The sequence below is a fragment of the Cenococcum geophilum genome, assembly GCF_001692895.1.
Source record: "Cenococcum geophilum 1.58 unplaced genomic scaffold K441scaffold_24, whole genome shotgun sequence".
Taxonomy (NCBI): domain Eukaryota; kingdom Fungi; phylum Ascomycota; class Dothideomycetes; order Gloniales; family Gloniaceae; genus Cenococcum; species Cenococcum geophilum.
In genome coordinates this window covers 1,558,347-1,619,294 of record NW_027137582.1, presented here as the reverse complement: position 1 = coordinate 1,619,294, position 60,948 = coordinate 1,558,347, and the positions used below count along the sequence as shown (strand labels likewise).

Genomic DNA, 60,948 nt, shown 5'->3' with positions numbered 1-60,948 from the left:
CTCTCTATTAGCTTTAGCAATTATAGCCACCTTTCCCTTCTGCCTGTTAGCTCTACTAGAAGCCAGAGGTTCTATAGGCCCTATCTTTAACTTCTTCCTTAGGGATCTCTTAGAAGCCTTTCTAGCCCTACGTTTTTATAGGGAGCTTACGACAAGGTCATCCTTTAAAGACGTAGATTTATCAGATTTAGAGTCTACTCCTTACGCCTTAGGTACCTTGCCTCTAAATAGAAACGAGCTACGCAGTATCTTCGTATTTAAGCCTTTAACCTCTTTAAAAGGTAATAGTAGAGGGTTAAGGTAACTAGCTCTAGTGCAGATTCCTTTTCTTTAGTTTTAATAGTTGAGGCTAGCACTAAAAGCTTATAGCCCTAGCTTAGATAATAAATAAGTTTCTACTTCTTAATTAGCTTCTTAACAGTTACTAATCTAAACTTATAGGCGGTAAGAAAGTCTAAGGGTATTAGGTATAGAGTCCTTAAGATTTTGGCTTTTAAGAGTTTTAGGCGGTTTAGTATTGCATTATTAACTATTTCTAACGCATCCTCCCTAGAGATCTAACTTCTTTTTACCTAATAGATAAAGATACGGATGCTTTTTAGTGCGTAATATATATAGAAGAGCTTATAGGGACCTTCCAAAAGCTTATTTCCCTACTCCTTAATTATATCCCGCACCGCCTTAATTTTATTAATCTTATAGGTAATCTTAGAGAGCTTTCTAATGTCCGCAAAGGTGTTCTCCTACTCTTTACTTTCTAAACTTCTTTTAAGCTCCCCATCCTTTTTAATCTCAATTATCGCATTTTTTGTAGCTTTAACTATATTATACTCCTAGTTCAAAGCAGCTTTAAGGATAACTTCTATTATCTATATCTTTCCTTAGTATACGAGGGCTATTGACCGGATAAAAGGTAAAGGTAGTAGCTTTCCTTTTAAACAGAGCTCTATGGTTCTAGGTATTTATATAGTGAAATTCCGCGTGCGTAACGGGCGTATAGATAGCAATTTAAGAGAAAAGTAACAATAGTGTCTTCTTAACGCGAAAGAAAGGTAAATGGGCGTATATTACTAAATAAGATAGGATAATAGGAAATTAAAATAAAGATCTTATAGTATCTACTAAAAAGGTAAATTAAAAAAGGGTCGTTACGTGAAATATTAAGATGTTAAGGAACTTTAACCAGCGGTTAAAGTTGTCTAATTGGTTAGATTTTCTTTGCCAAGAGTTTCATATAATAATAATATTAACATTAACAATTTTTAAAAGGATGGACGAGACTTAGATAATACTTAACTTTAACCTCTAATATACTTAACTTTAATTTCTTAAAGTAAAGCAGCTCTCCTCTTAACTTAAAAAGAAATAAAAATATTAATTTAAAAATTATAGGGCGTAAGAATATAAAATACTTATAGGAGATAGCTATTGGCAATAAAGATAAAAGGAAGAAGACTACGCGTAAAGTTATTTCTTATAAAAACTAAACTTCTTTTCCTAATTCCTTATGGCAATAAAATAAAATAGGCTTATAGTAGAAGATTCTTAGTCCTTATAATTACTTTACGTATTTATTATAAAGGTAAAGAGAAGAAAGAAAACGAGTTGCTGCTTATAGTAATAGGTATTTTAAGTAACAGCTTACTTATAGAAGGATTTTCGTAGAAGGCTACCTCTTAGTAGGACTGTAATCCTTAAGGCGTAATAAGATTATAGTATGGCTAGGAGGAAGGGATATATATAAAGGACAGGTATAAAGAAACTCTTTAATAGGCGGTGACGATTAAGTTATTTAAATAAGAGGGTAGAAGGGCTTTATAGGCAAGGGCCTAGCTAATTTTTTCTAGAAAACACCTTTCCCGACAGCTAATATTACTTTATACTCTACTGGAGTTTAGCCTAACTTTATATTTTATAGGATACAGAGTAAGTCCCCCTCCCCCACCTAAGAATTTAACTGTCCCCTAGTTAAAGTATTTATACTTACTTCTATTAAATATTGCCAGCCTAGTTATCTCTACCTCTTATATTAACCTCTTCCTTTATAGGGCTTCCTCTAGTTCTTATACTCGCTTCTACGCCCTTATCTATTATAACAGTAGTTCAGTTATTAATTTCTCTGCCTAGGCTACGGCCTCCTCCTTAGGTGTCTCTTTTTCTATAAAGGCCTCTTCTATACTATAGTTACTTTTATTTATACGGTCTTCTAGCCTAATTTCCTTAGGATCTTATACACGGAATCGTTTCAGCCTATTCCCATGCTATATGCCTCTTATTTTAGTACTATTAAGATTCTTAATTTTATAGAACCCTTTTTCTAACGCCATTTTAATCCAGAAGGACCCTGCTACTTTAGTAGTAGTAGTAGCTATAAAAGCATAATTAATAGTAAAACGCTAGTGTTAATATAATATAATATACCTAAACCTACCGGCAGGCCCGCCGCGTTTAAGATTCTCCTTATCTAAAAAGGAATATCCCACACGTCTCTAGAGCTAGCTATTTAGTAAGAGCGTAAGGGGTGAGATAAGCGGCCGGATAACGCCGGCGTAAAGGATAGTAGTTGCGGAGGCTATTATGGAGGCCGCTATAAAGGTAAAGGAAGCGGCAAAAGCTATAGTAGAAGCTAAGGAAGAGGAATAGATTTAAGAATCTCGTTAAGAATATAATTAAAGTTAAACTAAGTATCTAATATTTTAATAAGCTTATAGGCAAAGCTATAGGTTAATTAGATCTAGCTACTTTTTAAAAGAAAAGGCGATATATAGATACTAATCTAATTATAGCAGTAAATAATAAAGAGCTAGCAGCGGTAAATAATAAATACCTAAATAAGTACCTAAATAGTTATATATTAATTAGTGTTATACCTTATAAGTAGATAGTTAACTTACTAATTAAATAAAACACTAGAACTAGATAGGAAGTCCGCGAGATTAGGTATTAAGTGCAGCTCTATTAAGTAAGGTATTAATTAGTATTATCTTAGGCTTATCTATATCAATATCGTTAAGGCCTTCTACTATAGTAGTACGCCCCTATAGCTTTATATTAAAGCCATTAATAAGCAAGTCGTAGTAAGCTAGTTACTTTAGGATTCTTTACTTTTTAGCTCTAGAAGGTTCTAATTGCGATAAGGTTAATTTAGAAGGTAGCTTTATAGGCTATCCTTCCTTTAAACCCCTAGAGAGCCTCCAAGTTCCAATATTAACAATATCCTTATAGCTAAGGTAACTCTTTCGTCCGCTAGGCCGCCTTATAATAGTAGTTAATAGCTTAAGCGTAAGGTAATATATATTAGTAGCTGCGTCAGCTAGCGTATAATGTGTGCTATTAAACTAGCTAAACGCGTCCTCTATAGCATACCGCAGATCTAGGCAGTAACTAGCGGTAAGTAATACTTAAGTAAATAACTCAGTTATATCTGAGCTAGTTCTCTATCGGCCTTAAAGAAGAAGCTTAAGAATAAGATTGTAATATTTATTAAGTTAATCTATCTTAAACTAACTATCCTACTGGCCTCTATAATTAACCAATATGCTAGTAAGTAATAATCTTTAGAGGACTTATTCTATAGCTTTAGTTATAAGTAATCTAGTAAGGTATAAAGCTAACTATATATATTAACTCTTTACACTACTAGTAAAGAGAAGACAGTAGTAAATAATTACCCGTTTAATAAGCCCTATATTAGCGTACTTAATAGTAAACTTTAATATAAGGTAGACCTCCATATCTTATATAAATCGAACATGGTTTTAGAACACCTTATTAACTAGTTTATTACCATAGGACCGTTAGCTAGATAAGAAGAACTCCTCTTAAATACGCTGTAAGGTAATAAGGAATCTTACTCTTACTACTGCCGTTTTATTACCTCTTTTAATATCTTGTCCGGTAATCCAATTATTAACCCCCTTATTACCCTTATCCCTAATATTTTAAGAAAGAAGACTAAAGAAGTAGGCAGTAATTCAGGCGTTAAAGGACTTAATTGCGACCTCCTCTTTATAATAGAACGGCGTCTTATAACCCTAATACGCGCTAAGGTAGACCTTACTATAATCTAACGATTTAAAGCAGTTAGATAGTCCGCGGTAAATATCGTATATTATATCTATATAGTTAGTTCGCTAATAGAACAATCCAGCTATAGGAAGAAACCATTTTAGCTATTTATAGTAACGCTCTTTAAGATAGCGCTCTTGCTATATAGATTAGAGGAGGCCTATAGTCTTCTAATCGCCATTAATTAAGACTAATTTACCATTGTTAAAGGATCCATCCTTATACCCTAGCTAGCCCTCTTAAAAGCCGTATTCGCCGTTATCGCCACTAAATATATTCCTAAGAATACCATACGTGCCCTCTAGAGTGCCTTTATTCTTTAGAATTGGACCTAATATAAAGTGGCGTAGCTTTTGTGGAAGGAGACGATCTATAATAGGCATACTAGGCTAGAAGTCTGCGGCAATATTAAGCTCTTTAACTTTTAGTATTATATACGCAATGGCCTTAGTAATTTAATATAACTAGCATTATTCCGTATAGCTATCTACCTAGTTACTAGGATAATTAAAGATTGCGCTATAAGTAAGCTGTTCCGTAGGTTTAAGTATAAAAGTGCGAAAACCATTATATAGAAACTTAGGGTTAAGTATAAGCTTAGAAGTAGTAGTAGAGAGGTACTTATTAGTGTTTAACGTAGTCTTATATTAAACCCTTTTATTCTAGTTAAAGTTATTATATATAACTATTAGCTAGTTCTAGTTCTTTAAAGCAGTTACCTTAATTATACGCTATAAGAAAGTTACTATTTATTATACTAGTAGTGACCAAGACGCCTAAAGTACGCGATCTACAGCTGAGATACCTTAACTATACCCTCCGCCTATAGTAATAGAGGCGTCTTATCTAAACCCTCTAGTGTGGAAGTATATACCCTACTAACTTCCTCTAGCTCCTTTTGTATTTTAGTAAGGCCAGTATATAATATTATAACTCCTAACTTATAAAGAAGTGCAATATACCTTCGCTTAATACCTATATTATATAAATAAACCCCTAAAGTAGTATAGAACCGAAAGCTAGCTTAAGGGGCTTGTATATTTACTAGGATTACGCACACTATAAAGAGCTTATTATAGTAAGGCGTAATATCGCAAGAATTGGTATATAACCTTTGCTAAACTAAAGCTATAAAGAAGCTCTATAGTGTTAGAGCAAGGCGCTATACATTAGCAGTAATTATATTAAGCTCGAGCTTTTTAACTAGTTCTTTAGCGTTAAATCATCTAAGCCTACTAGGAATAATAACCCCGTTCTTTTCTCTTAGGCGTATAAGATCCTCTAACTCTTACTCTATCTACTTACACAAAGGTTCTTAATAGAGCCTTCCTAGCCAGCAATCACCATACACTATAAGCCGTTCCTTAACCTCTAGCTCTTTAAATATTGCCTTCTATAGCCTATTTACACGTCGCTCTAGCATATTATAATTAAAAGGGCTAGAAGCGGTTATATAATGCTTAATAAAAGTTATAAAGCTCCAGCGGTGCTTATACAGCTATTCTAATATTAAATTAACTCTTTCGCGTTCTAAATAAAAGGCTTATAGTCCTCAATTGTTATTTAAAGCTAGCTCGTCAGTTTGGGTACTCTAGCTACGGTAGGAAGAGGGCAGCAGTAGTTATAGGAGAGGTGCGGCTGCTATAACTTAGGGGCGTCGGGCGCGACAATAAGACAATAAATTAGAATTAGGTAAATTGGGTAACGTAGTCTTCTTCGCCAGGTTTAATTTAGTAATTCTAGCCATCGGGAATAGCTTAGGGAGCTGTGGAAGTTAAGATAATTTGGCTTAAAGTAGGTGTATATAGGCCTAAATACCCCGCGCGGGACTAACAAAAATCCGAACCGTGTACCAGACCTTCTTACGAAGGTCTTGCCAAAAGCGGGTAGCGTCTTGACAAGGTCAGCCTTGGCAAAGAAGGTCTGGGAACAAGACAAGTTTATCCAAGTTCCGGAAATGATTAGGTAAGTGATTGGACTGTGCGAGCAGTTAGCTTTGAGGTATAGTCGCTAGCGAAACCGGCTTCCCCCTCGAGTGCTGCTGCAAACTTTCCACTTTATATATCCGGTAAAGCGTTAGATCTAGGTTACAAAACTACATGCCCACCCGCTATCTTCAAGCGGCTTACGACCCTATAGCCGGAGCGGGTTGGCCACCCTGCTAGCGCAGGCAAACTGTGGAGGCCCTTAAGTCTATGGCGCACCAGCGACGCTATTGGTGGCCCCGAACGCCAAGAGAAGAAAACTCGGGACAGCCTAGTTGCGCATTATTTCGCTTATCCCCACCCCCCCAAACCATTTCCCAACGTCTGACAGCTAACATCGTTGCGCCTGCTTAACGTAAGTTGTCATATACTCATCTTTACATTTTCCAATACTCTCTAATAGACTTATCAGCATAATGCGTCTTCTAAAATCTAAAGATAATGGCGATTTTAGCCTAATTGAGTTTGTTGACAATGAGACACCGCAATATGCTATCCTTTCGCATACTTGGGGAGTGGATAACAAGGAGGTCACTTTTAAAGACATAATAAAAGGTACAGGCAAGAGCAAAGCTGGCTATACAAAGATCCGATTTTGCGGAAAGCAAGCTGCTAAGAACGGTCTCTTATACTTCTGGGTTGACACTTGCTGTATTAACAAATCAAGCAGCGCTGAGCTTACAGAAGCTATCAACTCTATGTTTCGCTTATACCAGGACACAGCTAAGTGCTACGTATATTTGTCTGACGTTTTAGACAATAGCTCCGTTGGAGAGGACCAGTTCTCCCAAAGATGGAAACCGGCATTCCGGAAAAGCAGATGGTTTACTCGTAGTTGGACGCTTTAAGAGCTTATTACACCGGCATTAGTTAAATTTTTTTCTAAGGAGGAAACGCGGCTTGGTGATAAGCAATCACTAGAACAAACTCTTTATGAGATAACAGGAATCGTTATCTAGGCCCTTCGAGGAAGGCCTTTGTCTTATTTTAGTATAAATAAGCGCATATTATGGGCAGCAAAACGCCAGACAAAACGCGAAGAAGATGCAGCATACTCTCTACTAGGCATTTTTAATATTTATATGCCGCTTATCTACGGCGAAGGGCGGCGGAAGGCGTTAGATCGGCTCCACAAAGAGATTAAAGATGACAACTTAATTAACCTACCGATCGCAAAAGGAGCGTCCTTTGACTCTTATATGGAAGAACATAATTTAAGATATCTCAGCAACACACGAGTTAAGCTACTAAGTTAAATAACGGAATGGGTAAAGAACAGAAACGGCAAACCTATATTCTAGCTGAACGGTATAGCGGGCACCGGAAAGTCTACAATTGCACGGACTGTTGCCCAGTCATTCGCCAACCAATATCAATTAGGAGCCAGCTTCTTTTTCAAGAGAGGTGAAGGAGAGCGCGGCAACGCTACACGATTCTTTACCACCATCGTTACAGATCTGATGGGTCATGCACCGGGAATAAGATCAGGCATTAGGAAAACAATTAATGCCAACCCTGCTATTTCCGAAAAGGCTCTAAAATACCAGTTTAAGAAGTTAATCTTTTAGCCGCTTTTAGAAGCGGAACCTCTTTAAGCTTTAGAATTAGTTATCGTAATAGACGCGCTAGATAAGTGCGAGCGAGACGAAGATATATGAGCAATTCTCGAACTTCTTTCACGAACCAAGGGTCTTAAGCCAGTGTTATTACGGGTCTTTATAACAAGCAGACCGGAGCTCCCCATTCGTCTTAGCTTTAAGAAGATATCGGACAGAACATACCAGGACCTAATTCTTCATAATATACTAAAGAAAACGATCGAACACGACATAGCTCTCTTCTTAGAGTATGAGCTCGAGGTGGTACGAGAGCAGCGCTTACTGTCCCCAGGCTGGCCTAGTAAGGACTAAATCCAGGCGCTGGTCGAGCTAGCTGCCCCATTGTTTATCTTTGCTGCTACGGCCTGTCGATATATTAGAGATCAGCGAGATAATCCTAAAGAGCGCTTAGCTATTATACTTAAATATTAAACGGCACACCATATTTCGAAGCTTAATAGGACATACCTCCCCATCCTAAACCAATTATTTAATAATAAAGACGAAGCAGACAAGCTAAGGCGGATTATTAAATTTAGAGAAATAGTTGGGAGTATCGTTATTTTAGAGAGTCCTCTCTCTATAACTTCACTTATATACCTCCTCCAGATGTCTAAAGAGGATGTTATGTGCAGGCTGGACTCACTACATTCTATTCTTAGCATCCCTATTAACAAGGATGTGCCCATAAGGCTCCTACACCTTTCTTTTTATAACTTCCTCATCGATCCTAGAAAGCGTGGAAAGAGCCTATACTGGGTAGATAGGAAAGGAACGCATAAGACGCTAGCTGGTAAGTGTCTTTAACTAATGTCTAGCTTAAAGGGTCTAAAGCAAAACATATGCAACCTCCCAATGCCTAGAACTCTAAGAAGCGAGATTAATAAATAGAGTATAGCGGACTGTCTACCACCCAAAGTCCAATATGCCTGCCAATATTAGGTATACCACTTAGGGCAGAGTTAAAGCCATATCTGTAACGACGATACGGTACACGAGTTTCTGCAGAAGCTCTTTCTCTACTAGCTAGAAGCTATAAGCCTCATCGGAGAAGTATCAAAAGGCATTCGTATAATTAATAGCTTACAATTACTCGTACACATAAGACATCTCTTAGTTACTTTATTAGTTATAACACTTTATACTTACTTATTATATAATCAGAGCAAAGCGCTAAAATATTTAGCTTTCTTTGCGATGTAAAGCGCTTTATTCTAAGAAATCAAACAATACTCAAAAACGCACCTCTACAACTGTATTCTTCAGCTCTTATCTTTACTCCAGAGATGAGCGTAATACGGGAAAAATTTAATAACCATATTCCAGGTTAGATTAACAGGCTATCAAAAGTGGAAAAAGATTGGAACGCTTGCCGCAGCACGCTCGAAGGCCATTCGAGCAACGTCAGCGCGGTCGCCTTCTCGCCGGACGGCCAGCTGGTAGCGTCAGCGTCGTAGGACAACACCGTCCGGCTGTGGGAGGCGGCAACGGGGTCTTGCCGCAGCACGCTCAAAGGCCATTCGAGCTACGTCAACGCAGTCGCCTTCTCGCCGGACGGCCAGCTAGTAGCGTCAGCGTCGATAGACAACACCGTCCGGCTGTGGGAGGCGGCGACGGGGTCTTGCCGCAGCACGTTCAAAGGCCATTCAAGCAACGTCAGCGCGGTCGCCTTCTCGCCGGACGGCCAGCTAGTAGCGTCAGCATCGTATAACAACACCGTCCGGCTATAAAAGGCGGCGACGGGGTCTTGCCGCAGCACGCTCAAAGGCCATTTAAGCTACGTCCGCGCGGTCACCTTCTCACCAGACGGCCAGCTGGTAGCGTCAGCGTCGTGGGATAACACCGTCCGGCTATAGGAGGCGGCGACGGGGTCTTATCGCAGCACGCTCAAAGGCCATTCGAGCTACGTCAACGCGGTCGCCTTCTCGCCGGACAGCCAGCTGGTAGCGTCAGCGTCAATAGACAACACCGTCCGGCTATGGGAGGCGGCAACGGGGTCTTGCCGCAGCACGCTCAAAGGCCATTCAAGCAACGTCAGCGCGGTCGCCTTCTCGCCGGACGGCCAGCTAGTAGCGTCAGCGTCGTATAACAACACTGTCCGGCTGTGGGAGGCGGCAACGGGGTCTTGCCGCAGCATGCTCAAAGGCCATTTAAGATCCCTCTACGCGGTCGCCTTCTCGCCGGACGGCCAGCTGGTAGCGTCAGCGTCAATAGACAACACCGTCCGGCTGTAGGAGGCGGCGACGGGGTCTTATCGCAGTACACTCAAAGGCCATTCGAACTACGTCCGCGCGGTCACCTTCTCGCCAAACAGCCAGCTGGTAGCGTCAGCGTCGTATGACAACACCGTCCGGCTATAGGAGGCGGCAATGGGGTCTTGCCGCAGCACGCTCAAAGGCCATTTGAGCTCCGTCCACGCGGTCGCCTTCTCACCAGACGGCCAGCTGGTAGCGTCAGCGTCGGGGGACAGCACCGTCCGGCTGTGGGAGGCGGCGACGGGGTCTTGCCGCAGCACGCTCGAAGGCCATTTGAGATCCGTCCGCGCGGTCACCTTCTCACCAAACAGCCAGCTGGTAGCGTCAGCGTCGCATAACAACACTGTCCGGCTGTGGGAGGCGGCAACGGGGTCTTGCCGCAGCATGCTCAAAGGCCATTCAAGCAACATCTACGCGGTCGCCTTCTCGCCGGATGGCCAGCTAGTAGCGTCAGCATCGGCGGACAATACCGTCCGGCTGTGGGAGGCAGCAACGGGGTCTTGCCGCAGCACACTCGAAGGCCATTCGAGACCCGTCCGCGCGGTCGCCTTCTCGCCGGACGGCCAGCTGGTAGCGTCAGCGTCGTATAACAACACCATCCGGCTATAGGAGGCGGCGACGGGATCTTACCGCAGCATACTTAAAGGCCATTTAAGCTACGTCCGCGCGGTCGCCTTCTCGCCGGACGGCCAGCTGGTAGCGTCAGCGTCAATAGACAACACCGTCCGGCTGTGGGAGGCGGCGACGGGGTCTTGCTGCAGCACGCTCGAAGGCCATTTAAGCTCCGTCCACGCGGTCGCCTTCTCGCCGGATGGCCAGCTAGTAGCGTCAGCGTCGATGGACAACACCGTCCGGCTGTAGGAGGCGGCGACGGGGTCTTGCCGCAGCACGCTCAAAGGCCATTTAAGCTCCGTCCGCGCGGTCGCCTTCTCGCCGGATGGCCAGTATTTAAAGACAGATAGAGGACAAATCCCTCTTTCCATCTCTCTTCCTAATACTCCTTCCCATCAGAGAAAAGAATACCCTACTATCTTTGTAACGGAACATTGGGTATTTCTTAAAGAACGACGTCTACTTTGGCTCCCTCCTAAATATCGACCAACCTGTATAGCTGTTCATAGGGATGTAATGTGCTTTGGGTATTTATCTGGCTATATTGCCATTTTCAAAGTTCATTCAGAAAACCTATTTTAGCAACAGTATTTTTTTTTTTTTTTCTATAATTTATATTTTAAAGAGGTCTAGGGGATAGTGTGAATTTATATTATAATAAGACCTTTTCTAACTGGTTTTATTAGTTCCGTCCTAGTCTTGCAGCTAGCTTTTGGAGATTCTAGATATTTCTATAAAACGTGACGATACACGTGGCAAAGATTCTTGCCCCTTCACTATGCTAGCAGGGAGGGCGGCCGACCCGCTCTGGCCGTACCCTTGTGGAGATGGCGAGAGCGTAACTGAGATGTTGGATAAAAGCGTTGTTTTTGCTGTTAGGCAGCGCCGAGAAATGTGGCGGCGATTAAACCCCAGCCACATGTGGCGAATTTAGCGTTTGTGTACCCCGCTAAACGTTACTTTAAAAGTGGAAGCTGGTCGCGTGCTGTATTTAACCAAGAGTCCACTAATCTATAATAATTCTAGCTGAAAGCTAGACTCTATCGAGGCTCAAGACGGGGCTCTATTGAAGCTCTACTGAAGCTTTGTATCTACTATAACATCTACTGTAAGCTTTTGCAGTGTGGGAAATGAACGAGCGACTTAATTGTAAATCTACGGAAATCAAGTAGAATATATACATAAAATAGGGTGGCAAAGGTTGATGTCAATGCCGACAATATCCGCTGTAGACAACGTAATGGAAATAAGTAGTAAGAAATATGATGTCAAGAAGTAGGGTAGTGAGTCATAAGGTGGCGCAAGCTTTGGTACCGGTAGTCGGTTACATTTACCATAATACCTCCCCCCTTTTTTTCCACGTGTGGGTCTTTAGGTATTTGCTATGGTCGGCCCACCCACTTGGTAACCCACCCAGTACTAGGTTAGATTGGTGTTAGGATATATAAAGCTATTAAGCCTCATTCGGCAGGAGGTGGATATCGAAATAAACGAAACTTTGGAGGTGGATTTTGTATTAACCCCTACTTGAAATTCGGCCGTCGAGATGGAGTAGCCCTGACTGTTTCAAAATCTTTTCAACCTTCTTGTTCCTTCCACTGGACCAGATACTGGACCCTCTTGCGCTTTTTAACCTGGCAGAAGGGCTTTGTACTAACCGCTTAAAGTGAGATGCGAGGATAGGTGAAGACAAAGTATCCACACATAAACCACGTTAACCACTGTCAGTCGTATGAAATAAATCTATTATGGCGTAATGAGTTAAGGTTCCCGTACCGGCCAGCGTTTGGGTCATTTCAGCCAAATATTAGGTAGATGTCCCAAATTCCCTATCTGATACATTGTGAAGTGCTCAAATTCCGCATTGGCCATACACGCAAGGTTGCAAGCAGCAGTCAACATGCCATCATCCGCATCCTACTACCAATCTAACCCAGTCAATTAGATTCAGTAACGTCGAGCGACGACTCTAGGCTGCAGCCGCAGCATTAGTCATGGAAGCAAGACGACACCCGAGCAAATGCCCAATTAACACCTCCAATCATACATGGGCTCATAATCCTCAATCTAGCCTAACTCCGTAGAACACTCACAACAAAATCAGAAATACATAATCCTCTTTTAGCCTTAGACCTAGTGGAATGCCATGATGAGATTGAGAACGCCTTCTTAAGGATGGAAACCGAAATGGAAGGTAAGGATGGGTGAGGCATGCCCCAAAACCGCGGATAGAATAAAGGTGTGCCATAGGCTTCTTCTGAACGGTAAATGTTAGTGTTAGCCATTCAGACTCCTTTAATTAAATCATACAAGTGGTGTACAGAGCTGTAATTCCTTGCCATGAAGTCGATCATTCTGGCTCAAAACTATGCCAATGCGCCAATGCTTCTATCTGCGGAAGTACTTCTGGTATTCGGAATGGCTTTGTTAGAACGAGGTCCTAGTAAAGTAGTATCAGTATGATTTCTATTCCATATACGATTTAAGCCGGTAGAAATAAAGCGTCTCAAAGGTTTCAACGGCGGAGTTTTTCTCCTCCGTCAGAGATGACGAAACGCGCAAAGGGCCTTTCACTCACCATTCCTGTCTGCATCGCAACAGCGATCTGCTCACTCCTCGCATTCGCGGTGACGGCGATGACCGGCACATGTGCTCGCAGCTCGCCGTCCTGTTGCATTTCGCGAATCCGGCGTACGCAGCTCAACCCATCCATCACGGGCATTTCAAGGTCCATTAGCAGGACGGATAACGGGATCGGCCAAACCATGGTGCCCTTACTACTCCTCCGCTGGATGCCTAGCCCTACTTGTTCTGTAGTAGCAAAGGAGCCTCTCTTCTTGATTTCGGCGGCTGGAGGATGCGGAGAGGTGGCGAAATGGCTCTGCTGCAGAACGTCAAGAGCTTCCAGACCATTATTTGCAACATGAACTACGCAGCCAAACCGCCGGAGCTGCTGGGCCATAACCTTTTGGTTGATGAAATTGTCTTCGACAAGTAGCACGTGCATGTATTTGGCGCTAGAGCTTCGAGTCGAGGGCGTTGTTAACGGTGCGACAGCTGCCTCGAGTTCAGATCTAGACAAGATTACGGATTGCCGGCGGTTCTCCAAAGTCGAAAGTGGAGCATTAGGCTTTACAAACTCAGCAGGATTCTCTTCGGATACTCCGAGACGAGACACTTCTTTAGAAGAATTTTCAGCAGTTGCTTCCTTAGTAGGCATGTGGCGACGCGCTTTGATGTAGAATGTGAAGGTGGTACCATAACCAGGTACAGAAGAGACGCCAATCTGGCCGCCTTGAAGCTCAGTCAGTTCTCTTGAGATGAATAAGCCAAGACCGGAGCCGCCATATTGACTATGGGTTTTTGGTGAAGTCTGTGAGAAGCGAAGGAATAGGAGTTTCATTTCCTCCTCACTGAGACCCCGCCCAGTATCTTCAACGGCGTACTGAAGGTAGATGTCCTCTCCAGTGCCCCAGTCAGGCGAGAGCGCATGCTCAGGTCGCGAGGCGCGCTGAGGAATGTATGAGACATTGTGTGTGTCGACCGATGGGCGAGATAGAGAGGCGGAGAGGTATATCGTTATTGAACGTTGTTGCCGGGCTTGAGTGAATTTTATTGCATTTGTCAAAAGATTGATAAGAACTTGTAGGACACGACTTGGGTCTACCAGCACGGCATCGATGGACAAATCTTCGTAGGGTGGGTCAATCGAGACATTAATCTCAATGTCCGCACTCTGAAGCTCGGCTTCGTACATCCTTACAGCTCTTTGGATGAGTGCAATAGGCTGAACGATTTCCGGGGAGACTTCGAGGAGGTTGGAATCCAGTTTAGAAAGTGTAAGAATATCATCCACTGAAAATATCAGCGAATGCCAAAATCAGAGCAAGTAGCTTTGCAAGGGCTCAATAACCGTACCGATACGTTTTTGATGCTGTGCACATAGAATGATGGTATTCGCTGCATCGACAATGTCCTCCTGAACATCTCCGTGGGCGAGTATTTCGGCTTCATGCTCTGCATCGACAATGTCCTCCTGAACATCTCCGTGGGCGAGTATTTCGGCTTCATGCTCTGCATCGACAATGTCCTCCTGAACATCTCCGTGGGCGAGTATTTCGGCTTCATGAACATAGTGTACTCCTAGACGCGGTGCATTTATTAGGACGTAGACTATTGGTGGGAAATAAATGAATATGATATGATGGATTAAGAGCTTGGTGCAATGAGAAATTATGCCGTGTTTTCGATTTAGAAATATTAAATTGAGATCGGGGGGTGAGAGCGAGCACAACAGAGCAGTGGGGTGATACCTTCAACTGGTTGCTGCAAAGATGTGAGAATTCCATCAGCTGTTTGGATGATAGCGGAGAGTGGATTCCTTATCTCATGCGAAGTCTAAGCCAATGCGTTAGAGGGTCCACAAATTTGCAATTGAGGAATTTTCCTACCATATCGATGAAATTCTCGCTTCGTCTTTTATTCTCAAGCGCATCCTCCAATCTCTTTGATTGCAGATGCTCGGACCACTTTTGATGAGAGATATCAGTCAGCCAACCCATTACCACCCGGCAGCTCCCATCCTCATTGAGCTCGGGAATTGCATTTGAGAGAAGCCATCTGTGCCCTGTTGTGTCCTCACTATCGGCCTTACCTGTTGATGATGTTTTATGTCGGCTGACGCGGAACTCGAATGGTTGAATAGCCTCGCCAGAAGCCAGCCTTTTCCACTGCTGCTCTACAAAAGGACGATCTTCCGGTATAATTACGTCGGACCAAGTTCCAGGGCTGAATTCTTGTTGAGAGCGACCGGTCAATTGACAATATGCTCGGTTCATCCATATAACAGTCGCATCGGCCCGGAACATCGCACAACCCACAGAGGCAGCCTCAGATAAACGCCTGAACATATGTTCGGTACTTTCGGCTGCCTGAGTCCTTTGCAAGAGCTCTTTGGATACAGACGCATATCTCAAAGCAGTTTCCTCTGCTGCCATTTTTCTGCGCCGCTCCTCTTCGAGCAGGGAAACCGAGGCAACAGATTTAGCCAATTCTTCAGATAGAAGCCGCACAAACATCCAGTAATGATCATCGATGGGACTTTGTGGGTTCATGCCAATTATCAGAAACGCCTTGGAACCTGCGCCATCTATAGAGGGAATCGAGCAAACGATTGTTTTCTTAAGGAGGTCTCCAAGGTTTTGATCCAGAGAAACAGGCTTTGTCAATATTCCTAAAAAGTTGCTTTCATTATCTTGCAAAAGTTGCGGCTCTCTGGACCGGGATGCTGTACGGAAAGTTTGCGCCAAACCATCCGAGCCCTCAGTCAAATTGAAACATTGCACAATTGCAGAACAGTCCTCAATACCGACAGCACCTTCAAGTAAACACATTTCCGATATGGAGGCAGTATCATTGCCCTCGAGACCAGTACGGGTAGACGATTCCTGATGAACAGAGTACATCAGGGCAAAGGGAATATCGTGCGGGTTCGTCTCCAAAATTTCCACAACGGCTCTCCAGAGATCCTTGATACTGTCAACGGATGCTGTGCGCTCGCCAAGTTTTAAAGCTGTAGACATTCTCCTCTTACAGGCAACAAGACAAGCAGTTTCATCGAATCCAGTGGATACGAACGGTATGATATCTAATGATGATTGCGTTGGCGATGCGGATAAACGCGGGCGCTTGAGATTTTGGCGGTTAGTGCTTCTTGAACTGTTCAACTGGCTCGGCAGGGAGCGGTCAGACATGGGAAGACCGATTTGGCTAGGGAGAGGGCCAAGCGTAGTGGAATTGGAATCTTGCCCCGGAGGTCGTTGCATCGCACCGGGAAGAAACTGGGCATCATTTGAGTGTGCATAGATAATCTTCCATCTCTTTCTGATCAAACAACTCATCCACGTAACACATCCATAAGTCCACGTGACCGCTCGGCCAATGCTGCAGCTCTGCTGGGTTGAGGGACTGGTAGCCCATTGTAAGAAGTGGGATTTGGTTTCTGTGTCTCCTAGGTTTTGAGAAACAGTATCAAGCAACGTGGACAAGGCCGGATTATTGTAAACGAGTGCGAGTCGTGAGGTTGCAGGGGTCTGATTGCGCACATCAAGAATGAAAGTTGGCCTCCCGTCCTGGTCCAGAAACTCGATTAAGGTGCTGATGCTGTCGAGATCCTCTGTAACATGATGTTTGAGGCGCATCTTCACCCAAAAGCATTCAAGAATATGGGTCGACGCGTAGACGGGAACATGAAAATGCCCCCGGGGTTAGGACGTATATGAGGGACGCCGAGTCATGTCTACGGTGGCGCAAAGCAAAAAGGCTGCCTAGCCTTTCAAAAGCAATGAGCGGCACCCCCCAATGGTTACCATGCGAAGCCACCATCGGATTGACGCGGCATTTCTGCCCGTCACCATCAAATCTCACCGTTGTGCTTTGCACTATTCCCAGTGAAACCGTAATTTTCCAAACTTGATTCTCTTAGTCAATCACATGTCCTCGACGTTGCTGACCGTCGTGTTCCAGAACGTCAGGGCTCTGAAACCTTATTACCCCAGAATTTCTCAAAAACACTCTCATCTTTACACCAACTCTTCGGTGCAGGAAGTCTTCTTCGAACTAAATTTGGCATGGCAGAAAAAAGCCAAATTAAATTGCTTCCCGATATTGAGCCACACGATTAAGATCATCGTCATAAAACACCGAAGTGAACTTTGTCGCAGCGTCCAACCGGACGACAGGGGCCGGGGAAGCACAGAAAAATTCACTTGGAGGAAGCCACGGAGAAATGGCGCGATTAACTTTAACGTGAATCTCCGCAAGGTATGCGGTTCTCCCGGCACGACGGCTCCACGATCACTCTATTAGTTCGGTTGAGAGAAAATGCACCAACGTGCACAGCCCCTTAGGCGCATGGCGTCGACGCTACGGTCGGAGTCGCCGATCCCCGACGATGACTCTCTCATCTGCGACAACGACTAATCATCAATTCTATTTTCGATCAGTATGCGGGATATGGACCTACCTATAAGGATTCCGCTGGAAAATACGCCCAACGAAACGTCAGAAGTAAATGAAGACGGCTCGGATCTACTCAACAACAGGAGCCGTGCGGACTCAGCAAACAACGCCACTTCCCAACTCCAGCTTAGTACCCCTAACGGTAATCTGTATCAACCTCTTCCCACAGGGGAGTCTATAAGGCTGCTACGGTTACAGCCCGGCCCTAGGGACGAACCCATCTCATGTAGCCTACAACCTGCAAACTTTAATGACAATTTGCCAGCATATGAAGCACTCTCTTACGTGTGGGGTTCTTCGTCGGATACACGGCCCATCATCTGCAATGGACGAGAGATTGCGGTAACCCGGAACTTGAGGAATGCACTTCGAAGATTGCGGAGACGTGACAGCACTAGATTGATCTGGGTTGATGCCATTTGTATCAACCAACGGAACGATGAAGAACGCGGACATCAAGTTCGACATATGGGGTCCATCTATCAACGCGCCGCAAGAGTTCTGATATGGCTTGGGAAAGACGAGTCTGAGGAAGCCGAGCAAGCTTTCTTGCTCGTATGCTCCATTGCCAATCGTGCTAATGATGATTCTGAAGACAACTCTAAAGATGATTTAAATGAAGCGCCTGATGAAAGGTCTAAAAGAAACCCAACTAGTAGTTCAGGCGATAGTTCGACTACCAAGTCTAATTTCAGCTCTAACAAGAATTTTGAGGGTAGTCCTCAAGGGGATCTTGAGACCAACCCTGCGGCCAGCTCTGAGGGTAATATTGATAACAATTCGGTAGAAAATTCAGGTAAAGATATTGCGACTTTTATAAAAGATAGCACGAAAGAGCCTTTCTCCAACTCGGGTGAACCTCCTCCATGGGACTCCTCATTGTGGGAACCGGTCAAATCTTTGCTTGATAAGAGTTGGTTCACGCGTATGTGGGTAGTTCAGGAGGTCATCCTTGCTAAATCAGCCACAGTCATATGGGGAGACGCAGAGATTGACTGGAATTGGATCGGAACAGCTGCGAGCGAGATCTGGGATAACTACCAAATCCGGGGCCAGTGTAGAATGCAAGGACTGGAAAATGCGTACTTCATGCACTCCCTCTTTCAAAGACAGCACAAAGCGGAGCCCGAGTTTTATAACTTTTTGGAGCTCCTGTATTGGTTTCAAGACCTCGAAGTTTCTGACGCCCGAGACAAGGTATTCGCATTAGTGGGTATACCCACTCAAAACTCGGCACCAGAAGATGGTTCGATTTTTTTTGAGCCAGATTACACTCTCAATGTCCGCGATGTGTATATAAGAGTAGCGAGGAAGATAATAGAGCAGGACAAGATACTTAGTATCCTCGCTTGTGTCGTGCCAGATGGTTCCGATTACCCTTGGAGCGTCCAGGACTTTGGACTACCCTCTTGGGTTCCTAACTGGACCGCATATTGGGCGGCAGTTCCGATAGTGGGTTTTTACAACTCAACCAAACATACCGCCTCTGGCCCTGTACGCTTGGAGATCATTGGGAGCGATGACCCAAAAGTCCTTCTTGCCAAAGGCCTCGAGCTAGATTTCGTATCACAGGTTCTACCCGTGTTAGAAGACGGTGATTATGGGGCTGTGTCTGAGCGGATGCAGTCGTGCATAGATGCATATTTCAACCATGGATCAAGCTTACAACAACTTTCCAAGACTTTCACGGCAGGATATACCGGCAGCAATATTCTCATTGAAGACGATATCAGTCACTTGGCCGATTTTGCTGCATTTCTACGAAGAGTGGATCCCGCTTGGACGTACGCTGTTGACGATATCTCAGAGTCTGATCTACCCAATCATGAAGGCGACGCGGAACATTACCAGGTGGCGCTGTATAACTACTGTACCTGCCGTCGACTTTTCTTTACTAGTCACGGTAAACTTGGCTTAGGTCCTGCAGCAATGGCCGAAGGGGATACTATCTGTATCTTATTTGGCGGTCAAACGCCTTTCGTGCTCCGGCATGAAAATAATCACTACATACTCATCGGAGCATGCTACATTGCGGATATCATGAAGGGTGAGGCTATAACGGAATGGCAAAGCGGCTCGACAACGATTGTGGAGAAGGTTTTTGAATTGTGGTAACCCTTGATTATATCCATTCTTATGAAGTTTCGATGGCTCTAGCTGTGCTCATCTTTTATACCTACGGTTATGTGCGAAATTTAAGTCATTTCCTAATAGTCTTGTCTTATTTCCTATTTATTGTGAGGGGATGAGTAGCAGCTGATATCGGCATCATCTTCCTCTTTCATAGAATACGCAGGTACGTGCTAATAATAATAATAGCGTATTGTAGCGTTCGAGTTAGAAGCTATCAATTCCATAAGTGTGCGTATCGTGACGAGAGTATAACACATTGAGCAAAACTAATGGAGCACATGCCATCATATCAAGGCTGGCTGGATGTTACCTAGCCAGCTTCAACCCGATTCCGTAGTTTTGCCTGACAGGAGTGATTTCGAAGTCTAACTTCCGGGTGCGTCCACACCTTTTAACGTAGCCTTTAGAATTTTTTGAGCTGGCTAAGTGAACTTATGGATCAGGACATTCTTCGTCAGGAGGGCCATAACTGCGCGTAAAATAAACAGTTTTACTTCCAGCCANCATGAGTTCAAGTCCTCTGGTCCAATCCTCCTTCTCTGCGACCGGGCCCAGTCTATATATCCCAAAGTCCCAGTGGTAAGTCTCATTCCCGAATTGAATGCAGCAGTAACAGTAGTCACATTCCATCTCCACCTCTACATATCTCTCGAATGTGGAATCTTCCCCGTCCTTAGGCTCGAATCTAACGAAATCGCCGCATTTTAGTGGCTTGCGAATGTTAATGAGCTCTACATCTTTAAGCCGAGTTAAGGAGCCTAAGAGCCCAGACCAAGCGCCCTCCGCTGGGGCAGTAAGGTTTAGTTCATTAAATATAACGGTATTAATGGTGTTACTATGCAGAGCGATAAAATTTTGAAGGTCACCGGCGTGTACGGGAATTTCTGAGAGGCGAAATTTGGTTATTAAGGGAAGCGATAACGTAGTAAGTAGGCCGCCGATAAAATTTTCGGAACCTCTAAAATTGAACTTTGCCAGATGAAATGACCGTAGGTTTGCTAATGTTTGTAGGCTCTGGCTAAGTTCTTTAATGTTGATATCCTCGGGCAGTGATCCTGGGTCATATTTCTGGTATCCGCTGGTATATTGGAAAAGTGAGATGTTTTTTAAATTTGGATTTAGAAATTTGTTCTTCGAAATTCCGGTAAGAGCTGAGACAGCTCTTGGTGTTAGGCGCCACGAACCCAGTGAGAAGTATTTCCTTGCGAAGATTTCTGTGGTTTTAAGTGCCAGGGCTCTGCACGTCCTGCGGACTCTGATTACGGTTTTTTTGTTCGGACTGAAGTTAAATATACGGTAAATAAGCTCCACTGGAAGGTCTGGAAGCGATAGGGCCATAACAACGAAAGTGGCAAATAAGCTGTTGAATATGGACTTTGGCGACAATATAATAGAGACCTGGGTAAGTTTAAGCTTCGTAAACACAACCAAAAGCTATATTTCCAGGAGAAGCTTACCGTTTTCTGATGTTCAACTGTTCAAGCATCTGAAGACAATAGGGTGCGAGTTATATAGAAGATGTTCGCAACGTCTACCATGGATCCAATCCAGGCAGAAATAGTCAGCTTTGGGGAACTCCAAACTTTAACGATCAGCAGACATACAGAGCATATTCTCCCAAACTGTGTTGCTCACGTACAGTGGGTACAGGAAAATTAGGTTGTGTATTTATAGCAAGATAACGACCCGTCGGATGGTGTTACGGACCTTATATCAGCAGTAGTACGGCAAAAATCGCGTGTGACTGACAGCGCTTGTGAATTGAATGGGTCTTTCACTCCTCCGCCTAAAATTTGCCATCAGCCTTTGTCCCGTTGATATTTTTTTCCCTCTCTTCTTCCTTAACTCCTGATCTACTCTTTAGTTTATCATACCCCTTCCAACTAACGTCCCTCATTCTACTCTACCTCTAGTTCAATATGCCTGGCATTACTCGTGATGATGGCTTAAGTCGTCGTCGCACTGTCACTTGCACCACAGTGGCTGACCTTATCATCCGTGCGAATGAGAATGTCCACAATGCGGAGGAGAATCGCAAGTTGCGGTACGTGACTGAGTTCAGGGCCCTCCGTGAACGTCTAATGTCTCGTTCCACGTTCTTCATGGCAGAACTTCCACGCAAGCATCCAAAGCAAACTCCACCAACTTTCGCCTTGGAAGGTGACAATAGCAGCATTTCCATTGAGCTTTGGTTTGCGATTCCTCACTGTGAAGATGTTAGCAAACTCCCTGCACACCTTCTCGTGATGCCGCTGAAAAAGGTCTAGAACGTCGTTGGCGTCGGAGCCAAATTCGATCTCTTACCAAAGTCTAGAGGTTCTCAGACCTTGGCTCGCAAAGTAGTATGAACGAAACTGTCGCAATGATACGCTCGACCGGGAGCTGACCCAACAGCTGGCCCTCCCATGTTTCGTCTTCAGTCATACTGAAGGCTTCATGAAGGTAACGAAATGGCTTGCTTACAATTGCTCGGGCCACATCGTCGAGAAGAACCCCACAGAGCACCGCGGAATCCACCTAGAACCTGTGCCTTCGTTGGTAAGCAATATCCCCTCCTAGCCATAGTGGACTCGCTTTCACTGCGACAAGGCCTACCAATGCCGCCCGTGGCCATCTCAAGACCGTGCTGCACCGCGAGCTTTGGGATGTATGCCTGCGCCTCCGCCATCAGCAGTGCGCTTGCAGAAAAGAAACTTACTTTGGCTACCAAGACAAACTCATGAAAGTCCGCGCCTGGCCTCTCGAGCACGTCTTCCGGTGCAGCAGCATGAACGACATCACTTCTCGGCTCTCAAAGTTTTCGTACACGCTGACGACCACCACGTGCACTGCGCCTTTTCCTGGCTGTCACCAGGGCCTCGACAATATTGTTGAAGAAGCTTGTAGAAGAACCGCTAGGTATTTGGACGGGCTGTGCCTGGATTGCGTGGATCGGAGCAAGCCGAAGCGCGAGGATGACGACGAAGACTACTGGCGTCACAACTACCCAGCTAACGGATGTTGGGACATGGGATGCAGGTTCCGCCACAGTCGTTCCACTTGGTATCGCAGCTGGATGGGACGGCCAGATAAGGGGAAGCAGGTCCTAGAGCACTTGAGAAACGAGGGCCATGGGAATCTCGGGGTTAGGAAGGCAGCATTCGAGCGGGCGGAGGTAGAAGAACAGGAAGCGCAGACGATGAAGGAGGCACAAGACAAGGCCGAGCATGGCGGTGACGACACCAGGATGGCCAAGACAGCTCCGGCTTCGTAGAGGAGACTTCGAAGTCTAGCAATGAGCCGCTATCAGGTGTGAAGTGTTAGTTGTTTTACGCGCTTTTCGGTGATACAGAGTGGCGTGTTGAAGGAATGTTAACTGCTGGAAATGGCTCGTAAGGAGGTGTGGGGAAATTATGGGCAGATTACCGTTGCCTGACCCGGTTGGAAACGTTCTGTGGAGTGTCTAATGCTGTAAAGATGAGAATACGAGTCCAACGGATACACCGAACTATGGAGTATCAAATTACATGTAGTTACCAAGAAGTACCCAATAACTGCTTTGTATGTTTTCGGCTAAGCTTTCAGTGGGCTGGCGAATAGTTCTATGTATTTCTTCTGTCAGCTCGATGTTTACTGAAGACTCCATGTGCCAGAATTTGACTGTATGAAATGTATGAAATTCTCTACAGCGCCACGCTCCCTACTAGAGGTATCTACGCAACAGACACCTTTGCCTTCTTGACCTTCTTGACCTTCGTAACTTTCGTTCCGTTCGCTTTTGTAGATTTGGGTTTGCTCTTCTTCTCCGTAATATCAGCTTTTCCTTCCTCCTTGGCCTCTTTCTTCCCCTTCTTCCCCTTCACTTTCTCAGTCACGGTCACCGCTCCCGGCTCAGCCTGCATAGTCCTCACAACGTCCGTCTCCAAGCTCTCCTCAGCATCATCATGCGGCTTCTCCGTCAACAACTTCGGTGCTTCCTCCTCAGCAGCCTCAACCTGCTTGAGCCTCTTCGGCACAGCATCTACGCTCTTCAAGCTGGGTGCTTCGTACTCATACCCCATTAAGCTCTTCAACTTCTCTGCCTTCTCCATCCGTCTCTTCTCCTCTGTCTCGATCCTCTTCTCCCAGACCCCTCTATCTGCGCCCCTCTTCAGCAACGCTCCTTCCATCCTGTTTCGTGGGACCGCTTTGAACCTCTTCCCAGCGCCTTTGAATAAGTTCGGGTGGACTTGCTCCGTTGGTATGACGCGCACCTGCAGGATGTGGTTGAACAGGAGATACTTGTCCATTGTCTTCGCAACGATGTCTGCGACGGCAGCGGAGGCGAACTCGAGAAAAGCATAGTGCTTTGAAGCCCCGGTTTTGCGGTTGCGCGAGAGGCGGAGGCGGAGCAGGTCGCCGAACTGGGAGAAGTAGGCGCGCATTTGGTGCTCGTAGAAACCGTGGGGGATACGACTGGGACAATGTTAGCATTGGAATTGTTTGAGAGCCGTATGGATGGTGATGACGGGTAGGGCTTACCCGACGTATAGGACTCCAGGCCCATCCTCTTCTCCAGACACTTTATCCAGCTTTTTACGCAAACTTTTGCTGTTGGGGAGATCAGGTAGTTTATCGACGTCTAGGCCTTCTTCTTGCTGGGCTGGGTCAGCTTCGTTTTCATCCTCGCTGCTCTCGAAGCCTGCAAGCAAAGCGGCAGTCTGGTCGTCTTCATCCTCGTCTTCGTCTTCCTCTTGAGCGGGAATGACTTTCTCAACAGGCTGCTCCTTAACAACCTTCGGCTTCTTGCTCTTCTTGACATTGCTTGTAGCGGGCTTAGTAGTAGCCGGTGCGTCTTCCTCCGCAACCTTGCTCTTCTTAGCCTTCTTAGGCTTCTCAGCGGGAGTATCAGCTTCGGCACCATTCTCTTCTCCCTCAAAGAAATCCGCTGCGCGTTTGCGAGGAACCTTCGCTGGTGATTTGGCTACATTGGTATTATCTTCTGCTGCGGCTCGCTTTGGCGTTTTCGAGGGTTTCCTGACCGACGCGGGCTCGTCCGATTTCTTGAGCTTTTTGGGTTTGGGAGATGAATCCGCGGCGCCTATAAGATCGAATTAGCCGTGGTCAATCAATATCAGTGAATATTCACGCACTCTTGCGCTTCTTGCTCTTCAATTCAGGCGCCATGGTTGCTGGTGTTTGCTGAACAAAAAGTTGCCGAACGAAAAAGATCGTAGTGCGCTAGCGGGGATTTTGCCGAGCATCGAAACCAACCTCGGGAAAGCCATTACGCTTTCTGCTTCCGAGCACTAACTAAGCATCGTCTGCAATATGAGCCTTGGAGTTGACCTAGGGGATAGAGATGCGTGGGATGACTCTGCACTGATTCAGTCCTGGGAGGAGGCGTTGGCAGAGTATAAGGTAGAGAGGTAGTCATGTTTTGAGACACAACCAGAGCTAATATTGAAGGACAGAAATATCACAGCATCCACGCGAAAGGACAGAGGGTTGAGGATGTACTCAATGAGGAGGAGCTCATGGAGCTGAAGGAGTATGTTCCATCTTCCATTATCTTCTCGGCATCAATTCTCACACGAACAGGGAGCTTGGGTATCTTCCAAAGCAGAATGGAGACATCGACCTCGGGGCTCGTTCTCAAGACGCCGAGGCGGATGATGTGGAGACTGGCGAAGGCGAAGCTTCGACAGAAGTTACGGACCAGCGTGCTTTAGACGCCCAGGTACGATTTCACCCATTCGTAAGAATGTCTAAGCCTTTTCACTGACCAACAGGGAGCAGACCACTTCCGGGCGGCAAGAGCCACATGGCCTAGCAGAGGCAGCAGCTCACCGGCATAGCATGGCTCCAGGTGGATCAATGCCGCAGTTTCTTCTCGGATCTGGTAAGTCTGCCGGCTCTTTCTTTGTTGTACCGAGTGTTGGAGTGAACAAACGAAACATGCTTATTCTTCCAGTTCAAAATGAGAATTTGAAGAATCTAATGATGTCTTGGTACTACGCCGGATACTACACCGGCTTGTATGAGGGGCAGCAGAGAGCATCGTCTGCTGAACAGAAGCAATCTTGAGGCAGAGGGAGGATTGGAAACGGTCCGATGAATAGATACTTAAGATAGTCCCTATTGTTGAGTGTAGGTTCTTCAACCTCAAAGAGCCGTAGGCCAAAATGACAGGCACTCCAAGAATAGTGAATGGCGAGAGGGGTGATTCACAGAGAGGCTTCAGAGGGAGGCTGGCTTCAACGGGTGAGAATTCTTGAGGAGTTCCTGTTGCTTAGGCGCTGATCTCTAACAGCTGGCTGAGTGGCGGCCACTGCTTCAAACAGGATAAAATTAACCCTTCGGTACCTTTGTCCCCGCGAAATGACATTCCCAAAATTTTTTATGCGCTGAACATTTTCCGAGAGGCTCGAGCACGTCTATTTACAGGCATCAGGGTCAAAATCTACCAGTTTATAAGAGCTTGGAGAAAGCTTATCTCTCTTGCTGCGGCGGGTCGAGCTGTAAGCGACCTCAGCCCCGACACCTAGAGCATGCCTGAGACACACTTGCGACACCATCCGAGACGACTCCAACACAACAACCGTCAAAGATCTCTTTTAGACCTCCGCCATCATGACCTAAAGCATCAGATAGCTTCCTTTTTTGCTAGACAACATCCGATTTTTACGGATCGCTGCCAAGCCGAGGGGCAGTGTTGTTTCGCCATGGCCCCTCTGGGGTGCTTGTTCTCAAACTGCCAAATTTCATGCTTGAATTTAAGTAGTCGAGTCCCCTAGGAAATTATATTCCATCCATTCAACAAAATTCCTTCAGCCGTGCCTAATCTCTCACTGTCTCTTCTTTTCTGGTCTTCTTATTACCGAGCCGGCCCTCGCTTAGCGCCTTTCAATCCTTCGCCTTTCGTCCTTTCTATCTAGCCCGCAGCGCGGACGTTTCCACTCTTTTAAAGGCCCTACTACAAGAATCGAATATTCATAATGAAGTTCTTCGGTGCTCTACTGTTAGTCGCTGGTCTCGCCGCAGCGCAGTCGTCCATGATGGCTTCCATGGCATCCACACCTGCAGGCATGATGACCCATACCGTAAGGACGCCAACCCTCAGACGTATTTACTAGATTCTCATTATTATCGTAGGTCACTGTGGGAGGTGTGAAGCCAGCAGCAGACCCTACCGGCACGCCAACGCCAAATCTAGCCTACCAGCCGGAGTCAATCACGGCAAATATTGGCGATACAGTATTATTCGTGTTCCTGCAAGCCAACCACACCGTCACGCAGTCTACTTTCGCGCATCCTTGTGTCAAGATGCCTGGCGGTATGCGATTTCTGCGCGTATGTACTACATGATGCTAACGAGACACAGGTGCTGATTCTGGCTTCATGCCAAACCCAAGCGGAGCAGCCGGTGTGACTTTCAGCATGCCGGTGACAGCTAGTGAACCACTATGTAAGCAATTGTTTACGATTATCGTAGGAATTGAAGCTAATATCGGTTCAGGGTTCTATTGCAAGCAGAAAGTTGGGACGCATTGTGGAAAGGGCATGGTATTCTCTATCAATGCAGCAACCACTGGTGACAAGACGTTCTCCGCCTACAAGCAACTTGCCATCGCTCAGAACGGCACCGCTTTGTCAACCGCCGGTATCGTAGCAACTGCAGCATCCGCCGTCGCTAGCACTGTGACGGTCGTTGCGGGTTCCGCTTCCGCCGCCGCCGCCTCCGCAACTGTCGCGGTCGGCCAGGGTACGTTGGGTGACGGTTCGGCATGTTCATGCCAGTGCTTGTGCGGCGCCAATTCCTTCCCTGCAAACGCTGGTGTGAACCAATTCGGAGGTTTCGGCGGCACGATCTCCTAGATGACGGGTATCGAGCTAGAAGCGGGCAAGGTGTAATGACTTGCGCATATGATATTCAGTTCTTGAGAGGGTCATGGCGCTGTTGAGTGGCAGACTAACCCTATACCCTTTTTATTCTGGCGTTGCATTATACCGTAATACCACCTAAGGGCCTCCGTGGTCACTTGTAAAACTAAGATAGAATATGAATGACCAAATTTTTGCAAGTAATTCTTGGTTGCCGTGAAGCCTTTTCACATAGATATGCAGATGGTGAAGATGCGCAAGTACATCAGCAACACCGATGAGGATAGTGAAGATGACGATGGGGGTAATAATCGCTAAAACCGCAGGACAAAAACACGCAGAACCTATCGTTCAGTCTAGAAACCCCATTCTGCAAGCTTTAACCATGCTCTGTACGCTTCTACGATTCACACAAGCAATTTTAGCAATTTTCGCAACGAGCATGACCATGCCGTGAAGTGACAGTATAAGTGACCTATTTCTTCTTGCCGGTGGAGCTTTCGCCGGTCTTTTTGGCATCGGCTGTTCGCGTACACGTATTAGCAGGGACGAAGCGGATCCGGTGCATGAAGGCTTAAGCAAGAACCTTACCTGCAGCCTGTTTAGCACGCATAATGGCAGCCTGGTCTTCCTTGGTTCTTGCGAATTCGGTGCCGGATTGCTGTCAGGCTTTTGTTAGACGATATTATCGCAGTACCTCCGCTTGTCGCATAGCGGGCCTTAAAACGTACAGTGTTCTTCGACTTCTGCAGCGAGGGTTAGTATAAAAAGTAGGTCCTGCACGTATGACTAGCGAGCAGTGGGGTTTCCAAAGAGTCGCAGTGGAGGTTTACCTTGCCTGCCAGCTCTTTCTGCGTCTTCTCGCGGGCCTTGTCTCGCTGGTTACCGCGTGCCATGTTGGTTAGGATTAAGCGACTCTAGCGGACTTGTCCCAAGGGCTCCGCAATGATCCGGCGGGTTGCGATCTTCGTGACTTCGTAAGGCCGAGAGTAAGTGGAGGACGGAAAGGCAGACAAGAGGGCGGTGGGAAAAGGCGTTGCTGATAAAAATGGCTAGTTTGTGGGTCCGATTCTAGAAGCAACCGACCGATGCAGCTGGACCATCACGAGAGTCGCTTCGCACTGCCAACGAAACCTCACCTGCTGCTACTGCTGTGAATCCTATCCACGGCATTTGCGAGGCAAAAGCCAACAACCTGCTGTTTCGGAGACTTTGGCACATCTTTGGCACATCTGGGGCTACCTAGCAGCCTGAAGTCTACCATGCCCTACCTATTACCGCCCAAGGATCCGCAGCTCTTCGTCTGTTTTAAGAATTCCAGGGATCTTGAAACACATCGGCGCTTCTTTCGTGGTCGCGTTGCATGCAACCGCAGCCAATCCTTTCGCGATGCCCTTCACTCTGCCAAACCCGCTTCACCTTTGTACAGAGTCGATCGTGAGGCCTCGACGATATTGGCCTGTGAAGATAGCACCGGGAAGATGCATCTCCTAGAACCCCGTTCTCTAGCTGCTTGCCCCTCGTTCTAAACTTGATCGAGGTGGGAATCCCGCGTTTCAACACGAACATTGCCAAGATAAAATGCATCTATGGACAATTGTAGACCATTCATTTGGAAATCGTCACTGAATTGGCTATCGCGAACATGGCCTATTGTGACGTCCCGGACAATGGCCTGGGGTTGCGGCCCTATTATTGTACTTGCAGATGATCCCCGCTCTCGTCTTCTGTTCACTTCTTCTCCTTCTCTATTGTCACTCTCTTCCTATTGTCGACTATTGTCATTGAGCGAGCTAGAAAGATTCCTCTGCCTTCAAGGCTCAGGACTTCTCTTCCGGTTCAACACCAACATTTCCTTACTCTATTACTCCAATCTCGTAGTTTTCTTATCCACTGCTTGACGCAATATTCCCTACGACTGCCGGCCAGCCTTACTGCACAGAATCATCCCTAACCCTCACGTAAATTGCAATTTCAAGACCCATCGCAGAGATGGCTCTCTCCACCAAGTCTCTGGCAGGCCCAGGCTACATCATTCTTAATATCCTCCGCGTGATGAACATTATTGTCCTCATGGCTGTCATTTCAGCGAGCGTCGTGATGCTTGTTAAAACATCTATGATGTCCAGGGTATTTCTGAGCCACTGAACTTGTTTTCCAGCAGCGACTGACTTCAAATCCAGTTCTTCTTCTTCGACGCCGTGAGCCATGTCATTACAACTGTAACTAGCAGTAAGTCCTCTGTAGGTCTGAAACATGTATCTGAAACACATAAACTAACACTTGATTCATCAGTGTTCCTCATCGCCTCCGAACTATCCCTCTTCCGCACCTATTACGCGCGAAATTGGCCTCTGCTCAGCCCAAGCCATGGGTTCGTCACTCTTGGAGTTGCGATGATCATCCTCGGCTTGAATATTCTCGGAAATATGAACAAGGGAGCCACTAGCCAGCAGTCGCTGGGCCTGGCTTTCTGGCGATTGGTCCTCGCATCTGGAATCTTGGTTTTTGTGGTTGGATTCTTCAACGTTATTGCGGTACGTCTTTACTCATCTTCGAGTTTTTACTTTTCAATGCGAATTCGTGTATATCATCATCAACTGACATTTCATAAAGAGCTACATCTTTCGAGACCGCCGTCACGGCATTACAGCTCGTCGAGTCCGATCTCATGGCGCCGTTGCGCTCTCCGAGCAAGAAGCTGCTCCAAAGGCATTGAGCATCACCACCCACACCACTGGCTCGTCGTCCAGCCAGCCATCCAGCTTCAGCTCGCCCGTGAAGTCACCGCGAAAGCACTTCTCACCAGCAAGGACTTTCCGAAATGCTCGTCAATCACTTCTCCCATCCTACCACAGCTCTTCTCCACTTCGCGTATTCCACTCATCTTCAGATAACTCGCCCAGATCAAAGAAGTCAAAGCGTGATAGTATTGGTCCGAGAGTGCCAATCAACATATCAGCTCCGCTGAACGTGAATCCCCAGTTTGCACATCTGGTGAGGCCGGATATGGCACACCATCCCAGCCAGCGCCGACCCGAGGAGACGGGTTTGGGTTTCTGATCAACATACGATGACATCAACCAAAATTCGCGGTAGTACGACGAACATCCAGCAGGGGCCTATCAATGCGGTTCCAGGCAAATGACTCTGTGACGGCTGGTGTTCGGTTTGGCGGCCTCTTCATTCTTTACTTGTTTTCTTGACTTACTGCTCTTTTGTCTTCAGCGGTATATACAACTTAGGGTCTCGGCTGGCGTAGCTGGGATTTGGAAATTGCCAAAAAAGACATTCCTTACGACGGGATGACGGTGTTTGCGGGCCTCGAGACTGTCCGGTCATTTCTTGAAGGAGAGATCCTGACACAAGAAAATGAAATTTAAAAAAAAATACAAATATTTTTACATTGCTCGCTGGCTTTAGCATTGATGGTCCGCTGTACATGCCATTGTTTTTATTACGCCTAGCCAATGCTCTTTCTTTCTTTGGGATCTCGTACAAGCACATCACAATTCGTTTCCATCCCAGTACATCAGCCACGGGATATTCCAAAGTCGAGAGCTTCACCCCATGCCGAACGCCCGCCCAATGCCGATCATATACAACACCCTCCCCACCACGTTCTCCAACAACCCCTCCTATATCCGACTCTAATGCGTATACTTCTCCTCATCCTCCCCGGCTGTAATCCGCTTAAACGGATCCGGCCCTTCAGGCTTATACAACTGCACCACCCTCCCATCCTCGGTCATCAAGCTCCACTCCAGCGTCTCAAACTGCACACAAACAAACAAGTCAGCCACCCGCCACACCACGCAACCCAGCCACCAAGAAGGCAGAAAAGAAAAAAGGAAAAAGAAGAAAAAGAAGAAGAAAAGGAGCAACTCACAAACCCACGCCTGCCCCTCCTCTCACTCCGAAACCGCATCCTGCCCCGCCCACGGGTCCCCTTAACGCCAAAACTAATATCGATGCGTCCATGCAGCTGGTTCAGCTCGCCACTGATCCAGGGGATTTGGCTGGCGAAGTAGATCTCGTCGCCCAGGATGGCTCTCGCCTCGGGGTTCGTGCGCAGCGCGTACAGCGTCGAGGTCGTCACGCTGGACGACTGCTTCTGGTAGTTGAAGATGGCGGCCGTGCTGCCGGCGATGAGGGCGAAGAAGAGCGGTAGCGAGCGCAGCCAGCGCCGCGGCGGGGTTAGGGAGGGGAGGGCGCGGTCGGGGCGGCGGGAGAGGAGGGGGCCGGAGTTTGGTTTTGGGGCGGCGATGAGGGTGCGGGTGGGTGGGTGGGTGGGTTTTGCGGCGGCGCGGCGGAGGGGTGGGCGGAGGAGTGGCGTGGGGGAGGCGGGGAGGCATGGCTGGGTCTGGGGAGAGGAATTGGGGTGGGGGAGAGGCTGTTGCTGCTGTTGCTGCTGCTGCTGCTGCTACTACTGCTGCTAGGAAGAAGGCTGGGTGCGTGGTGCGGAGGAGCAGATGGAAAGATGGGCTTGGCGCGGTTGGGCGTCGGCGAAACGCTTCCCCGGGGCAGCAAGCTCAGACGCATAGAATCAATTAGCGGACAAATGCATAGTTACAGCTTCCGGTTTTTCCTGCACACTCGCTTTCTGCGCACGGACTTCACCGCCAAGGTAAGTGGGCATTTTATCCGGTAAAAGCGAGTAATCTATACAGGAGCTACACCGAGAGGAGACTAGCTAGTTCGCCTAAAGCCGATTCGTTTGTCGCACCTAGACTCGTCGACGTAAACGAGATAATATGAACAAAATTTAGGGCGCGTTCGGTTGCAGCTCCAGATTGAATCTGGAGGCTTCAGAACCGAGTTGATCTGGAGCTTCAATCTGATCTGGAGGTGTCTGTTCGGCCAATCTGGCGACTTTCTGATCTGGAGCTCCTCCAGATCAGCAACCGCGTTAAATTCACACGCTTTACCGTATATAGTAGTTGAACTTGAGCTCTTGGCGTTATATCAATCTGGAGCTTTTTTCTCCAGATCAATCGTCAAGTCGAATCTGGAGCTCTGCTCGTGCCCGTCCGATTGCCCACCATGCCCCCACCGTCACCACCCTTGCTGACGACAGTATTACTGCAGCAGCTGCGGGCCCTATACCATGTCCTCTTCTTTAATTATTACTGTCGCCGTGCAGATCCGACTGGGCAGAAGACGTCGCTAATTTTGAGCCTCGTCTAAGGCCTTTTTATTAGAATGATCACCGAACAGTCGGCTTTATTTCAGATTGGGTACGACCACCAGATTAAGCGCCACTAATTATATACTGATTGACGCTGGTGAAAGCACGGATCAACGTCAGAATTGAAAAAGCTCCAGATTGCAACCGAACACGCCCTTAGCCTTGAGGGACCCTGTCGACCGTCGAGGCCACTGTCAGGTACCACCTTATGACTCACCACCCTGTTTCTTGTCATCTTACCTACCCTTTGACTCGGTCATCGATTCGGTCATCGACACGGTCACCGACTTAGCCTGCTACCCCTTCCTTATGTATATAGAGAGCTTCTAGAGCCAGCTTCAATCGACAGAGTTCTTATGAGTGACCTGTTCGTCCGACAGACCCACTAAGTACCATATCACCAATCAGCTGGTGCTGAGATGCTGCTAGGCAGGGTGCTATGAATTAAATGGAATGCTGTTCTCGTCTTGCAGTTACAAAGAAGTTGATAGGTGTTGCAGATGGCGATAGGCCTGCTGCGGCTTTCCAGATCAATAAGGACACTCGCTCCTCAAAGATACAGTCGCTCTTCGCCCCTCCACAAGGGTCTGATCGGTGTGGCTCGGCCACCCCCCTGCTAGCGTACCGGCCTCATACGCCACTTGCCACAACACACTGCCACCTTGTATTTATAGCATATCACCCTAAGGAGTTATAAGGAGAGGGTAGTAGTAGGTGGTGGGTGAAGAGGAGGCTAAGTAAAGATGTATGTTATTGAGAGAGGTTAGGGTGCGACTGCAGCAGCTTGGCTACGTCCTTGCGCCCGGCCCCTACCGCCCTCGATAGCGGGGTCCGTCCGTCCTTATCCTTCGAGTCGACGTCGGCCTTGCCTATCTCGAGCAGCAGCTTGACTACGGCCTTGCGCCTGGACACTGCTGCCCTCGATAGTGGCGTCCGTCCGTCCTTATCCTTCGAGTCGACGTCGACCTTGCCTGTCTCGAGCAGCAGCTTGACTACAGCCTCGCGCCCGCCCCATGCCGCCCACGATAGCGGTGTCCGTCTGTCCTTATCCTTCGAGTCGACGTCGGCCTTGCCTGTCTCGAGTAGCAGCTTCACTACGGCCTCGCTCGGCCCGAACATGTACCCCTCGCGCCACGATAGCGGGGTCCGTCTGTCCTTATCCTTCGAGTCGACGTCGGCCTTGCCTGTCTCGAGTAGCAGCTTGACTACGGCCTCGCGCTCGGCCCCTGCCGCCCACGATAGCGGGGTCCGTCCGTCCTTATCCTTCGAGTCGACGTCGGCCTTGCCTGTCTCGAGCAGCAGCTTGACTACAGCCCGCTCCCGGCCCCTGCCGCCCACGATAGCGGGGTCTGTCCGTCCTTATCCTTTCGAGTCGACGTCGACCTTGCCTGTCTCGAGCAGCAGCTTGACTACGGCCTCGCTCCCGGTCCCTGCCGCCCACCATAGCGGGGTCCGTCCGTCCTTATCCTTCGAGTCGACGTCGGCTTTGCCTGTCTCGAGCAGCAGCTTGACTGCGGCCTCGCGCCCGGTCCCTGCTGCCCTCGATAGCGGGGTCCGTCCGTCCTTATCCTTCGAATCGACGTCGACCTTGCCTGCCTCAAGTAGCAGCTTCACTACGGCCTCGCTCGGCCCGTACATGTTCCTTGCCGCCCACAATAGCGGGGTCCGTCCGTCCTTATCCTTCGAGTCGACGTCGGCCTTGCCTGTCTCGAGCAGCAGCTTGACTACGGCCTCGCGCCCGCCCATGCCGCCCACGATAGCGGGGTCCGTCCGTCCTTATCCTTCGAGTCGACGTCGGCCTTGCCTGTCTCGAGCAGCAGCTTGACTACGGCCTCGCGCTCGGCCCCTGCCGCCCTCGATAGCGGGGTCCGTCCGTCCTTATCCTTCGGGTTGACGTCGGCCTTGCCTGTCTCGAGCAGCAGCTTGACTACGGCCTCGAGCCCGGCCCGTGCTACCTCCGATAGCGGCGTTCGTCCGTCCTTATCCTTCGAGTTGACGTCGGCCTTGCCTGTCTCAAGCAGCAGCTTGACTACGGCTTCGTGGCCATTTATGGCGGCATGCCAAAATGGAGTGTGCCCATCTTTATCCTTAGAGTCTGGCATAAATTTTCCTGTCTTAAGTACAAGAGCAAATATTACCTTGTCGCCAAGCTCCGCTAAATATGAGAGTATGGTCCTCCGGTTTGAGAATTTGAAGTCGCGTCCAAATTTGCCCAGGCTGCCTTCGTCCTAGCAGTACTGGTTGCATCGTTCGTGGAGCCAACTCCCCGGAGACTGATCCACCGCATGAGCTTCCACAAACGTTCGGACAGCTTCCTCGCTCCCGGTCGCAAGGGCTGCGAAAAGGGGAGGCCCATAACGCTCCTTTTCCACTTCAAAACACGATAGGATGGATGGATGAGCTCTAATAAGGTTTGACATGTTGCCCTCCGCCAATATATACAGAAGACTCACACCCTCTGTATGTCTGCGTACTTCATGTTTTTCGAATAGATTGTTAAGCTTAATCCAACGGGCAAGCGGGAAGCTTTGGATAATATTTTCCTGAGCAATGCCACATCCTGCTGCTATATCTGCATGGTATAGCACATTGCGCACGGCATAATCCAGGAAGGGAAATGCACTGGTAGCTGATTGGCGGAAGTCTACAGCTTTCTGTGATGAAGCTTTCGGAAGACTCTTAGGGAGCCCCAGATGGGTAGAAACGTCAGTGCTTATATAGTTAAGGCAGCAATTCTTCAACCGCTCATGACTTTGGCCTTGAAAATTTCTTCCGAGCTCAGGCCAAATATTTCCAAGTCCGTTTTCTTTTAGGAGAAAGTCCTTTACTGATTCGTGAATAAACTGGACTTTCTGAATCTTGGATTTCGTAATTTCAGCGAGTCCTTTAGAGGAATTGAGTATGAATCTTTCGGTAACGTCTCTTGCGATCTCATTAGGGTCCCACTTTGATAAGGTCTCAGGCTTAACTCCGGAAAGAATAGCAAAGTATACCTCCTCCGGACTTAATGGTTGCCTTGAAAAGAGAACCCACTGAATACACAAAATTAGTTCGTCTCTATTGTCGGAGTCGCGTGTTAAAATATCGCGAAATAGCTCGTGTAGGTCACCAGGGATCTCCCGGAGTCTTCGCCGAAGCATATATATGCGGCCACTGTCATATTCTTTATTCAGTATCCCTACCACGAGAATAACCCACATAAAAATCCCTAAGGCTTTTTCTTGAAGTTTTATTCGGATCTGCTCGGCAACCTTACTATGTCCAATCTTTAACTCGCTATCTAGGTAGTTCGTTATATCCTGGTTGTGTCCTTCTTGCCCTTCCAGAACCAGATCTAGGTTTTTTCGGATTGTAATGTGCGGGTAGTGCCTGCTTGAAAAACAGACTTGGAATTTAACACCGGCTGATATAGCGAGCTCGCTAAGGTGTTCAAAAAATGATATCATGTCCCGGATCTGACGTTCCTCGCATTCATCTAAGGCGTCGATAAAACATACCACAGAGGACTCTCCAAGACTTTGTATAGCTTGTTCTAACAGCGTTTTCAGTGATTCGATGCTCCATTGGTGGGACGTGCTGATGCTTGAGATTAAGAGACCGAGAGAGTTAAAGATGCACTGAAGCGCTGGGAGTCGTTCGAGAAGTTGCAGTAAGAGCGATTGGTATGTCCCGATCGTGGACTTCTCCAGACCTTCACCTCTTGCATTGAAGAAGAATGAGATGACGATCCGGTCCGTCATCGTCTTACGGGCATTAGCAAGAGCATATTTCATTAATGTTGACTTTCCGGTTCCAGGCTTCCCTTTGATCCACAAGAAGCCGTAGTGTTCGCCCAGTTTAGTGGCATCAAGCCAGTCGACGTATTCGGTATTTTTTAGAAGCCATTTNCATGTCTTGGCGTGAGCGTTCTTAATGGTCATCTGACGCGCATCGATTTGGTCAAATCTTAACGAGTTAAATAGCATTCTTTTTTGCTCTTCGTTGAGTGACAGCTTCTCCCCTCTCCTGGGTTGACTGTAGACCGGGCCTATTATCCTGTAGAGAGCGGAAGCAACTTTTCTGTATTCGACGTCATTGAGTCCCGTAAAGCGACACATTTCCATATGATTGCGGCTGATATGCTCGGAAATCTCGATAGCTGGGAGGTTTAGATAGGAGGATGTATCCTCGACGACCTGCAAGCATGATTAGCAATGTAACGGAGTATGTTAACGCACTTACCTTATGACCACCGAGAAGCGCGACACCCAATTGTTCCTGGAAGGAGTGTATGATCCAATTTTGTTCATGGGCCATCGGCCCAAACTCGTCTCTCAGCTCCCTAAGGCGTTCGGCCGACGGCAAAAGTGTATTAATGATTTGCTTATCGACGGAACATCCGGTGGCTTGGATAGCCTTCTCAGCAATATGTTGGAGAGTGCCACGGGCATCGGCGCCGCCGTGTGGGGTGCCAAAGAATATCATACCGATCGTGGATTCGAAGATGTTCCGGAGATGGGTCCGGCCTCGATGGCAGCCGCTTGACCTCCACAGCATCTCCTTAACAACGATCCCTCCTAGACTGTGTACCACGAATAATGCAGGTCTCGTTGGCTCTGTCCGACGTGCAGCCTCTAGAGCAACCAGAAAATCCCACGCAATGTCGTAGATTGTGTTGCCATTCCTGGGAGGTTCCAGCTCGTGTCTCATGTGTGTATCATAACCGTAAGTCAAGACTCGCGCATTGGGAGTAATGAACGGAATCAGGTCTCTCGGCCAGTATATAGCAGCACGGAAGTCTTCCTGATGCGGCTTGGAGGATGAATTGAGTTTTCGGATTTTCGAAGCTGGCTCGGTTAAATCGTCATAGGAGGCGCGGTGCCTCATATCTCCCCTCTGGTGAGTCCAGGTCAGCTTGGGGTGGCCTGTGAATCCATGGACAAATATGATGCTTTTCAGTCAGCGGCGCATGAGGTGGATACTATATTTAGGAGCTTACTCCAGAGATGGCTCGTCCGGATTGACTACGACCGTCAAGCCAATTGGGGGGATCATTTGACGACAGCTGTCGGAGCGATCCATAAAGTTAGGATCTTGGCTGAGTGGTACGGTCGAAAAGGGTTCGCGGTTTCGCTTTGGTTTTCTTGTGGAGAGCACCAGTGGTAGAGCAGGCAATTCATCCTCCAAAGACTCTTTGATCTCCTTCTGAAGCCGAATCAGCGCCTTCTTCCGTCCTTCGCCGTATAGGAGTGGCATATGGATGTCGAAAATGCCTAGCAGAGAGTATGCCGCGTCTTCTTCGCGTTTCGTCTCGCGTCTTTCTGCCCACGACATTCGCTCATCAACGCTGAACCGAGATAGAGGGCTTCCTTGTAGAGCTTGAACAGGAATTCCCGTGATGTCGCGAATTTCTTGCACGAGTGAAATTTTGTCCCCAAGTCGCTTGCTCTCCACAGAAAAAAACTCGACAGACGTTGGAGCAACAAGCTCTTGAAGCGTCCATCCCCGAGTAAACCATCTGCTCTGTTGAAAGGCTTGTCTCCATGCCCGCGGAGAGGACGGGCTGTTCCCGATAGCGCCATTGATCGAAACATCGGATAGATATACGTAGCATGTAGTCGCATGATGGTACCAGAGGAACATGGAGTTGATAGCCTCTGAAAGCTCCGCGCTGCTTGATTTGTCGATACAGCAAGTGTCGGCCCAGAAGTATTGGAGGCCGTCTTTCGCAGCTTGCGTCGTGCAGAACCTGATCTTTGTATAGCCAGTTTTGCTCTTACCCGAACCATCCACTAGGTCTTTAAAGGTAACCTCTTCGTGGTCATCTCCCCAAGTATGCGAAAGAATAGCGTAGGGCGGAATATTATCGCCAACGAACTCGGCTAGGCTGAGCTCACCGTCGTCTTGAAGTTTCAGAAGTCGCATTTTGCTGAAGTTAGTAAAAGCGTATTAGAGAATGTGAAGATAGGGATATGATGACTTACATTAAGCCAGCGCAACTGTGTCTATCTATTTGATGTTAAGGATAAGTTTGGGATCGACCCGCTACGGCCATACCCTTGTGGAGGGGCGAAGAGCTAGTGAATCTCGTGCTAATAAGCTCCCTACCGAGCCCGGTCTCAATACTTGACAGAGTGTGGCAGAAAGTTGATATATGTGTAATAATATAGACACTGATTTCTTAATGGACAGTAACTAGTAAGGGTAAAATTAAAGGCTACAGAAAAAGAATACTCTATATTCTAAGGACGCGGTGCACATGACATGGTTTGCACTGTGTGGTCGACTGTAAGGCTTGGAGAGTTAGTTCGCGCTAAGCGCTAAGCGCTGTGCAATGGGTTAGCGTACTTAAGGGTACCTTGTTTGGGGTGGGCTGGATCCCTTCGTCTGGCAAGTTTTTCATGGACTTTTCGTATATGCACCTCATAAGCCAATCTAGAGGCTCTATCCCTTGCAACGTTGATTCGTGTCCTATTCTTATCGATAAGCTCTAGCCAATTAGATCGTTAGGATCTTAGAGTCGTAATAAGGAATATAAAGCTCAACACATTGTATATTTTGATATCTGCACTCAATTCTTGGTGGAGATTTGTTTGGAATAGGCGTTCCAGCAGCCCCCCTTTACAGAACGGAATTCTGCGAAGTTTCTACGAAGTTTCTGCGCAGTTCTGATTTTGGTGTTCCGCACGGACCACCTGCGGTAGGACACCAACGTTGCATGGGATACTATGTAAAGCTTGGTGTTAAAGCCTCTGGTCAGTGCGGTAGCAAGGGTGCTGGCGCCTCATTGACGCTTGGATATCGAATAACCGCTGGTTGAACCGTTCAACCACTTGTAGCACTTGATACACCTTATTTAACGTATATAGCACGTCCTCCCTTATAACCTTAGGCTGGTCCTTTACTGGCTTATCCTCATTAGCGTTAAGAACGCGTATAAAGTAGATAGGTGGTAGTAATTTGGGGGAGGACTCTGATGGAGGATTTTCCCACACAATCACCAGCCGGTTAATGGAGGAAGGGCGGAAACCTGCAGTCATGGCGTCATATATCGCGACTTTTTACCCAACTTCCTTAAAAAATATATATATATAGAGGTGTTTTTGGTGGTGGCCTTCTGCAGTATTTCATCGGCATCGCAATATTGACGCGTTTTGGTGAGGTTTGCTAATAAAATCACGCTAGCTAGGGTGCCTGCAGCATGCTAACCCAGGCAGGAGCGCCTAAAGCGCCCAATACGAAAAGTCCGTTTTGCCAGACGAAGGGATAAAGTGCATGCCAAGACTTGCCGCGAAGTCCGTGCGCAGAAAGCGCGTGCTGCGGCTCGGGAAATCCTCGGATGAACATTCCAGATCAACAAGGCTCGCTCCTCAAAGATATAGTCCTGCTAGCGCAGGCAAAAGCCCAGAGGCTTCCACGCTAATTTGTGTGCCAGAAGTACGATTTTCCTGCAGCTGAACAGCAACAATTTCCCAAGCCGTACTGTGCTGTGAGAATCTCACGTTCAGATCTGGGTTTACAGCGGATGCTCAAGTTTGGAGGTTAGGCATAAGCTACTCTCTGAAAATGCTTTAGTAACTGTTCCCGGTAACATTTGCTATCCCTCTTGCTAATTAGTGCACCGCTGTGCAGGAAGTTAGGCCATGCCGAGTCCCGTGCTCAAACTAACCGGCGCGTGTTAAGTAGCTCCAGGGCTCAACCCTAATTCCATCTTCTCCCAATTCTAGGGAAGCTCTCGCATGCAAGCTTGATACGCTCCGTTATTCGTAGCCTTTCAGGGCGTCACCCCATGTCTGTTCTGGCAAATATTTCACGGCTGAAGCCCGAAATTCGCCTGGCGCAAGCTGTTTCACAGTTCGAAGCGGACCTCTCGAGCGAGCAGAAAACTACCTTCCGTACCTATAGGTCCCAATCGTGCGATTCTCCTCCAGATCCCAAAGATGTCATGCGACTCACAGCCGAGATTGACCGCAAGGTCGGCGGCCGGCGTTGTTTTGGACCTCGCTTGATCAATTTCCTACAAGCTGTCCAGCAGTATGCTGCGCTCGGGGACATTGTAGTAGGCAGCGCCCAGAACATAATTGCATCTGGCGTCTGGTCGCTAGTGCGAATGTCATTGCTTGTTGGTGCCTTTTGACCTCAGCTATGTTCTCTACTGATATCTTCGTAGTTAATAGTAAACTTCTGTTCCTACCTTGAAAAGATGTCGACGCTCCTCATGACCGTCGGTCGCTCGGCCCCCCGTTACCAAATGATGGCCTTGCTGTATCCCCGATCCAAGAATCTACAATCATACCTGTCTGAATATTTCATTGTGGCGGTTCGCCTTTGTCATCAGTTGTTGAGGTTCACTCAGAAGTCGACCTTTGGGCAATTTGCATCTACTCTAAGCGACTCTGACATGAAGACTTACCAATCGGAGCTTGACCTCTGGGCGAATACGATTAAAGAGGAGGTGAACCTGCAGATGGCCAAGAAGATTGAGGAGGAAGCCCAAGAGAACTCCCGATTCAGAACTCTTTCGATTAGGTTTTTCGAATCTAGGTCGTTCCAGCAAAAGATAAAGATAAATCTACAAGTGCTCGATCTTTGCTCCGTTTACGATTATGAGACAACGTGGAAGCAGACTCGAAAAGTTGGAAACGCAACGCTATTCAATCAGACTGCCGAATACCAAACCTGGAAAGGCCGAGCAGACTCCTGTACGCTTATGTATATAGGCAAGTTTGGATCTGGAAAGTCCGTTTTACTAGCCAATATTGTCGATAATCTAAATCTTTATATTCAAAGTAAGGATATTACAGTGGCATACTTCTTTTGCAGGCACGATATCCCCGAAAGCTTAAAAGCCCGGACAATTATTGGTTCTCTGGCCCGACAATTACTGCGCCCAATTTTAGACCTTTCAATAGTGGCGGAATTGCTTGATGAGACTACTTCAGCCCCGGATTTTAAAAGAATATTTTATTTAATTAAACGCGCCCTTCCACCTGACTGCAAAGCGTACTTCATCCTTAACGGGCTGGATGAATGTGACTATGCAGAGGGGAAAATATTGGTTCAAGAACTCCGGAAGCTCCAGAACACATTCATACTGCTTTTCTGTGTTTCACTAAGACTGGAGCCCAACAACGCCTTAAAATTGAGTCCAGAACAGTTCAATAACGCCACAATATTTTCAATTCCTGATGATAATCCCGATATTGAGGTATTTATTGGGGCAGAGTTAGAGAGCTGCATAGAGTCTAGAAAGCTGGTGATAGGGAATCCTGCCCTTATACTGGAAATACAAGATGCTCTCTTAGAAGGATCTCAAGGAATGTTCCTCTGGGTGGCTCTCCAAATCGAATCGTTGTGCGCCATGAAAACGGATGACGACATTCGGGATGCCCTAGCAGATCTTCCTAAGGATCTTTCAGAAACGTTTTCTCGTATTCTACGGAGATCGGAAGGATTGGGAGGGCCTTATCAGAGGCGGATACTAGAGCTCGTTACTGTAGCTCGCCGTCCGTTAACAACAGAGGAGCTCCGAGAAGCCTTAAGCGTAGTGCCTGGAGATGCTGTCTGGAACCCGGCAAGGCTTCTAAATGACGTATATTCGACATTAACATGCTGCAGATGCCTCCTCACTGTTAATAAAGAGGAGCTGACTATACGACTCGTGCACCACAGCGTCAAGCAATTCCTCCTTAGTGGTTCTGAAGATTTATCCAACATAGCATTTACAATTAATAGTGCAGAGAGGAAAATGGCAGACATTATTATTACCTACCTCAGTTACGGCGTTTTCGAAACCCAGCTCTCCACTATGGTGGTTCCGCAAATAATGACTGGGTCAGCGCCATCCACGATTATTCGTTCAACCCTAGACTCTTCAAACAGTGTTCAAAATCTCACATTAAGGCTCTTAAAGTCCAGGAAACGGCCTAACTATGACATTAGCAAAACTCTTGCCGAAACGAGAACGCTTTTTAAACCTCGTTTAGTGGATGAGTTTCACTTTTTCTCTTATGCGAAATCATATTGGCTGCAGCACATCTTGTGCACTTCAGAGCAAGAGCCAGTTATGTACAACCTGCTGCTCAGACTATTTAAAGGGAAGGCAGTGGATACGAATGCAACAGATGAAGACGGCCGGACGCCGCTGTGGTGGGCCGCTGGGAACGGGCACGAGGCCGTGGTCAAGCTGCTGCTGGACTCCGGCAAGGTTGATGCCGACTCAAAGGCCAGTGATGGTCGGACGCCGCTCTCATGGGCGGCGAGGAATGGGCACGAGGCCGTGGTCAAGCTGCTGCTTGAGACGGGCAAGGTCGACGCCGATTCGAAGGACAACTACCGTCAGACGCGCTCTCGTGGGCGGCGAGGAATGGGCACGAGGCTGTGGTCAAGCTGCTGCTCGAGACGGGCAAGGTGGACACCGATTCGAAGGACAGCGACGGTCAGACGCCGCTCTTGTGGGCGGCGGAGAATGGGCACGAGGCCGTGGTCAAGCTGCCTGCTCGAGATGGGCAAGGTGGACGCCGATTCGAAGGACAGCGACGGTCAGACGCCGCTCTTGTGGGCGGCGGGGAATGGGCACGAGGCCGTGGTCAAGCTGCTGCTCGAGACGGGCAAGGTGGACGTCGATTCGAAGAACGGCAGCGACTGTCGGACGCCGCTCTCGTGGGCGGCGGGGAATGGGCACGAGGCCGTGGTCAAGCTGCTTGCTCGAGACGGGCAAGGTGGACGCCGATTCAAAGGACAGCTACGGTCAGACGCCGCTCTTGCGGGCGGCGAAGTATGGGCACGAGGCCGTGGTCAAGCTGCTGCTCGAGACGGGCAAGGTGGACACCGATTCGAAGGACGGCGACGGTCGGACGCCGCTCTTGCGGGCGGCGGAGAATGGCAACGAGGCCGTGGTCAAGCTGCTGCTTGAGACGGGCAAGGTGGACGTCGATTCGAAGAAGGACAGCGACGGTCGGACGCCGCTCTCGTGGCGGCGGGGAATGGGCCACCCGAGGCCGTGGTCAAGCTGCTGGCTCGAGACGGGCAAGGTGGACGCCGATTCAAAGGACAGCTACTGCGGTCAGACGCCGCTCTTGCGGGCGGCGAAGTATGGGCACGAGGCCGTGGTCAAGCTGCTGCTCGAGACGGGCAAGGTGGACACCGATTCGAAGGACGGCAACGGTCGGACGCCGCTCTTGCGGGGCGGCGGAGAATGGGCACGAGGCCGTGGCCAAGCTGCTGCTTGAGACGGGGCAAGGTGGACGTCGATTCGAAGAAGGACAGCGACGGTCGGACGCCGCTCTCGTGGGCGGCGGGAATGGGCACGAGGCCGTGGTCAAGCTGCTGCTCGAGACGGGTAAGGTGGACGCCGATTCAAAGGACAGCTACTGCGGTCAGACGCCGCTCTTGCGGGCGGCGAAGTATGGGCACGAGGCCGTGGTCAAGCTGCTGCTCGAGACGGGCAAGGTGGACACCGATGTCGAAGGACGGCAACGGTCGGACCGCCGCTCTTGGCGGGCGCGGAGAATGGGCACACGAGGCCGTGGCCAAGCTGGGCTTGAGACGGGCGAAGGTGGACGTCGATTCGAAGAAGGACAGCGACGGTCCGGACGCCGCTCTCGTGGGCGGCGGGAAATGGGCACGAGGCCGTGGTCAAGCTGCTGCTCGAGACGGGCAAGGTGGACGCCGATTCAAAAGGACAGCTTACTGCGGTCAGACGCCGCTCTTGCGGGCGGCGAAGTATGGGCACGAGGCCGTAGTCAAAGCTGCTGCTCGAGACGGGCAAGGTGGACGCCGATTCGAAGAACAAACAACGGTCGGCACGCCGCTCTCGTCGTGGGCGCGGGAATGGGCCACGAGGGCCATAGTCAAGCTGCTGCTCAAGACGGCAAGTGTGGACGCCGATTCGAAGGGACAACATCGGGTTGGACGCGCTCTCGTGGTGGCGTGGAATGGGCTACGAGGCCATGGTCAAGCTGGTTTGGCCGAGACGGGGGCCAGGTGGACGCCGATTTCGAAGGACAACAGGCGACGTTCAGACGCCGCTCCTCGTTGGGCGGCCGGGAGTGGGCACGAGGCTGTGGTCAATGTGCTGCTGCTGCTGGAGACGGCAAGTGGGACGCCGATTCGAAGGACTACAACTACAGTCGGACGGCCGCTCTCTCATGGCGGGCGGAGAATGGGCACGAGGCCGTTGTCAAAGCTGCTGCTCGAAGACGTGGTAAGGTGGGCGTCGATTCGAAGGACAAACATCTACCGGTCGGACCGCCGCTCTCGTGGCGGCGGGAGATGGCACAAGGCCGTGGTCAAGCTGCTGCTCGAGACCGGGCAAGGTGGACGCCGATTCGAAGAACATAACGGTCGACGGCCGCTCTCTCGTGGGCGGCGGGGAATGGGCACGAGGCCATGGTTAAGCTGCTGGCTCGAGACGGGCAAGGTGGACGCCGATTCGAAGGACAAAACAAGAACAATGGTCGGACGCCGCTCTTCGTGGACGGCGGAGAATGGGCACGAGGCCGTGGTCAAGCTGCTGCTCGAGACGGGTAAGGTGGACGCCGATTCGAAGACACCTTCTACGGTCGGACGCCGCTCTCGTGGGCGGCGGGGAATGGGCATGAGGCCGTAGTTAAGCTGCTGCTCGAGACGGGCAAGGTGGACGCCGATTTTAAGGACAACAAGAACAATGGTCGGACGCCGCTCTCGTGACGGCGGAGAATGGGCACGAGGCCGTGGTCAAGCTGCTGCTCCAGACGGGTAAGGTGGACGCCGATTCGAAGGACACCTTCTACGGTCGGACGCCGCTCTCGTGGGCGGCGGGGAATGGGCACGAGGCCGTAGTCAAGCTGCTGCTTGAGACGGGTAAGGTAGACGCCGATTCGAAGGACAGCAGGAACAATGGTCGGACGCCGCTCTCGTGGGCGGCGGAGAATGGGCATGAGGTCGTGGTCGAGCTGCTGCTCAAGACGGGCAAGGTGGACACCGATTCGAAGGACGACTACGGTCAGACACCGCTCTCGTGGGCGGCGGGGAATGGGCACAAGGTCGTGGTTAAGCTTCTCCAATCTTCTATTAGTCTATAACGGTAGATTATAATATATTTATTTTAATCTCTATTTTATAGAGGGTTAGGGGGAACGTATACTTATATAGTAGTCTTACCACTCTATTTCTAGCTTTTTCTATAACGGTTACCCGCTAAAAGCCGCTTAAAGATATAAAAATAGAATATTTAGGCTACTAATATTTTTATATGCTAAAACTATTATATATATCTTATATATAATATATTAGGCAGAGAGCCGCAACAGCAGCGAAACCAGCCCAAAAACTACTTAATAAAGCAATCCGATATTGGAATCCCATTCCCCGCACTAAGAGACCCCATAAAACCACGTCGCCCCCATCTATAAAGTATAGGGGACGACGGAGGGGCGCAAGCTTCCCGCTGGAGTCACGAAAATCGCGACGCGAGGGAGCTAAACTATAAACTAGGAGGGTAATAATATAGAAAGGACAGCTGCCAGCTTAACTAGTAATGGCAAAAACTAAAGGAAACACTCGGATAAATTAAAGATAATCTTATAAAAGAGGAGGAAGAAACCCTATAACACTAGATACTTATTACTATTTAAAAAGTAATATAACGTGTTAAAACCCTCTTAACGCGTTAGATAACCTAAGAGAAGGAGACTAAGGCCTAGCTTAACCGGATTAAAGCTAGCATTATAAAAATTTAAAAAAAAACGTATAAAGGAGGACCCTTAGGTTTAGGAGTTCCTTCGGTATAGGGCCAGACCTAGGTAGCTGTCGCTGCGTAAGCGGCCCGCACAGTAAACGCAGTCGCGGCACCGTAGAGAGCGACCATACGCGTCTAGCTTAAGGAGCCCTAGGGCTATAAACTAAGGGAGCTCCTTAAGAATATTTAGAGAATAATACTAAGCGTATACGCTGTACGTACCCTTAATAGTAGGGATATAGACGTTTATATCCCCTTCTAAATAATAAAGGATTAAATTTTAAACGGACTAAATACGCTAGGACTTAAAATACTAAGAAAAGACTACCTTTTAGAAGTACCTGGGGTCCTACTTAAGACCCTAATTAATAGTGGAAGGAATATAGACAACTTAAAATTAACTTAATTTATCTACGAAGCTATAAAGCGCCTTATACTTAAAGTAGCTATTAGCCGGATCTAATAGCTATATAACCTTAAAGCATAGGCAAAACGCTAGGTAAGCCCTAGTAGTGCCTAAAAAGAACCTAAAAAGACTAAAGGAATACTTATAATTGGCGTCCTAACCTAAGTAATTTAGTATAAAATTATAAAAAGCGGGATAGTTATTAAATCTTAGCTTTTTAAGACTAGGCTATTTAAGAACAGCCTAATTATAAAGCAATGCTATAGATATAATTAATAGGGACATATATAAAGCGTATATAGAAAATAAATAAAATGCGGATAATATATAGGACTATATAGCACTATAGATTGCCCTAAAGAAAGGGTATCCTGCGTTAATTACGGTAAAGCCTATAAAGTATAGTAAAGAAAGGAGTGTAGGACTTTCTAAAGCTACCTTAAAGGCATCTAAATAAAAAGAATGGCCCTTTTAACGCAGTTGCTCCGTATATAAGAAGCTATAGAAATAATATTACACCTACCCCTAATACCAGGAAACTTTATAATTATTACTAATAAAAAAAGAGAATAAGAATTATTAGGGACCTAAGAATAACCACTTAAACGGGGATTAAGCAAACTATCTTTTATTAATAAAGTAAGTAGAGATATATTGTAATTAAGGCTCTAGCTATACGCTAATAAAGTAATAATAGTAACTAGCGAAAATAAAGAGGAGTAGGATATAAATATAGATAAGCCTATACCCACCCCAAATAAATAAGTATATAATTATCTAGTATAACTACGGAAATGCAAATTAAGGGGCGTGTTGCCCCTTCTTTAATAGCGTTACGCTGGCGGACTATTAGGTCCTTATAGTCTAGGAGCTAGTATATAATAGGTATACTAAATTAATATACTGCCCTAGGGGATTTATACTTATATATAACGCCCTCCCTATAATAAAGGTCTGCTTTATAATTAGCTAGAATATTAATACCGCGTATTAAAAGCGTAGATAGTATAGCCCCTTTACTATAGCCCTCTAGGTGCGCCTAAAGGGGCTAAAGATTATAATTATTAACGTTTATAACCCGCGTAAAGACGGCCCTTAGATTAGGATATAGCTAGAGGTTAAAACGGCCATTAAGGAAGCTAAGGGAGGAATTGTACTCTTAGGTAACTTTAATACCTACTACCTAAGGTAGGGTAGAAAGTATATAGCTAGTAAAGAACAGGCGGAACGCCTACTAGCTAAAACTGAAGCTAAAGGTCTTATACTCGCCATACTAAAAGGAGAGCCTATATAGAAAAGAGGGTAATAGGAAAGTATAATTAACCTTATATTTATATCTCTAAATCTATATAGAAGAGTTAACTTCTATAATATAGTTAAGGAATAGGCCCTTATAAGAGACTATATACCCATCCACATCTAAATTAATAACGCTAGCTGTCCGCTAGCGGAACGCTAGCGCCTTATTTTTAAAAAACTAGACTTATAGGGCCTCCTCTAAAGCATTTAGGGGCTTAACTGGGCTATATTTAAAGACCCCCTTTAAGCCCTCTAGAAAGGGATTAAATAAGTACTTAAAAAATACTGCCCGTAAGTATAACCTAGCTAGTAAGCCCGTTAAAAATGGTTATTAAATGCCATATAGCTCCACGCTAGCGCCCGCTAGGCGCGGTAATAATATTAGGACTATAACAACCCCTAGGACTTATAAAGATACTTAATACTAAGTAATTAACTCTAGAAAGAAACTAGAAGAGTTAGTTATAATAACTAAAGGCGCTTTATTTATAAACTTACTAAGGATTAATTAAAACCCTATAATAAAGGACTTTAGATCCTATTAAAATAGAGTAGAAAAGTAAGTATAGTAAAGGTAGACCCCTACTTACTAGACCTTAGGAGGTCTATTAAAAACCCCTTAACAGATAATAATACTATAAAAGTAGATATCCTTATAGCTAAATTCTTTCCTAAGACTAGAATAGCGGACCTTAGCGATATTAAGATAGAGGCAATAATGGAATAAAGAGCACTTATTATTAGCCCTATTATCTTAATAAAAGAAATCGGTAAGCTAATTAGGAGCCTTCCTAATGGAAAAGCCCTAGGGCTAAATAGTATACTAAATAAAGTTCTTAAAGTAGTTGCCTTAGTTATTATAAAAGACTTAGCAAAAGTAGCTAGCTACTATATTACTAATAAAACAATACTAGAAAGTCTTAAAGAATCTATAACTATAGTATTATATAAGGAAGGAAAGAAAGACTACTCTTTTCTAGGCAGCTATAGACTAATTACCCTTAAAAATACACTAGTAAAAGTCCTAGAAAAGTACGTAGCCAATATTATATTAAAAGCAGTAAAAGAGCATAGTCTACTCCCTTAGAACTAGATAGGAGCAAGGCGTAAGTAATTTATACTATTAGTAGTAGGACTGCTTAGCTCTTATATATAGACAGCGTGGCGAACGCGCTATAGGTATATAGTGTTAATGCTAAGCCTAGACCTAATAGGAGCATTTAACAACATATCCTATAAAAGGCTCCTCTATATTCTAAAAAGAAAAGGCTTTTTAAAATAGCTTATAAACTTTATATAAAGCTTTCTAATAGTATATAAGACCCGTATTAAGTTTATAGAATATAAGAGCAATTAGATCTAGACATAGACAGGTATCCCCTAAGGGTCTCCCCTATCGCCAATTCTATTTCTCTTTTTTATATTAGAACTATTAGAGAAATTCTAAAGCCCTAATAGCGGTATACTAGGGTTCAGCTTTATAGATAATACAAATCTTATTACCTAGGGGGACTCCATAGTAGAGAACTGTTAATAATTAGAAGCTGCCTATAACTACTATACTATATAGGCAAACTAATACGGCGCGGCGTTCGCCCCTAAAAAGTATTAGCTTATATACTTTATAAGGCAACAGCGCTACGCCACTACAGACCTTGCGTTTACTATGCGTATCGCTAGCTATAAAATAGCTCCCCAGAAAACTAGTATGCGAATCCTAGGGATTTAGGTAGACCCTAAGCTTTAGTAGAAAGAATAGATTAAGAAGGCAGTAACTAAAGGATTAGCAGCCTTTAAAGCGATGTTAAGGATCACTACGTCTATATAGGGCCCATTAATACGCCGCTCGCGCCTCCTATACACAGCTACCGTCCGACCAGCGATACTATATAGCGCCTAAGTATAGGGAGTACAGGACGACGGCGGAACACCAGCGAAAAGCCTACTTAAATCGCTATAGAAAGTCTAGAACTAATACCTCTGTAGGGTTATAGGAGTATACCAGTAAATACTAATAGCTGCAATTAAGAAGGAAGCGGCTATTCCCCTAATTTAACTTTATATTAAAATAATAGCCCTTTAAAGAGCCGCTAAGACAGCTTCTAATAGGGTAGAAAAGGAATTAGTAAAGGCACTTAAGGGTATTTAGAAAATATTAATAAAGCGCCGGCAGAAAATAAGACGGCTATTAATACTATTAAAAGTGCTTAGGGACCGCGTAAAGAACCATAAGAATGAAATATAGGGGTTCCTCGCATACTAGAAGGATTATATAGAGTAAGAAGCTATAATAAACCCCTATAGGCGTAGCTAGCGGAGCGCCGGCAGAGTGTAAACGGAGCGCCGCTACTATATAGGAGGCCACTAGCACCGCTAGCGGAAAATTACCCTTATTGCGAAATAGGCAGACCTAAAATAGCGCTAACGGTAGCAGGTAAAGGCTAAAAACCGCATAAAAACTACGTGGAAGACCCTATAGGGGAAACCTATAATCCTATTATATAAAGATCTAATAAAAGTAGAGGTTATAGCACTATTTCTCCTTTATATAGAGGTAATAGGGCTTAACGTATAGCTTACATCTATTGGAGTACTAGAAATTCTCCTATAGTGCGAATATAGTTGGATAAGGCAGATAGTACACTATATACTATTCCAATGTCTATAATACCAGAGGGCGGACCTTATAGCATAATATGCCTCTAAATGCCTCTAAGACGTCTTAAGTAATAAAAGAAGTGCTTAAGCGGCTACAAAGTAGCTAATATAGTTAGGTGCTTTAGCCTAGTTCTAGGCTATAAAGGCAATAGATATAGAGGATATAAGGGGATACTAGCCCTTTTAAAGCTTAGAGGACTGGTAAAAGAATATAGGTAAAAGGATATAAGTAAAAGGATAAGGGAAGAAGGGGTAGTGTAAGATTGTCCGCGAAGCGCGGTTAGTTGGCTTAATATGCAAACTCTGAGCTAGGTAGAAGGCGAGTCGCCAGCGCCCCGATATCGGAACGCCGTCGTCTTTCTAACGCGGCCCGCGATCGGGTTTTCTCTAAGATAGAGTTTTTCCTATAGAAGGTATTAGCCTGCGTGGACCCACTAGGGGGACCGGGACGGGCGGTAAATTGAATTTATTATTAATATATTAGGCAGTAGCCTTATTATTAAAAGTTAGTAGTACTATAAGCCGCTAGCGCTAGTAAAAAGGGTAACTAACTTACTCTAACTACGCCTTTATAGAGGGGCAACTAGTAGTTAATTAGCTCTAAAGCTGCCATTTTTATATATATAAGCTTTATAGTATATAGGAATTAAACAAGCAACTTTATTATAAATCTATAGAAATTAAGTGGTATAAATATATAAAAGTAGACCCTATAACTCTAAAGTCTGTAACTTATTTTAATTATATTTAAGATATATAAGGGTAGTGTTAGTCACATAGGGTGACTCACCAATAATAACTACTCAAGTAGGGTTATAGTGATGTTGGTTAATAAAGCTTATTAATTAGAATAAGGAAGGGCGAGGAGCTTAAGGCTCCTCGCTACGCTAGTGCCGCGGCAACACGTGATAGCAACTTGCCATCACGTGACGGCAGTTTGCCGTACGTGACGGCAAATTGCCTCATTCCCGATACTGGCAACTTGTCACGGGACTCACACGCTCTTACGTCCCTGCGCGTTTTGACGTTCTTGACCCGTGCTTACGTTCGTCCCGAGACACCTACGCACGTTCCCCTACAACCCCTATTTATACCCAACCTGGCACACGAAGAATCTTCTTCTTCATCCAAATGTCTTTGTATTAACCACGCATAGTTACGCGTACGTAGCCTTCTTCAATTACTACCCTGTTTAGTACATTGTATTCCAGCTCGTGCCCACTTCCGTGACACAACTCTTCTTTTATAGTTGCCCTCTATATATAAATACTGCTTAACTATTATAACAAATATGGATCCTCTTTATTTACTATTGCTATTGTAATATAAGTCTCGCTATCCCAAAATTTGCCTCTTAGCACGTAGTGCTTTCTTACTAAGGAGTTGTGGGTAGATATTATGTTAGGGCCGTTAAGGCCGCTAAGGCGCTAGCTATAAGCGAGCCAATAGCGATTTTCTATACTGGGTATGGAAAATCCTAATTAGCTAGTTAAAATTAGGGTCTATAGAGCGTCATACTCTTACTCCCTTTTAACCCAACCTTTAACTTGTACGCGTAAAGTATTTATGTTAATAAACGTTTCTAGAGCCTTATTTAGGTTTGCCTTCGTTATTATATCTACTAGGTTATCTTAACCGTTAATCCATTAAATCTTAAAGAGTTTTTACTGTTTATAGGATTAATAAAGTGCTATAATATTGATTATAAGGCGCTTCTTCTTTATAGTACTAAGCTTAACTAAGCACTTATAGAGGGAGTATAAGTCGGTATATATAATTATAGGGATAACGGGAAGTTCGAGTTAATCTATAATTATCTTTAGGGTAGTTCCAATTGTAATTGCTATGTTAACTCCGCTAATTATTCTATATATCTCTAACGCTAAAACGCTTTAAGTAACGCGCTTGCTCTTAGTTAAGCTCTAATAGATAAGATTACCGTAGATTATGAAGTTATTCTCTCCGGTAGATTCGTTTGCGATAATAATCTTATATCCTAGCTAGGAGCTAAAATCTTTATTATTTATAAACGATCTATTAACAAATATAAAGAGCTTAGCGGTGGGAAGATTAATAAGTAAATAGAGTAGTCCCCGGTTGAGATAGTTTATTTACTAAAAGAGACGCTTATTTAGGGTAAGGACGTTATCCTTAGTTAGTTTCTAGTATTAAGCGGCAACAGAGAGATTAAATAAAGCCTTAGGTTAATAGATAGAAGTAATATAAGCTCTATAAGCGCGTTACTCTACGTATCCTTATTTTGGAGAATTAACGTTAATAATATTAATCTTCTTACCTTAACCCTTCTAGTATAAAGCAATGGAATCCTTATTTAGGGAGAGGACACATCTATTAAAGAGTAATGGTATTATTAAATTAAGCTTTTCCTTTGGCTTTACTATAAGATTTGCCTTTATTAGCTTATCTTCTTTAAGAGCTAAGAATTGGTTATCTCTTAAGATAATTATATTATTAGTTTATATGCCGACGATTCTAAATAGAGTTCCCATAGTTATAATAAGGAAGTATAAATTAAATATAGAAGTAGTTATTAAAAGCTTCTCTTTATAGTGCTTACTATAGGTAGCCTACTAGTGAGTTCCTACCTCTGCAATTCTATATAATGGCTTAAGCATAACTATGATTATATCTTTGGAGTATTGGTGGCGAATTTACTCTAGAAGGTATGCTAATATTAAGCGCTAAAGGTGCGTCTCTAATTAGGTATAGGCCTAAGTGATATTTTATAAATAGACTGCTATTCCATTCTTTATTAAGGAGGGAGCTAGTATAATAATAACTCGCTAACTGGCTCGTTAAATCATAGGAGATTGTATAAGAATTACCTCCTTACTATTGTTATTATAGCCTTAGATAATAAGCCTTAATTTCTTAAATAGGGCGTTAGTAGCTTTGCCTTTAATCTCATTAACTATTCTTAACTTAAAGATGCAAACTTCATTAAACTTAGTAGGGTTATACTTCTTAAATTTAAAGACCCCTCTTATAATAAGACTATTAATCTCCTGCTTATTAGATGCTTAGAAAGGAGCTCCTAGAGTTATAATACAACCTTCCTTTTAGAGCTGTTTTGCGAGTTTAAAGTTAGCCTTCTCCTTAGCTGTTATAAAGGCCATTAATAGCTTAACTCTATTCTTAATAGCGGCAATAAATTACTCTTTAAAATTAATAAGATATTAGCAATTTTATAATCCCTTTAGGCGACCTCTACTACGTTATAGTTGCGGCATATCTACTACAATTGTATTAGGATTGTGGTTGCCTTCTAAAGCACGTTAATTATAGCTCTTCTCTAGGGTATCTTTTATGGTATTCTATAAAGGCTCAAAACTATTATCTTTATAATAAGGCTTAATAACAGTTAAACGAAATTAAGTGGGTCCGTAAGGCATCTAAATAGTATAAGTTTAACTATTAATTNTAATAAGTTAATATGGGCCTAACTATTCTCCCTTTTTACGCTATATGTATACCTTAAACTAAAGTGGCAGATTAAGCGTAGTTAAGGTATTTAGGCCATTTCTTATTCCTAGTACATTATTAACCTGGTGTATAGCGTAGAGATATTATACCTTCTTTATTACCTTATAAATAGCCTTAGCTCATTATATAATAGAGGAAGATAGTAGAGAATTATTAGTTATTTAAGGGTAGGCGCTAAAGACTAGTAATATAGGTATAAGTCTATCCGGGCCAGCGGAATTATTAATAGCTTTAACAGCTATTTACAAGGTAAGTTCTTTGCTAGCATCCTCTAGTTCTAAAGAGATAATCTTATATACGCGGCATAATAGCGTATAATATTGTTCTACTTTTCTAATACTATTATATACCTTAATAGGGACTTCCTTAACCTTAATTGCCATTACCTTTATCTATTATTAAAACTCTACGGATAAGAAGTTCTTTCCTACGTTATAGATAATTTAATTAGGGGGTCCTAGGTAGATATTAATCTAGTATAATTAAAGGATATCCTATGCGTTCCTAGCTAATATATCCTTTAAGAATTATACGGCTTAGAAGGAAGTTAAGAAGTCAATAACTTAGAGTACTGGCTTGCCGCTAAGATATATAACGTTAATAATAATATAGAAGTTAAAGTCGTAGTTATCTTTAAGGGTGAACTTAAATCGGCTAGGGGACTTCTGGTTTATTTAGCATTAATAGCAGTACTTTATAAGATACTTAATTGCCTTAATCTTAACTTTATAGCCTACCCGCTAAAGAACCCTAAGCAATTAGTAAATGGATAGGTAGCTAAAACGACGGTATAGTTAATGTAACTCTAACTTAGTTAAATGGCTCTAAGTAACACTCTTTTCTAGTTAATAAAGGAGTAACTAAGGGTAACCCTACTTGCGTATAATAGGCACCTAATTATCTCCCTAAATAAGTACATTCTTAAGGTTATTAAGCTTAACGCCTAATTTATCTATATCTTTAATACAAAATAGAAATAGGGTGTTCATAGGAACGATATAAAAGGTAATATACCCTAAGGGGGTTTAGACCCTAATTGTGCTAATAGAGATTACAGTACCCTTACTAAAACGAATTATGTGTTAGCCTGCCGTTAAATAGTTAATCTAAATAGAGCTATTAAGCTACTAAAGGGCTCGAACTTAAGGTTCTCCTACTATAGATACTCCTGCGGCTCTAGTATCTAGTATAATACTATAGAAGATATTTACCGAGTATCTGTCATTAAAGGAGAACGTGGAACTCTCCCTTAGCTTATTAAAGATATCTAACTTTATGGTAAAATAGAGCGTAGATTGGTTATTAAGAATAGTGACGGTTTATATACCATCTACCTTACTATACTTAGTAAAGTATTAGTCGGGTAAGTACTCCTTAATTTCTATATCTATAAGGAGCTATTTGGCCTTATTAACCTCACCCTTAAGATTTTCTACGCCTTTATATTAAACTAGGAAGCTTTAGAAGTAGGCTATAGTGACCTTATAATTTCTAACGTTTCTTATACTCTAGCGGAACTTATTATATACCTCCTTTCGTTTATTAAAAGAATGCCTAGTTAACTAGCAATTTGGTTTCTTATAAATATAACACTTCTTCTAGTAATTACTTTAAAATAAATCTTTATAAGGACCTCCACCTTTACCTTATAGTCGTTAATTATACCCTTTACCGTATTGCCTACCCCGGCTACTATATATTCGATTAGTCTAATTATAATCATATTAGTTAGGCGGGTTAATTAAAGTAGGTTAGAGTTAGGCGTTAAATTGCTATACTTCTTAAAAGCGTAGAGCGGTGCTAATAAAAGATCTTAATTAAGCATATACTCCTTCGTAAGTATTTATAGGATTAAAGAGAGCAAGGTTATATTCTTTAACACCTTAATATACGCTAATAACTTAATCACGTAGGCTAAAGTCCTCTTAATATAATTTGGATAAACCACGCTAAATTATCTAAAGTTAATTAAAGAGCTTTTGAAGATAATTAAGCTAAGGGATACCTAGGTTTATAGCAATAATCCTTAGGAAGGTAATCTCTCTCCATTCTAATATATACTACTACTTATTCTCTTCTATTTTAAAGTGGTATCTTAACTTATATATTATGCGGTTAAAATTATATCCTTTTCCTACTAAACGATTATAATAGAAGGTACTAGCTTGGCCCTTAAGCATAACAGAATAGGCGTTATAGTATTAATTAGACTCTATTCCTACCTTCTAGTAATAGTTATAGAAGATACGTAGTTTCGAATTAAGAATATCGTATAATTTCCTACTAAACTTCTTCTCCTAATCTAAATAGAGCTTTGTAAGCTCTATAAGCAATTTTAAACTACCTCCAATTTAAGATTAAGATAGAAGAGGTAGGAGTTACATTGCAGGCTATAGTGGGGATATAGGTCTAGTCGGTAAAGCCTAAAGGTTAGTAAATCGCGAAGCAAGGGGATCTTATGCTTGCTTGTGTTAAGAGGCAGTAGTTAAAGTTATAGGTTAAATTAGTAGATTCTAGGGAACTAAAGATAAAGGTAGAGGCGATAGATATAAAACGGAAGAACTTATGCCTAGAGTAATGGAATTAGAACGCGTCTCTTATAGTATATTACTTAGATTCTATCGTAAGTTAAGCTTCCTTATAGTGCGTAGTTAGTGCTTAATCTCTTATACAGTCTATTTATGCTCTTCTTTTACGTTAAGAACCTACTCCTAAATATTATCTCTAATAGTACCCCCGTCCTTAGGGATAAATACTCTATTCTCCTAAAGGAAGTTACGGAAGTCCTATACGATATTCTTATTTATAGGGGCCTATGTTTCCTTTATCCATCTAATAAAGTCCTCCTTTATACATTCCTATAGCGCGGTATCGTTATATTTACTATCCTTATAATATACTATACAGTGTAATAAAAATCCATTTAAGTCTTATTTATTAGCGTTTGCAAAGTTAATTATAGCTTTATTCTATATCTTTAGGTTGGCCGTCGAAAACGGACTCTGCACCTGTACGTGGTGACGGCTACGAACCTGGGTCTTCGAAGTTCAGACTCAGAGCCAACGCAGAGACGTCGTACAGCGTGCGATAGGACCTGGTGGTCGTAGTTGTGAGCGTTGTAGGCGGTGGTGAAAAATTTTCAGATGGTGAGATCTCGAAAACCACTACTATGGCCCTCTACAATTCAGCTACGCTATTCTCCTATCAAGGCACCTATACAATCCAACGTGGATATACGGCATTCGATAGCATCCCCCGACCCCTAATAGAAAGCATCGACGACCTCTCACATCGACGAACAAGCGATCGCGAGCGAACGAGTAGACGAATGAGCAAATATACGGCCCCTCCTAACCCCCAGGGCGATCGCCCGCGGAGCATGCGGTCACTCGCCGTTTTTTTTTTCTACCAAATACTACCTAGCAGCCTGGATTGCGACCCACGGTTTTCCCTGTCTTCTTTCGACGGAGTGGTGACCCTTAGAAAGGGCCTAGCTGGGGCCTAGGCATAAAAGATACCCAAATACACAATATCCCGCTCGCTTATCAGTATTACGGTGGTTAGAACGGATGAATCCCCCTTACGCCTTCGATAGGCCCTAGGGGGGGGAAGGCATGGCGTATATGGCAATAGTTAGACAAGAAATAGCATATAGGGGATGGCCAAGATACGGGAAACAGCAGTACGGCAATCAATTGGCAAGGCCTAGCTGGGACGTAGTAAACCCTAGCTAGGGTAAGCTAGAGAAGGAAGCAGTGGTTTCCAAGAAGTTCGAACATCTAAGGAGGACAGGACGTAGCCGTAGACCCGCAGGGCCGCCGCTACGGACAGACATAGCAAATCGGGGTTTTTCATCCTACTGAGGTGGCTTATAGGGTTTTTCCTCCCCCCTAGCAGCAAGGGTTTTTTCCTGTCAATATTACTTTTCCCTTATGTACGGAGTAGTCTGCGTGGGGCTAGATAGCATCCGTATCAGACGTTAATTAAAGAAGAATTATTATATCTTTAGGTTAATATCTTCCTTATACTTCTTTAGGTAGGTTAACGCTATAGTAGGTATAGAATTAACGGGGTGTTATACGTTAAAAGTAGGTAGGATTTTCGGTTTTATAGGATCTCGTAAGTTTGCTGTTAAGAGGTAGGCAATTTAAGATATTATTCGACGCGTTTTAGACATTAACTTAGGACCTTAGGTTTAGTAATACTTCTAACCTAAAGTACTTAACCAAATCTTCGTAAACGCGGTTATTCTGCATAATAAATGTAACTTAGTATCTCCTAGTACTTAGTAACACTTCTATTACTAGTTTTCCGTAAGTTTAAGATAGTATAGTATTGCCGGGATCTATTCCATATAAGCGTATATAGCACCCCTATATAAGACTATCTCTTCTATTTAAAAACCTAGCTGCTCTATAGTTAACTGTATATTTAACCACTAATTAGTGTTAGTTACATAGGGTAACTTACTAATAACGACTACTTAAGTAGGGTTATAGTGATGTTGGTTAATAAAGCTTATTAATTAGAATAAGGAAGGGCGAGGAGCTTAAAGCTCCTCGCCACGCTAGTGCCGCGGCGACACGTGATGGCAACTTGCCATCACGTGACGGCAAATTGCCTTATTCCTAATAGGTAGTACTAACGCTATCTTAGGGTAGTATCGGTAGTCGGTTATATACCCCCCTAGATTTAATAGTATAGTTAAAGCTATAGAAAATAAAATAAAGGTAAAAACTATACTAAAGATAGGAAATTTTAATATAAATTAGGAATAGTAAAGCTTAATTTAATTCGCTAATAGGCCGATATTAATGCTCTAGTAACGTTATAATTATCGCAACTAGTAATATTAAGACGTCAAGTTTAGTGACGTTAAGACGTTAAATTTAGTAATATTGTGGTTGTCGTAACTAGTGCCGATATAAGCTGTTTAGGAGTTAGTAACTATTTAGCGTCCTTTATAGAAAGCTCTTCTAAATCGTTTAATTTAGAGGATACTATTTTAATCTATATTTAAGGCAGTTAATTAATCCGTGCTCGCGGTAGATCCCTTTAATTTATAGTTAAGGTAGATATTTAATCTATGTTTAAGGTAGTTATTTAAGCTATAGTTATATAAGCTGTAATTAAGGTAGATCTTTAAGCTGTGCTTTAAACGCTACTATTACAGAAAATAAACGCTGCTATTATTATAGAAGATAAATATAGTTATTTAGTGACTCTAGTAACGTTAAAACGTTATATTTAGTGACGTTAAGACGTTAAATTTAGTAACGTTATAGTTATTATAACTAGTGCTAATATAGGCTAGTGTTTTAGAAGGGCGTCTATAGTGTAATAGCTGCGACTGGTTATAGCAAAAGGCGTTTATAGTGTAATAGCTACGACTAATTATAGTATTAGTATCTCTCTAGGAGGCCTTAATTTAATTTAGTAATAGGCCTATATTAAGGCTCTAGTGTTTACTAGCTAGTTATTTAAATAGTTATTTAGTGCCTTTCTTATATCTATCTAGTATTATTATTTCTTACTATTAGTATATCTAAGCTAGCTTCTACTCTAGCTTCGTACTCTAGTATCTTACTCTAGCTTTATACTCTAGTATCTCGCTTTAGCTTTATACTTAGGCTATTACACTAGCTAGGCTCTTATTTAGACGCTATATAAGGTTATTACGCTATAGTAGGTAGGTTAACTTTATTAAATAGTTATATATCTAGGTTAAAGGAGGTTAGGGTTTATATAGTCGGGTTTATACGGTTTAGTTTAGTTTAATTAATATTTAATTATCCGTCTATTTAGTAAATAAAGGTAATTATAAGTATAATAGCGGTACCTAGAAGAAGCTTAAAATACTTATAAAGGTAAAAGAAGTAGTAACTTCTTAAATAAGGTAGTAGATTAATTGCTTAGTAAGCGCTAAATATATAACGTGTTCCACCAGTTAATAGGACACCCCAGTTAGTAGGACACCCTAAAAACTACTAAAAATCGGAAAAACTGCACATAAATATCTTAATAATGGCTTAATAATAAATTCCGAAATTTTATAATTAGCCTTTTATACCTGTTTTTGTATAATTATAGCACGTAGTACACTAAACGCGTGGTTACGCGTTTAGTACACCAACTACTTAGGTACTAACTAATTAGGGGGAGGCGCGTCAGTATATAGACCACGTAGTCTACCTTAATAGAATCGACAGTTACCACTATCCTAAAGAGCATACAATACTATACGTATTTCATGCCCCGGGATATGACTTACTTATATTATTAAGTTAATATAAACACTAATTAGTGAGCGCGCACAGATTAGTAATTACTTAACACCTCCCCCCAAGCGATACACGACAACAACTACCCGTTTAGACTCCTAGTATAACCTACTAGAAGGTTAAAAGCCAGGGATTACGGAACTATTACTAACTCTATATACTTATTTAAGTCTTAGTACAGTTTACTAGAAGTTTATAGACGCGAATACAAACCCTTACAGAACCCTCTATCCTTAACCCCTTAAACCTTAAACCCCTCTAGACCTTTTACGGAAACCCCCTGCCCCCCTATAAACTATTATAGACCTATTAATCGCCGTTACAGACTATTATAAGACCTCTTAAACTATTACGGACCCTTTAATTAATTTTATAAACCGTTATAAGACCTCCCTCACCC

The 60,948-nt window shown here is 45.0% G+C and overlaps 17 protein-coding genes across 17 annotated transcripts; 9 read left to right on the top strand and 8 right to left on the bottom strand.

Moving 5' to 3' along the window:
* Positions 1–6,469: 6,469 nt before the first annotated feature.
* On the top strand, positions 6,470–7,068 carry K441DRAFT_637461 (heterokaryon incompatibility; the record flags this gene model as incomplete). Its single annotated transcript, XM_067646510.1, has 1 exon — positions 6,470–7,068. One exon carries the CDS (start codon positions 6,470–6,472, stop codon positions 6,899–6,901), a length of 432 nt encoding a protein of 143 aa, XP_067503526.1. The 3' UTR covers positions 6,902–7,068.
* Positions 7,069–8,576: 1,508 nt separating this feature from the next.
* Positions 8,577–11,056, top strand: K441DRAFT_721965 (WD40 repeat-like protein; the record flags this gene model as incomplete). Its single annotated transcript, XM_067654066.1, has 5 exons — positions 8,577–8,593; positions 9,534–9,881; positions 9,912–9,972; positions 10,012–10,476; positions 10,516–11,056. 5 exons carry the CDS (start codon positions 8,577–8,579, stop codon positions 10,765–10,767), a joined length of 1,143 nt encoding a protein of 380 aa, XP_067503525.1. The 3' UTR covers positions 10,768–11,056.
* A 1,812-nt stretch (positions 11,057–12,868) lies between these two features.
* K441DRAFT_563771 (uncharacterized protein) lies at positions 12,869–16,271 on the bottom strand (the record flags this gene model as incomplete). Its single annotated transcript, XM_067643621.1, has 5 exons — positions 12,869–12,958; positions 13,097–14,373; positions 14,437–14,554; positions 14,839–14,916; positions 14,970–16,271. 5 exons carry the CDS (start codon positions 16,269–16,271, stop codon positions 12,869–12,871), a joined length of 2,865 nt encoding a protein of 954 aa, XP_067503524.1.
* An 890-nt stretch (positions 16,272–17,161) lies between these two features.
* On the top strand, positions 17,162–19,904 carry K441DRAFT_637454 (HET-domain-containing protein). The gene is made up of 2 exons (XM_067646509.1): positions 17,162–18,112; positions 18,326–19,904. The coding sequence occupies exons 1-2, from the start codon at positions 17,524–17,526 to the stop codon at positions 19,651–19,653; spliced, it is 1,917 nt and encodes a 638-aa protein (XP_067503523.1). The 5' UTR covers positions 17,162–17,523; the 3' UTR covers positions 19,654–19,904.
* A 199-nt stretch (positions 19,905–20,103) lies between these two features.
* On the bottom strand, positions 20,104–21,098 carry K441DRAFT_696843 (uncharacterized protein; the record flags this gene model as incomplete). The annotated part of the gene is made up of 1 exon (XM_067652931.1): positions 20,104–21,098. Exon 1 carries the CDS (start codon positions 21,007–21,009, stop codon positions 20,104–20,106), a length of 906 nt encoding a protein of 301 aa, XP_067503522.1. The 5' UTR covers positions 21,010–21,098.
* A 916-nt stretch (positions 21,099–22,014) lies between these two features.
* K441DRAFT_721942 (uncharacterized protein) lies at positions 22,015–22,954 on the top strand (the record flags this gene model as incomplete). Its single annotated transcript, XM_067654065.1, has 2 exons — positions 22,015–22,205; positions 22,261–22,954. Coding segments are annotated over 2 exons (855 nt in total), but the record flags the coding sequence as incomplete, so codon positions are not given.
* Positions 22,955–23,203: 249 nt separating this feature from the next.
* K441DRAFT_637453 (RNA-binding domain-containing protein) lies at positions 23,204–24,845 on the bottom strand. Its single transcript, XM_067646508.1, has 3 exons — positions 24,783–24,845; positions 24,172–24,730; positions 23,204–24,105 (listed from the first exon to the last, which is right to left on the bottom strand). The coding sequence occupies exons 1-3, from the start codon at positions 24,814–24,816 to the stop codon at positions 23,364–23,366; spliced, it is 1,335 nt and encodes a 444-aa protein (XP_067503520.1). The 5' UTR covers positions 24,817–24,845; the 3' UTR covers positions 23,204–23,363.
* Positions 24,846–24,960: 115 nt separating this feature from the next.
* On the top strand, positions 24,961–25,716 carry K441DRAFT_563055 (uncharacterized protein; the record flags this gene model as incomplete). The annotated part of the gene is made up of 5 exons (XM_067643591.1): positions 24,961–25,050; positions 25,104–25,184; positions 25,256–25,387; positions 25,426–25,531; positions 25,604–25,716. 5 exons carry the CDS (start codon positions 24,961–24,963, stop codon positions 25,714–25,716), a joined length of 522 nt encoding a protein of 173 aa, XP_067503519.1.
* A 911-nt stretch (positions 25,717–26,627) lies between these two features.
* Positions 26,628–27,507, top strand: K441DRAFT_563178 (uncharacterized protein; the record flags this gene model as incomplete). The annotated part of the gene is made up of 4 exons (XM_067643597.1): positions 26,628–26,732; positions 26,785–26,965; positions 27,014–27,097; positions 27,149–27,507. 4 exons carry the CDS (start codon positions 26,628–26,630, stop codon positions 27,505–27,507), a joined length of 729 nt encoding a protein of 242 aa, XP_067503518.1.
* Positions 27,508–29,303: 1,796 nt separating this feature from the next.
* K441DRAFT_129669 (uncharacterized protein) lies at positions 29,304–30,905 on the top strand. The gene is made up of 4 exons (XM_067640069.1): positions 29,304–29,643; positions 29,697–29,745; positions 29,809–30,050; positions 30,130–30,905. The coding sequence occupies exons 1-4, from the start codon at positions 29,506–29,508 to the stop codon at positions 30,574–30,576; spliced, it is 876 nt and encodes a 291-aa protein (XP_067503517.1). The 5' UTR covers positions 29,304–29,505; the 3' UTR covers positions 30,577–30,905.
* A 1-nt stretch (position 30,906) lies between these two features.
* On the bottom strand, positions 30,907–32,152 carry K441DRAFT_721929 (DUF1783-domain-containing protein; the record flags this gene model as incomplete). Its single annotated transcript, XM_067654064.1, has 3 exons — positions 30,907–31,289; positions 31,403–31,870; positions 32,087–32,152. 3 exons carry the CDS (start codon positions 32,150–32,152, stop codon positions 31,164–31,166), a joined length of 660 nt encoding a protein of 219 aa, XP_067503516.1. The 3' UTR covers positions 30,907–31,163.
* A 1,299-nt stretch (positions 32,153–33,451) lies between these two features.
* On the bottom strand, positions 33,452–33,973 carry K441DRAFT_563314 (ankyrin; the record flags this gene model as incomplete). Its single annotated transcript, XM_067643603.1, has 1 exon — positions 33,452–33,973. A coding segment is annotated over one exon (522 nt), but the record flags the coding sequence as incomplete, so codon positions are not given.
* Positions 33,974–34,060: 87 nt separating this feature from the next.
* Positions 34,061–34,447, bottom strand: K441DRAFT_563432 (ankyrin; the record flags this gene model as incomplete). Its single annotated transcript, XM_067643613.1, has 1 exon — positions 34,061–34,447. The coding sequence occupies one exon, from the start codon at positions 34,445–34,447 to the stop codon at positions 34,061–34,063; it is 387 nt and encodes a 128-aa protein (XP_067503514.1).
* A 241-nt stretch (positions 34,448–34,688) lies between these two features.
* Positions 34,689–37,760, bottom strand: K441DRAFT_129580 (uncharacterized protein). Its single transcript, XM_067640068.1, has 2 exons — positions 36,923–37,760; positions 34,689–36,876 (listed from the first exon to the last, which is right to left on the bottom strand). The coding sequence occupies exons 1-2, from the start codon at positions 37,565–37,567 to the stop codon at positions 34,930–34,932; spliced, it is 2,592 nt and encodes an 863-aa protein (XP_067503513.1). The 5' UTR covers positions 37,568–37,760; the 3' UTR covers positions 34,689–34,929.
* A 116-nt stretch (positions 37,761–37,876) lies between these two features.
* On the bottom strand, positions 37,877–38,605 carry K441DRAFT_506450 (HET-domain-containing protein; the record flags this gene model as incomplete). Its single annotated transcript, XM_067642057.1, has 1 exon — positions 37,877–38,605. A coding segment is annotated over one exon (729 nt), but the record flags the coding sequence as incomplete, so codon positions are not given.
* A 1,616-nt stretch (positions 38,606–40,221) lies between these two features.
* Positions 40,222–45,441, top strand: K441DRAFT_612138 (uncharacterized protein). Its single transcript, XM_067645601.1, has 9 exons — positions 40,222–40,247; positions 40,303–40,802; positions 40,851–43,521; positions 43,634–43,735; positions 43,953–44,060; positions 44,273–44,343; positions 44,452–44,480; positions 44,924–44,943; positions 45,046–45,441. The coding sequence occupies exons 2-9, from the start codon at positions 40,470–40,472 to the stop codon at positions 45,288–45,290; spliced, it is 3,579 nt and encodes a 1,192-aa protein (XP_067503511.1). The 5' UTR covers positions 40,222–40,247; positions 40,303–40,469; the 3' UTR covers positions 45,291–45,441.
* Positions 45,442–45,459: 18 nt separating this feature from the next.
* K441DRAFT_563154 (ankyrin) lies at positions 45,460–45,744 on the top strand (the record flags this gene model as incomplete). The annotated part of the gene is made up of 1 exon (XM_067643594.1): positions 45,460–45,744. A coding segment is annotated over one exon (285 nt), but the record flags the coding sequence as incomplete, so codon positions are not given.
* Positions 45,745–60,948: the final 15,204 nt, after the last annotated feature.

Excerpts from the sequence above, each read along its gene's own strand:
- K441DRAFT_637454 (XM_067646509.1), top strand. The coding sequence starts at position 17,524 with ATGCGGGATATGGACCTACCTATAAGGATTCCGCTGGAAAATACGCCC. Across the intron at positions 18,113-18,325 it reads CGTATGCTCCATTGCCAATC|AAAATTCAGGTAAAGATATT; the intron begins GTGCTAATGATG and ends ACAATTCGGTAG.
- K441DRAFT_637453 (XM_067646508.1), bottom strand. The coding sequence starts at position 24,816 with ATGGCGCCTGAATTGAAGAGCAAGAAGCGCAAGA. Across the intron at positions 24,731-24,782 it reads GAAGAGCAAGAAGCGCAAGA|GCGCCGCGGATTCATCTCCC; the intron begins GTGCGTGAATAT and ends TCGATCTTATAG. Across the intron at positions 24,106-24,171 it reads CCTGGAGTCCTATACGTCGG|TCGTATCCCCCACGGTTTCT; the intron begins GTAAGCCCTACC and ends ACATTGTCCCAG.
- K441DRAFT_129669 (XM_067640069.1), top strand. The coding sequence starts at position 29,506 with ATGGCTCTCTCCACCAAGTCTCTGGCAGGCCCAGGCTACATCATTCTT. Across the intron at positions 29,746-29,808 it reads CATTACAACTGTAACTAGCA|TGTTCCTCATCGCCTCCGAA; the intron begins GTAAGTCCTCTG and ends TTGATTCATCAG. Across the intron at positions 30,051-30,129 it reads GATTCTTCAACGTTATTGCG|AGCTACATCTTTCGAGACCG; the intron begins GTACGTCTTTAC and ends CATTTCATAAAG.
- K441DRAFT_612138 (XM_067645601.1), top strand. The coding sequence starts at position 40,470 with ATGTCTGTTCTGGCAAATATTTCACGGCTGAAGCCCGAAATTCGCCTG. Across the intron at positions 43,522-43,633 it reads AGGTGGACACCGATTCGAAG|ACGGTCGGACGCCGCTCTCG; the intron begins GACGGCGACGGT and ends AGAAGGACAGCG. Across the intron at positions 44,061-44,272 it reads AAAGGACAGCTACTGCGGTC|GGACGCCGCTCTCGTGGGCG; the intron begins AGACGCCGCTCT and ends CAGCGACGGTCC.